The sequence below is a fragment of the Bufo bufo genome, chromosome 2 (assembly GCF_905171765.1).
Source record: "Bufo bufo chromosome 2, aBufBuf1.1, whole genome shotgun sequence".
Lineage (NCBI taxonomy): Eukaryota > Metazoa > Chordata > Amphibia > Anura > Bufonidae > Bufo > Bufo bufo.
The window spans coordinates 429869913-429942001 of NC_053390.1; the positions used below are offsets into that span (position 1 = coordinate 429869913).

Sequence of the window (72089 nt, forward strand, 5' to 3'; positions counted from 1 at the left end):
GCAGCAAAGAAAGAGGAAGAAGGACTTGAGAGGAGTTCCCTTTATACTGTGGCTAGGAGGAGGGGCTATTTGCCCATTGGATGATTATGTTATTGAAATTTCTTTGCTGCTGTGTGGTACAGTAAAGAAAGGGTTAAGCAATAGGAGCCTTCGTGTCTTGAGATAAAATCTAAGTTCCCTCTCAGTATGTCTTTGAAGTGTGGGAGGAAGCCAGAGTACCCATGGGGAGAACATACAAACTCAATGCAGATGTTGTCCTTGGTTAGCTTCGAACCTAGGAACTCAGTGCTGCAAGGCACCAGTGCTAACCACTGAGTCACCATGCTGACTGTATGAATCATAATTAATATTAGGTAGGGTTGACATCTGTTGTGGCAGCCTCTTTTGCACTAACATGATTGTCTGGCCACGAGAACCTTCTTTATAGCAAACCAATAGAACAGAATCACACACCATAGAAGGTAGACAAGGTGCCACCAGGATGGTTCTTTAACCACATAATGTTGACAAGTGAAATCCAGGGCATACTTGTATGGATGAGTAATCTTTATTTTGTATATGTTTTTTTTTTTTTTTTTTACTTTCTCAAGTAATGAAAATAAATTCAAATGTAAAATAAATTCTCTATATTGTATAGTAAGTCCAGATGAAATCGCAGCCAACGTTTTAGTCAGAGTTACCTTTATCAAGTCGGATCTGTGTGAAGAAATATGGAAAAAGGCATATTCATAAATACAGTCAGGTCCATAAATATTGGGACATCGACACAATTCTAACATTTTTGGCTCTATACACCACTGCAATGGATTTGAAATGAAACAAACAAGATGTGCTTTAACTGCAGACTGTCAGCTTTAATTTGAGGGTATTTACATCCAAATCAGGTGAACTGTGTAGGAATTACAACAGTTTGCATATGTGCCTCCCACTTATTAAGGGACCAAAAGTAATGGGGCAATTGGCTATTCAGCTGTTGCATGGCCAGGTGTGTGTTATTCCCTCAGTATCCCAATTACAATGAGCAGATAAAAGGTCCAGAGTTAATTTCAAGTGTGCTATTTGCATTTGGAATCTGTTGCTGTCAACTCTCAAGATGAGATCCAAAGAGCTGTCACTATCAGTGAAGCAAGCCATCATTAGGCTGAAAAAACAAAACAAACCCATCAGAGAGATAGCAAAAACATTAGGCGTGGCCAAAACAACTGTTTGGAACATTCTTAAAAAGAAGGAACGCACCGGTGAGCTCAGCAACACCAAAAGACCCAGAAGACCACAGAAAACAACTGTGGTGGATGACCGAAGAATTCTTTCCCTAGTGAAGAAAACACCCTTCACAACAGTTGGCCAGATCAAGAACACTTTCCAGTCAAGAACACTCTCCAGGATGTAGGTGTATGTGTGTCAAAGTCAACAATCAAGAGAAGACTTCACCAGAGTGAATACAGAGGGTTCACCACAAGATGTAAACAATTGGTGAGCCTAAAAAACAGGAAGGCCAGATTAGAGTTTGCCAAACTACATCTAAAAAAGCCTTCACAGTTCTGGAACAACATCCTATGGACAGATGAGAACAAGATCAACTTGTACCAGAGTGATGGGAAGAGAAGAGTATGGAGACGGAAAGGAACTTCTCATGATCCTAAGCATAGGCATGTATGGCTGCCAATGGAACTGGTTCTCTTGTATTTATTGATGATGTGCCTGCTGACAAAAGCAGCAGGATGAATTCTGAAGTGTTTCGGGCAATATTATCTGCATATATTCAGCCGAATGCTTCAGAACTCATTGGACGGCGCTTCACAGTGCAGATGGACAATGACCCAAAGCATACTGCAAAAGCAACCAAAGAGTTTTTTGAGGGAAAGAAGTGGAATGTTATGCAATGGCCAAGTCAATCACCTGACCTGAATCCGATTGAGCATGCATTTCACTTGCTGAAGACATAACTGAAGGGAAAATGCCCCAAGAACAAGCAGGAACTAAAGACAGTTGCAGTAGAGGCCTGGCAGAGCATCACCAGGGATGAAACCCAGCGTCTGGTGATGTCTATGCGTTCCAGACTTCAGGCTGTAATTGACTGCAAAGGATTTACAACCAAGCATTAAAAAGTGAAAGTTTGATTTATGATTATTAATTTGTCCCATTACTTTTGGCCCCTTAACAAGTGGGAGGCACATATGCAAACTATTGTAATTCCTACACCGTTCACCTGATTTGGATGTAAATACCCTCAAATTTGTCGGGGGGTAATAATTCAATTAAGAATTATTAATTATGGTCATAAAAATAATTAATCATAAAAAAATAAAATTCTTAAAATCATGACCTGGTGAATTGTAGACAACCTAATTGATATAATTCACAACTGAGTCCGACTATTTCCTCAGATAAATAAGTTCTTTTTGACGTGAGATGACGTTAATGATAAAATGTAGTTCTGCATTATATAATAATACACAGGTATTATAAAAATATGCAGATTTATTGGTTACAAGGTTATAAACATATAAAAGTAAATAAACACAATGATACATGCAAATGAATATATATAGCGTTAATATAAAGCATTACAAGCTTAACAATACATGTGAGTGGAAATAACTTGTCACATTATACACAAGCTATTAATAGGTTAGGATATCAAAATATGAACATAAGTTATATATATCACTTCTGTTCAGAGAAAACCTCATGATATCAGGATGGGCATGTCTAATCCTAGACATCATTATAGAATGCTAAATACATTCTGCCCCCCCTAACCAACTACACATCACATGACCTCAAGATGGGCAAATCCATTCAAGGATATAACTTAGAAGAGATAACTGTATCCTTCCGCCCCATCCTGGACTATTTTCACACATATAACTTTGGTAAGACTATTAAGACAAATAACAGGGATCTAGGATTTTGCTAGACCATATCTTAAATGGAAGGACTTGAAATAAGTCCTTCCTGTGGGAATCCATCACTTAGCTTGGCGAAGAATGTTCTATCAATATAATATATATATATATATGCATATATAAAAGCAATCATTTAATGCTTTGCTAGATTATGAGTCTTGATTCTTCTGCAGGTAGAATGAAGCCTCACAATATCCTAAGACTACATCTCAATATGGAGATGATCAATTAATTTAATCATTTATTTATTCGCCAATCTAGATGGTATAATTTCACCCACACTATCAAATTAGTCTTAATAAAATGAAATATCATTTTCTGTGTCTCTTACCAAGTCCTAGTAGGAATCTCACTTCTGCTCCTAGGAAAGCTGGGTGGTCCATCATAGCACATCTCACCATGGCTTTCATCTTGATAGCCCTCAACTTCTCCTCTCCTTCCTCCTTCCTCCTTCTCTTTTCTCTCTACCTCCTGTGTATGGCTTATGATCCCAAACTTATCAGTTAGACACCCCTTCCTAGTTCGAAACTTTCCAATCATTGTCGGATGGGCGTGACCATTGATAAAAAATGTGACATCATAACCCTACCCATAATGCACTTTTGCTACTGTTGTAATGTCACCTACTGATACCTAGGTGGCACTGCTGTATAAGCTGTCTGCATCGTAGTATAAAGGGTTAATTTATGTAAGTTTGAAAATACATTTTGACCTTAGAAGCTTTAATTCAAAGCCATAGGGATTAATTCTGACACTTGTAGCAATTAGAGACAGACCTCTAGGCGTCTCTCTGACAGTTTCTCACACTGCTAATTTATGGATCGTAAATAGCCTTGTTTTCTCACAGAGATATCAGTACCTCCTCTGTCATACCAAAGATGTGATTAATTGTTACAAAACACACATCTTTACAGACACTCTTTTAGAGACAGATATTCCTAATGAGAAATATATATATAAATACTGGATACATGTTGTCTTCGTAACATATAACAATATAATATAAACAAATATATATATGTCCTACTGATCTGATCTACTGATACTGTCTTATGCTAAGGACTAACTAAGGCTCATTAAATGAATACATACATATTATATATTTTGCTTCATTAATAAATGCCTAATTGTATAGGTAATTATCACCAGCTGCTTCTTATCTTATCTCGGGTCATAAATTTATAAGTAGACAAGGAGGCATCTTCTCAGACTGGTACATTCATGAGAAAAATAACACTAAAACTTTGTGTGACCTTAAATTGGCCTACTCAAGACATACAAAATTGCAACTATAGTCGAGCATGGCTCTTAAAGGAAATGAACATCCATTTTGACAATAATGAATTGGATATGAACGTATTTACCTATGAAAAGGCACAACAAATTAAAGCTGACAGTCTGCAGTTAAAGCACATTTTGTTCTTTTCATTTCAAATCCATTGTGGTGGTGTATAGAGCCAAAAATGTTAGAATTGTGTCGATGTCCCAATATTTATGGACCTGACTGTATATAGCTGTATATGAGGGTATGGCCAGTAGTAGTAGGTAGAAGGACATATACTAGTGGCAGGCTATAGATGTTATGATGATAAACGTATGATCACATATAAATACTAAAGAATACTATGTCAAATAAAGAGTGGTGGAATGGAGCATAAATATATGTGGTGGTATAGGCCCACACTGTAAAGAGATAGAGTGGGCAAGCAGGTAACTGTATAAGCACAGATGAATGGTGAGATAGCATAGGCAAACAAGGAAGGTAAACAGGTGAACTAGAATGAAGGGAAGATGTTGGTAATACTGGCAAATTGAATAAAGACTACAGAGTAACAGCAAATACAATGTGAAACAACGTGAAGGATGTCACACGTGATGATGCGGATAACATGAGAATTTACGACTGCTCGTGTGATTACACGGATGATGATGTTATTCCGGGCGGGGGCATGCAATTAATATCTACAGTGTATTGGGGAAGAGGGGGGCAGTAAGAGAGAATGATGTGTAGCCAGGGGGACAAGCTTGGAACAGTGGAAGGAAGAGGGACGATGGGGAGGTGGGACTGAAAGGTGAATATGTATGAGGAGAATGTCAGTAATATAGATGTATGTGAAGTATATTGGACAGGGATCAGCAGCTTCCAGCACTCCAGCTGCGGTAAAACGACGACTCCCAGCATGCACAATTGCTTGTCTGTTCTCAGATCTCCCATAGAAGTGAATGGAGTATGCTGGGAGTTGTAGTTTCACAACACCTGGAGTGCCGGAGGTTGCTGATCCCTGATATAGTAGATTAAAATATCGAGAGTGAGATACATGAGATCAATAAAAGATGGGAAAGAATGAATGTAAGTGACATGGATGTATGTGAGGTAAATAAAGCATGACATTACAGAGAGTATGAGCAGTAGGATATAGGAGACCAATGAAAGATGGGTTAAAACATGTAAGTATGATAGAGGAAGTAGGAAGAGATGAAAAGGGGGGATAATAGGGAGCAGATCAGAAAAAGGACTAATGGCATTAATTACATTTATATATATCTCATACGGCCTCAAACCGTATTTTACACGTTCTTATTCTTCATTAAGTCCAAATGGTCCCAAAGTTAATAAGGTGTGTATCCAGTAGGTTTAGCGTTTTCTCAAGATGGACAAGTCGAGGCCATGTAACACGTTCAATAATTTAAAATCTCAGTTGTGAGATTCTGTGGTCCTTGGTCCTTTTCCATCAGGTTCCACACTGTACTGATGCCGCTGTAGATACTACTGCCCCTGCTTACAATACTATTACCTGTACAGAGCCACAACTACTACCGCTACGCAGCCACACATCACCTGCCTTGTTTATCAGGTACCTCACCAACAGAACCTTCAGCGTTTCCCATTCATACACTACCTCCTCGTCACGCCCCCCTCTCTGTTGGTGTTCTGCCTCTGTCCTCGGACCCCTACTATTCTCCATTTATGCATTCGGCCTGGAAAAACCGAGTCCCATCGCTTCGAATATCACCTCCATAGAATTAATGGCGCTTTAAAATAAATAATAATAATTATACTATGAAATGTTAGAAATGGACCTAAAATGCATTTCAAGAAATTTGCTGATCTCTACATATTGCCCATAAATTCACATCTGACATTATTTAGTTTAATTGACTTCATACTGTTGCAGTTAGATGACTCTCGTTCAGAATTAATTAGATGGTTGGTTTCTATACACTATTAAAACATTCTTCATGTGTGAAGAAATTACACTTTCCAGAGGATGTGATGCTGTGGCTTGCTTTTGTATTTGTCAGGATATGACAGCAATGTAGCACGCGCAAACAGGGATAGTATAGCCCTGAAACACCACAGACCCACTATATCTGCCTACTTGAACGTTCACCCTATGTGGTGACCCCACAACTGATCGATGGTCACTATTACGTATGTGAGGAAGCGACTCACAAACAGGGAATAAACAAACAGACACATTAAGAGTAGTCGTACGGTGCCAGAGTCAAAATCCAGTCAGTCAACAAAGTGCCAAGAACGCCAGAAGCAATCGAGAGAGCCTGACACGGCAGAAATCAAATACCAGGAAAGCAAGAAGCCAGAAAACGTATTCACAATACCAGATCCAGAAGTCACAGCCAAAGTAAGTGCAATACCACCAAGAAACAGCAGGGGAGCCAGCTGGCTTCCCTACACGCTGAGCGGAGCTGTGAGCTGAACGAGCTGACACTTGAATACTCTGACGTGCTTCTACATTGGCCCCAGCCTGAGCTGAGAGGGCTGCATCACAATGTTGTTTCCCCTTGCAACCGGATACCGCTGCTGCATTTAGGGGAACTGTGAGCCGTTGTAGCTTTGGCAGTTCTGTCATTTCCCCTTACAAATTCTTGAAATGAAAGGGCTTAAAGGGGTTGTCTGAGTTATGTGAAAATCTCCCCTAAATGTGATAAAATATTAAAAGAACACTCACAACTTAGTCCCCCGTCGTTCCAGCGCTGCCACTCTGGTCATCACCTCTGGTTTCTGCAGCTGCAGCAGTGATGTAGCTTTATATGGCATATGACTGCTGGAGCCAAATGCTGGCATCCGTGGTATATGACATGAGACTGCTGAGGCCTGTGATTGGCTGCAGCTGTCATATGCCATATGCAGCTGTCACCACTGCAGCTTGTAAACAGGAACCAGAGGTGAGGACCAGCAGTGCTGGAAACAGTGGTGAACTAAATGGTCAGTATATGTTCTTGTTCTTTTATTATTTTATCACATTTAGGGGCACTTGGGAGATTTTCCTAGAACAACCCATTTAGCATATATTTTACAGTTAATATTTCATGATGGAAATATTACTCTCCCAGAGTGAGAAAAGGGCAACATTAGGGCAACCTGCCATCTAGTTATCTTCCTCCAGTAAGGTTGGGATATGACCAATAAGACTTCTCACTTTCATCAATGTGTAGAAGTACCAGGGTAATTGGTTGGCCAAGGACAGTCAGGACCCTGTACTAAGAAGGGAGATTTTTCTAGCTTTGAAGTTATTTTTAGTGCTTACTTACATAGTAAACCTAAAAATGGAGGTGCTATGAAGTAGTATGTAGTTATATTATTATTCTCATCATTCCAATTATTATGTTCTCACCCAGTAAAGTGGATCTGCTAAACCTCTGGTTGGATAAGCAGGTCTAAAAGATGTTATGTCATAATTGATGTAAAAATCAAAAGGTATGACTTCATGGCTGCAATTCTTCCATGAAGATCACTTCTGTCCAGACTTCTCCTAACAATAAATTGGTATACCTGGGTTCTACTGGTTTCTGACAATTCTGAGCTAAAAGCACAGCCCGACATCTTCTTATTTTGAAGGAAAATAAGCATGATCTATCTTTCATCTGCTGCACTACGTTTTCAGGACTTGGGGATTTGGTCAGTATTAATGGTGTCCTCGATGCTGAACAATACAGACAGATACTTATCCATCATGCAGTAGCCATTAGGAATGATCAGCATCTGATTAGCTCCAAATGTATTCTGCAGCAGGACAACAACCTCCAACTATACAAAATTATCTTATTATCTTCAGCATAAGGAAGAACAAGGACCTCTGGAAGTAAAGGTATGTCTTACAGAGCCCTAATGTCAACAACATTGAGTCAAGAGACCGAAGGATTCAAGTAAGCCCACATTCACAGAAGATGTGAGGTTAGTTCTCAAAGTTGTTTAGATTAGAACAACCTTCGTGTGGAGTTCCTTCAAAACTGTGTGCAAGTGTTTCTAGAAGAATTGATGCTGGTTTGAAGGAAAATCGTGGTTACACCAATACTGATTTGATTTAGTTTTCTCTTGTTCATTCACTTTGTATTTTGTACAGTGATAAAAATGTAACTATTAACACCTCTATTTTGAAAGCATTCTTACTTTGTGGCACAGTACTGTATATATAAGCAGTACAAAACATAAACTAGTTAAGTTACCAATAAATATTGCTGCCAAATGTTTTATATAGAAGTTTCTTTATTTGTCAAAAATGAAGCAATATTTAAGAATATGCATTTAAAATATATTACATTAGTATATATACATAATATTTAGATAAGTATTATTTATTATATCCGCTTTCAAGATTACTTTATCTTTATATAATGTGGTAGAAAAAATAAAGTGTGTTTATATTAAAGAATTCTCCTTTAGTCCATGACTGAGCCAGACTCTGAAGGTAGACCCTCAGATCTTCTCCATTTAGATAACCGGACTTTGAACCATTTCTAGAGCAAAAAGAAAAAGGAAAGAATGATTAGTTTGTTTAATTGATTATTAATTAAATTAATTATTATATATATTGATATGACATGTCAAACCATCTGCAGCTGCATTACAAGGATTATTCAAACATAATACTTGGTTATTGTTTGAATTTTCGGGCTAACAAAAAATACCGAAATGAGGCAGAATGAATGTATTATTCCATACTGTTATTCTATACATCGTGCACTCATCACAACAAGAAGTACAATCTATATTTAGACAGCTGTACACATGATAATAGGTCAATAATCCCAGAAGCCACATATAAACCCTGCTGTGTGGCTCACCATTATAGCCTTGCGTTATAACCATATGCACTGAAACCTACATTAACAATATTACAGACATATCTTATAACTAGAACAGTGTGGTATAAAACTAGTGTGTTGAATTTCAAAAACTGTGACCCCCCCCCCCCCCCCCGACACATAAGAAGACACCACTATTTTAAATGAGACATGGAAGGTGGAAGACTCTAGTGCAGTGACCTAGTGTAATCACTGCAAATAGTTGATTGATTGCTAAAAGTTAAAAGTTATGATCTAATGTTAAAAGCATTTATCTCTCTGTGCACAATGTATTCCAAACAGTTGTGTATGGACATCAAACAGTTAACACTGGCAATCTTGGTTAGGTTGCCGTGGAGTCTGGCTTGGCCCACCTCCTCTGGTTATTGAGTTAGGAGTCAGAGAAGCTATAGACAAGACCAATGTGTAAGAGCTCCTGTTAAGTAAGCCCAAAGAGAAGCCTAATCTAGGAACACCCATTCCTGAGACTAAAAAGCTACCAAAGAACAATCTAACGGAGAAACTAGCCCTGAGGGAAAGAGAACATCAACAGAAGGTATAAAACTACATTTCAAGGTCTTGCACTGGATTCAGGCAGTAAAGTACTGCTCATTTATGCCATTAAGACTTTACTGCTTGTGGAAAGCTTTAATTGCCTCCGGCACCCACCTCTACACTATAATGGACTGGCCGTCCGGATATAAAATCTGTACCCTGGGAATTGCAGAAAAAGTCAATGATAACAGAATTCCACACCTGAGGTTATTTAGAAAGCTTGTAAACTGAACTTAGAGTGAGACCTAGGGAAGATTACTACCATTATTGCTGCTGCCTATAGACAACTATTGGGAGAATTCTACTGTGTAACACACCACTGAACACTGCTTTTTGTTGCTGTATGAACTACTACTCCCATTAACTACTTAGTAAAGAAGGGATTTATTTTTTGCATTGAAACAGGCCTGGTCATGGACCCTCACTTTACCTGACCCCCTGCCTTGCACCCAGTCAAAAACATCCAAGGGCACCCAAACTAAAACCAGACAGGAGTCCCATAAGGTCAAGGGTGTGCCCCGATGGTAGAAAGGATGCACCTCCATTCATTGCACAGCCCCAGGAAAGCCAGAGGGACGATAACCACCGTAAAATGTGAGAGCTACTACTACTCCTTCCATCTTCCTCTCGAGGTTGCTGCACTATTAAAGTTTTTCCAATGTATATGTCTGACTGTTACAAATTTTGTTCCTAACCTGTACTGTTACTGTTTTTTTCCATCCCACTGCACTGCACTGCTTGTGCACATGCTAGATTCTACTGTGTGGACGAGCTCTCATGCTGTGAAGTTTGCCCCCACTTTCTTGCAGCTGCCCTAACGTCCCATGGTGTCAGGCACAGCGCCCTGAGCAATGACATAACGGCCACGTTTCCTGCTCCCTTCCTTCTTCACTCATGCTGCTGCTCATAGGTGCTGTAGATATACTCATTTGACATAACATGCAGACTAGGGCTCCATGCATAGGGTCTTATGTCCCCAAGTATAGGATTAGGCAGGTAAAATGTAGACTGTCCAATCCAGGATTCTCTGTGGCAGCTTCCATTGACATTTAGTATTAAGATATTCATATGTAATGTAATTGATACTAGATATACAGTACAGACCAAAAGTTTGGACACACCTTCTCATTCAAAGAGTTTTCTTTATTTTCATGACTATGAAAATTGTAGATTCACACTGAAGGCATCAAAACTATGAATTAACATATGTGGAATTATATACATAACAAACAAGTGTGAAACAACTGAAAATATGTCATATTCTAGGTTCTTCAAAGTAGCCACCTTTTTCTTTGATTACTGCTTTGCACACTCTTGGCATTCTCTTGATGAGCTTCAAGAGGTAGACCCCTGAAATGGTTTTCACTTCACAGGTGTGCCCTGTCATGTTTAATAAGTGGGATTTCTTGCCTTATAAATGGGGTTGGGACCATCAGTTGCGTTGAGGAGAAGTCAAGTGGATACACAGCTGATAGTCCTACTGAATAGACTGTTAGAATTTGTATTATGGCAAGAAAAAAGCAGCTAAGTAAAGAAAAACGAGTGGCCATCATTACTTTAAGAAATGAAGGTCAGTCAGTCAGCCGAAAAATTGGGAAAACTTTGAAAGTAAGGGCTATTTGACCATGAAGGAGAGTGATGGGGTGCTGCGCCAGATGACCTGGCCTCCACAGTCACCGGACCTGAACCCAATCGAGATGGTTTGGGGTGAGCTGGACCGCAGAGTGAAGGCAAAAGGGCCAACAAGTGCTAAGTATTTCTGGGAACTCCTTTAAGACTGTTGGAAGACCATTTCAGGGGACTACCTCTTGAAGCTCATCAAGAGAATGCCAAGAGTGTGCAAAGCAGTAATCAAAGCAAAAGGTGGCTACTTTGAAGAACCTAGAATATTACATATTTTCAGTTGTTTCACACTTGTTTGTTATGTATATAATTCCACAATGTGTTAATTTATAGTTTTGATGCCTTCATAGTCATGAAAATAAAGAAAACTCTTTGAATGAGAAGGTGTGTCCAAACTTTTGGTCTGTACTGTATATTGATCACCACCAAACTTGATGTCATTTCCAGCGCCCTTATTAATATGTTGTAATATCAAGTATTGCTGCTTGACGACTAAATAATAATCATAGGGACAATTCTTATATTAGTTAGGTCACACAATGTAACTAAATTTCAAATATAGCCTTAGCAAAACTGGTGTAAAGGAAAACTGGCTTAGTTGCCCAATCAGATTCCACCTTTCATTTTTCACAGCTCCTTTGAAAAATGAAAGGTGAATCTGATTGGTTGCTATGGGCAACTAAGACATTTTTCCTTTACACCAGTTTCGATAAATCTCCCCTATTGTATGAATATGGCCATAGCTGCTAAACAGTTTTAGCCTCACAGACTTTTTTTTTCACTTGGAGCTCATCTAAAGAAGATTTACACCACTATATATAGTAAATCAGTAAAAAGTGATTATAGCTACTGAGTTATTCACTGCAGTCTATCTGTATAGCGCCACCTGCTGTTTGCTCTTTTTCTAATTTCTTTGTCCTGCTCACTGAGATGGAAGCACATGTTCAGTTAAGAAAGAAAGGAAATCCAGCAACTGGAGGCTTCTTTTATTGAAAAATCCATAAAATAGTCCATAAACCAAGCAGTCACATGTTCAGTTCTATCCTTCAACCGCCACCAGCTGTAGCAGACAGGGCACGCCCTCTGAGATAGGGCAAGCCCCCTGAGCTACCGACCTGAAATAAATCTAGCAGAGCAATTGGAGCAAGGAATGGGGAGATCTCTGGATCCATGTGAGGTACAGGGCTGGTTCTAGCTTTGTTAGAAAGAGCTTGTCATGTACCAGACTATATATGATGTTCATTTTTTACATTAATTATGGGATAACTCCTTTAACCACCTCAGCTCCCGTAGCTTAAACCCCCTTAATGACCAGACCACTTTTTACAATTCTGCACTACACTACTTTCACGGTTTATTGCTCGGTCATACAACTTACCACCCAAATGAATTTTACCTCCTTTTCTTCTCACTAATAGAGATTTCATTTGGTGGTATTTCATTGCTGCTGACATTTTTACTTTTTTTGATATTAATCAAAATTGACAGAAATTTTTGCAAAAAAATGACATTTTTCACTTTCTGTTGTAAAATTTTTCAAAGAAAACTACATTTCTATATAAATTTTTCTCTAAATTTATTGTTCTACATGTCTTTGATTAAAAAAAAATGCAATAAGTGTATATTTATTGGTTTGGGTAAAAGTTATAGCGTTTACAAACTATGGTGCAAAAATTTGAATTTACGCACTTTGACTTTCTGAGCAACTGTCATGTTTCCTGAGGTTCTACAATGCCCAGACAGTAGAAACACCCCACAAATGACCCCATTTCGGAAAGTAGACACCCTAAGGTATTCGCTGATGGGCATAGTGAGTTTTTCTTTTTTGTCACAAGTTAGCGGAAAATTATTTTTTTATTTTTTTTCTTACAAAGTCTCATATTCCACTAGCTTGTGACAAAAAATAAAATTTTATATGAACTCACCATACCCCTCACGGAATTCCAAAATGGGGTCACTTGTGGGGTATTTATACTGCCCTGGCATTTTAGGGGCCCTAAAGCGTGAGAAGTAGTTTGGAATCCAAATGCGTAAAAAATGCCCTGTGAAATTCTAAAGCTACTCATTGGAATTTAGGCCCCTTTGCGCACCTAGGCTGCAAAAAAGTTCACACATGTGGTATCGCCGTACTCAGAAGAAGTAGGGCAATGTGTTTTGGGGTGTATTTTTACATATACCCATGCTGGGTGAGATAAATATCTCTGTAAATGACAACTTTTCCCATTTTTTTATACAAAGTTATCATTTTACAGAGATATTTCTCACACACAGTATGGGTATATGTAAAAATACACCCCAAAACACATTGCCCTACTTCTCCTGAGTACGGCGATACCACATGTGTGACACTTTTTTGCAGCCTAGGTGCACAAAGGGGCCCAAATTCCAATGAGTATCTTTAGGATTTCACAGGGCATTTTTTACGCATTTGGATTCCAAACTACTTCTCACGCTTTAGGACCCCTAAAATGCCAGGGCAGTATAAATACCCAACATGTGACCCCATTTTGGAAAGAAGACACCCCAAGGTATTCCGTGAGGGGCATGGCGAGTTCATAGAAGTTTTTTTGTTTTGGCACAAGTTAGCGGAAATTGATTTTTTTTTGTTTTTTCTCACAAAGTCTCCCTTTCCGCTAACTTGTGACAAAAAGTTCAATCTTTCATGGACTCAATATTCCCATCAGCGAATACCTTGGGGTGTCTACTTTCCGAAATGGGGTCATTTGTGGGGTGTGTTTACTGTTCTGGCATTTTGGGCGGGGCTAAATTATGAGCAACCCCGTAAAGCCTAAAGGTACTCGTTGGACTTTCGGCCCCTTTACGCATCTAGGCTGCAAAAAAGTGTCACACATGTGGTATCGCCGTACTCAGGAGAAGTAGGGAAATATGTTTTGGGGTGTTTTTTTTACATATACCCATGCTGGGTGAGAGAAATATCTCTGTAAATTGACAACTTTGTATAAAAATTAAAAAAAAGTTGTCATTTACAGAGATATTTCTCACACACAGCATGGGTATATGTAAAAATACACCCCAAAACACATTGCCCTACTTCTCCTGAGTACGGCGATACCACATGTGTGACACTTTTTTGCAGCCTAGGTGCGCAAAGGGGCCCAAATTCCAATGAGTACTTATAGGATTTCACAGGGCATTTTTTACACATTTGGATTCCAAACTTCTTCTCACGCTTTGGGGCCCCTAAAATACCAGGGCAGTATAGATACCCCACAAGTGACCCCATTTTGGAAAGAAGACACCCCAAGGTATTCCGTGAGGGGCATGGCGAGTTCCTAGAATTTTATTTTTTTGCACAAGTTAGCGGAAAATGATATATATATATTTTTTTCTCTTACAAAGTCTCATATTACACTAACTTGTGACAAAAAATAAAATTTTACATGAACTCGCCATGCCCCTCACGAAATACCTTGGGGTGTCTTCTTTCCAAAATGGGGTCACATGTGCGGTATTTATACTGCCCTGGCTTTTTAGGGGTCCTAAAGCGTGAGAAGAAGTCTGGAATATAAATGTCTAAAAATTTTTACGCATTTGGATTCCGTGAGGGGTATGGTGAGTTCATGTGAGATTTTATTTTTTGTCACAAGTTAGTGGAATATGAGACTTTGTAAGAAAAAAAACAAAAGAAAACAATTTCAGCTAACTTGTGCCAAAAAAAAAAAATCTTCTATGAACTCGCCATGCCCCTCAAAAGTGATCTTTATAGCGCCGCAGCGATTTTACTGTGTTTTTGCAGTGATCAGAAAAAAAAAAATTCTGTCACTGCGGTGGGGCGGACTGAACGCAAGTGTGCGCACAAGATCAGGCCTGATCAGGCGAACACAGCGTTTTTTGTTGAGCCTATAGAACATGTCCTATTCTTGTCCGCAATTGCGGACAAGAAAAGGCATTTTCTATATAGTTCTGGCAATGTGCGGATCCGCAAAAAGCGGAAAGCACATTGCCGGTGTCCGTGTTTTGCGGATCCGCGGATCCGTGGATCCGCAAAACACATACGGACATCTGAATGGAGCCTTACAGGGGGGTGATCAATGACAGGGGGGTGATCAGGGAGTCTATATGGGGTGATCAGGGGTTAATAAGTGACAGGGGGGGGGTGTAGTGTAGTGTGGTGCTTGGTGCTACTTACAGAGCTGCCTGTGTCCTCTGGTGGTCGATCCAAGCAAAAGGGACAAAACAGCGTCTGATATACCTTTCAGGTGGTAAAAAAATCGCATCTACAGCCTGCCAGCGAATGATCGCCGCTGGCAGGCTGTAGATGAACTCGTTTACCTTCCGATCCTGTGAACGCGCGCTCCTGTGTGCGCGCGTTCACAGGAAATCTCGCGTTTCGCGAAAGGACGCGCCGATGCGTCCAGGAGGAATAATTCCTGCGTTAGGCGGTCTGGAGCTGGTTAAGGAAATGATTGAGTAAATATCTCATTAAGAAGGTCCATATACTAACAATGATCCATCATATTCTTTATGTCATCTGTGATGGTAGGGAGATGTAGAGCTAGACACCAATTTCCTAAAAGAGAGGATTCCAATACAAGAACAAGCATCTCAGTGTGATGACAGAGGCCGGGTGATGTCCACCGCTACCCATTAATGTATCAGTTTCTCTCCTTACTGAAAGGAGAGACACAATTGATGCCTTTCTGTACCCACAAGGTCAGCCAGACGAACAAACTGCCGCTGATAGTATAGCTAAACAAAGAACATCTAGGGCCTGCACATTAACCATTTGTGACAATGTGTGATCTGTTTATGTCTTATGTGTACCCTATTGTTCAATGAGCAGGACAAGTGGGTCATATGACAAACCAAGGCAAGTGCATATAGCTATTTTTAAAAGCGATGAATGTTAGTACCACCCGGGTTACTGTGGAAGAGATAAAACAGCAGCCTGCTCTTTAAGCCAGACACATTTTATCTTGTAACATTTTATGAGACAAGATTTATCAAAAGTGGTGCAAAGGAAAACAGGCTTAGTTGCCAATCAGATTCCACCTTTCATTTTCCAAAGGAGCCCTGAAAAATGAAAGGTGGAATCTAAAAGGATCCTATAGGCTAATGAGTCCGTTTTCCTTTTCATCACTTATTTAACAAATCTCCTCCAATGGATATGTAGATATACACAGGGAAATGTACCTAATAATATAAAAAAATAAGATAATGCAACTGAGTGCTAACTAGATGTAATAATCAGTATTAGTATGCAAGTTATGCTACGTGCACACGACTGTTGTTTTTTGTGGCCCGCAAATAGCAGATTCGTGTTCTTGTTTTCTTTACATCCACATCCGTTCCGTTTGTCCGCAAATAGCAGATTCGTGTTCTTGTTTTTTTTACATCCACATCCGTTCCGTTTGTCCGCAAATTTTGTAGGTTGTGTTTCTGTGTGTCTTGAGTTGTTTTTTTTGGCGGTCCGCAAAAAAAACCTGAAGGCTGTAATTCTTATAATTTAATATATACAGGTTTCCCAGCAACCATCCGCAAAAAAAAAACGGATGCGGATGACATACGGATGGCTTCCGTTGGTCATCCGCATTTTTGTGCAGGCCCATTGACTTCAATGGGTCCGCAAAACGTTTATTGCGGACAAGAATAGGACATGCAATACTTTTTTTGCGGATGGGAAACACGGACAGCAGACGCGGTAAAGAAATGGATGAGTCCACCGCATTTTTAACGGATCTATAGAAATGAATGGGAAACCATCCGATCCGCAAAAAAATGGAACGGAGGCCGCAAAAAAAACACTGCCGTGTGCATGTAGCCTTAGGCCTCTTTCATACAACAGTGAATCACTTACATGTGCTGTCTGTACTCTCCATATATCCATTCACTTTAGGCCTCATGCACACGACCATTTCGTTTTTTGCGGTCCGCAAACCGCGGATCCGGAAAAAACAGAAGCGGCCCGTGTGCCTTCCGCAATTTGTGGAATGGAACGTGCAGCCCATTGCAGAAATTCCTATTCTTGTCTGCAAAACGGACAAGAATAGGACATGTTCTATTTTTTTTGCGCGGTGCTGTCCGCATCTTTTGCGGCCCCATTGAAGTATATGGGTCTGCAGCCGAGCCGCAAAAACAGCGGCTTGGATGCAGACCCAAACAACGGCCGTGTGCATGATGCCTTAATGTGTTGACACATCAGTGGTTTTCCACTGAAAAAAACAAGGGACATATACACTACTTTGGTCCATGTTGTAGACCAAACACGCCCATTGAAGTCTATGGGTTCTGTCAGTTGCATATATGGAGTATAAATGACACGAAAGAGGGCAGAAGACAGACATACGACCCTTAAAGGACAGCTGGAAACAAAATGGCCCTGGAAAAAAAAACTAAAATTGAACCTTTCTCATAGGCAGGTCCAAATTGACAGAAGGTGGGGCAACAGAAGTAAGTGTAGTGCAGCACAAAATGCCATCCAGCAGAACTAAATAGCACAATGAAGCACGAAATACTGAGAACGGTGATACATTTGAGTTCAAGAGGGCACCTGTAGATGCTGGCCAGGTGCATTAAAGAGGACCTGTCACCATTCCTGACATGCCTGTTTTAATAGCTTCATCCGTTCCCCATGTAATAACAATTCTGGAGAATCCATTCTTATATCTGTATAATGTACCATTCCTTTATTATTTCTACTAGAAGTTATGAATGAATTGCTAGCAGTCTGCAGTAAGGGTACAGAGGGGTGGTAACAAGTTGGGGGGATGTACCTGAACAGTCTGAAAATGGCAGCACTGATTGGATAGAGTGACACTGTGCAGGCACACACCCCCAACTTGTTACCACCCCTCTGTACCCTTACTAATAGCAATTCATTCATAACTTCTAGTAGAAACAATAAAGGAATGGCACAACATAGAGCCATAAGACTAGATGTTCCAGAACTGTTATTACATGGGAAATGCATGAAACTATTGAAACAGGCATGTCAGGAGAGGGGACAGGTCCTCTTTAATGCTTATAGCATCCAATTGTTATGTACCCAGCCGGTGGCCATAAGGATGGCTCAGGCAGCCCTCCGGGAAAATTCCCTATAAGGTCTATGGCCAGTCCACCCCTGGACAGCGTCGTGAATGAAACACTGATATGGTTGTGTGAAAGAGTCCTTACTAGCTTTAGAGTGGCCAGGTTGCTACGTCATGGAGGTCCTATATGTGACTACATAAATGTTTCATGAATGTCCAACTATAAATCTATTTATCTCTTTAATATATATGGTTGGGATAGATTCAAAGATACCTGTAAAAGGGGGTCATGTCTAGCTATTATGCAGCTGCCATATCTTTTGTGTAAACTTATGGCCTTTTACTGGAAATCAAGGAGCCACCTGTTTTGGGTGAGTACATAATTAGCTAAACTAAATTTACATTTACTCCTTGAAAAGTTTGTGTATTTGAAAAAAGTAGTATTTAAAAAATGTGAGGCTATAATGGGAGCTGTGGTTAGACTCACTCTAGTTCTTTTACCCTGGTTAGGAAACAGATCTTAGGGGTCTTGTTAGGAGGGATCCAGTAGAAGAATGGTGTAAGACTCTCCTCTTTTAAGTCTCCCCGTGTGGGGTACTGAGTCTGTTTATGACACGCATTGTACTTTGGCACGTGTATTACATTGTTATAAACCTACAACAACCACCAATGGTCCCCAATGAAATATGCAAGAATAATATAAAAATCTATATTTTATTAAACATAAAGATACAAAATAAACTGGTGAAGACGAGGGCAAGATGGAATAGCATCACGTTACTGCTACAAAATAGGAAGCAAACCAATTGGACATAGGACTATATAAATAATAATCTCTACCGGGACAATTTAAATATAGTATCACTCAAGTCATGAAATAGAAATGAGAGCCCGGAGAAACTCCTACAAAGATCAAACTGTAGATAAGATATCTGTTAGTGCCATTTGGCATACATAGCAGTGCTGGAGTTTATGCGGGCCCTCAAAAATCAGTAACAATCTTACTGGGTTATGAGGAACCAGTAAAAAATATCATTATGTGGCAATGGTACAAATAAATGTGAACCAATATAGATAGAAAAATTAAAATTATACCCATGGTAAAATATGTTCGGTCCAATTGGTACAGACACCGAAAACCTCGACGCTCGTCAGGTGTATTACATTGTACTGTATTGCTGCTATATAAGTGTAAGTATTAGTGTTGATCGAGCACCGTAGTGCTCGGGGGCTCGGGCCGAACACATCGAGATGTTCGGGTGCTCGACTGAGCACCCGAGTATAATGGAAGTCAATGGGAGAACCCGAGCATTAAACCAGGTACCCCCTGCTCTGAAGAGAGGAGGGTGCCTGGTTCATAGGAAAATGTCAGAAATTTATGGAAACACCACCGAAATGGTTCTGTAACAGCATGGGAAGGATGCCTGGATGCATCTTGGACTCGCAGGTTGCTGCTGGGAACGATAGACTGGCAATAATACGCACAAAACCAAATAAAAAATCGATTTTAGAGGAAAAATTGATAGGAATCATTCTTTCCTGTATATTTACTTGTATATAAAGTGCAAGTGCTGGCAAAAATTACAAGGAAGAGGCACTCCGATACAACCTGTATATCACATAAAGGAGGGCCTCATTCACATTGTGGTGCAATTGTTCATGTAGTGGGACTCCTACACTCATAAAGCATATGCACTAAGTGAAAGGGATGCCAAAAATTACAAGGAACCGGCATTCCAATACACCCTTTATTACATATAAAGGAGGGCATCATACACACCCTTGAAAAATTATGATTGATGGCCTGCTGGTGACCCTCAAAAACATTTGGATCAAGGGCCTGCTGATCTGACCATCTAAAACATTATGGATGAGGGCCTGCTGCTGCTTTGGTGACTGTAGTTAACCTGGGGGCGATCGCACATCCCCGTGACGGCGACGATCCATTCGGATGTCTGGCCTATCAACTTTCGATGTTATTGTCAGCGCAAACAATTGTAACTACGGGTAATGGGGAATCAGTGTTTGATTCAGGAGAGGGAGCCTGAGAAACGGCTACGGCTACCACATCCAAGCAAGGCAGCATGTGCGCAAATTACCTATTTAGTATAATTAGGTGAGGGCCTGCAGTTGAGCTGACCCAGTAAAAGATTTTAGGTGCGGGCCTGCAGGTGAGCTGACCCTGTAAAAGATTTTAGGTGCGGGCTTGCTTGTGAGCTGACCCTGTAAAAAATTATATGCGAGCGCCTGCTGGTGAGCTGACCCTGTAAAACATTATATGCAAGGGCCTTCAGGTGAGCTGACCCTCTAAATAAAAATATGCGAGGGCCTTCAGGTGAGCTGACCCTCTAAAAGATTTGAGGTGCGGGCCTGCAGCTGAGCTGACCCTTTAAAACATTACATATGAGGGCCTTCAGGTGAGCTGAGCCTGTAAAAGCTTTGAGTTGCGGGCCTGCTGGTGAGCTGACCCTGTAAAAGATTTGAAGTGCGGGCCTGCTGGTGAGCTGACCCTGCAAAAAATTTGAGGTGCGGGCCTGCAGCTGAGCTGACCCAGTAAAAGATTTTAGGTGAAGGCCTGCTGGTAAGCTGACCCTCTAAAAAATTATATGTGAGGGCATATATGCAAGGGCATTATATGTGACGAATAAGCATGTTCATATGATGGAAGAGGAGGAGGAGGATAAGAAAAGGAAGATTTAACCATATACCATTGTTTGTGGTGGAAGGGGCGCATGGGAATACAGTGTATTCAGTACACTATAAACAACACATTTAAAGTGCCTTTATGTTCAGCCGCTTTCCTCTGGTGGAGTCGAGAAGTCATGGTCATTCCAGGCCTTGTTCATTTTTATAAGAGTCAACCTGCCAGCATTTTCAGTTGACAGGCGGATACGATTATCTGTTATAATGCCTCCAGCAGCACTAAATACCCGCAGGCCAGCACCTCCAAAGCATAGAGCGCCAGTTCGTGCCACGTGTCCAGCTTGGACACCCAGTAGATGTAAGGCACTGAGGGATCATTGAGGACGCTGACACGGTCTGCTATGTACTCCTTCACCATCTTCCAAACTTTCTCTTTCCTTGTGACAGTAGGCCGCGCATCAGGGGTGCTGGTGGGGTGTCATGAAACTGTCCCAGGCTTTGGAGAGTGTTGCCCTGCCTCTGTTGGAACTGCTGTGTGTTCCCCTTGTCTCCCCTCCTCGGTTGGCCAAGGAACTACGGACTCTGCCGCCAGCTTTGTCAGATGGAAATTTTTGGAGCAATTTTTCAACAAGAATCTTCTGGTATTGCACCGTTTTGCTCATCCTCTCTACCAGAGGAATAAGAGGTAAGAATTTCTCTTTGTAGCAAGGGTCGAAAAGGGTGAACAACCAGTAATCCGTGTTGTCTAAAATGTGTATAACGCGCGGGTCGCGGGAAAGGCAGCCTAACATGAAGTCAGCCATGTGTGCCAGAGTACCAACAGACAAGACTTCGCTGTCGTCATCAGGAGGATCACTCTCAATCTCCTCATCCTCTTCCTCCTCTTCTGCCCACCCACGCTGAACAGATAGAATTAAACTTCCATGGGTACTACCCTCCGTAGCGGAGGCAACCGTCTCCTGCTCCTCCTCCTCTTCATCGTCCAATTGGCGCTGAGAAGACGAACTGAGGGTGGTCTGGCTATCACCCATTGTAATGTCTTTCCCTATTTCCACCTCTTCCACATGCAAAGCGTCGTCCTTAATTGTGAGCAGCGAGCTTTTGAGTAGACACAGAAGTGGGATGGTTACGCTGATAATAGCGTTATCGCCGCTCACCATCTGTGTTGATTCCTTAAAGTTTCTTAAAACCTCACAGAGGTCAGACATCCATGCCCACTCCTCGCTTGTGAATAGAGGAAGCGGACTGGAAAAATGACGACCATGTTGCAGCTGGTATTCCACTACTGCCCTCTGCTGCTCACAAAGCCTGGCCAACATGTGGAACGTGGAGTTCTAGCGCGTGCTCACATTGCACAACAGCCGGTGTGCTGGCAATTTCAAGAGCTGCTGAAGCGTTGACAGACCGGCTGAAGCTGTTGACTTGTTGAAATGTGCACACACGTGGCGCACCTTCACTAGTAGCTCAGGCAAATTGGGGTAGGTTTTGAGAAACCGCTGAACCACAAGGTTGAAGACGTTGGCAAGCATGGGATGTGTCTAAGCTTGCTGAGCTCCAAAGCCGCCACCAAGTTACGGCCATTATCAGACACAACCATGCCTGGTTCTATGTTGAGTGGCGAGAGCCACAGCTCAGCCTGGTCTCTTATCCCCTGCCACAGCTCTCCGGCGGTATGCTGTTTGTCCCCTAAGCATATCAGCTTCAGCGCGGCCTGTTGCCACTTCCCCACTGCAGTGCTACACTGCTTCCAGCTACCGACTGATGACTGACTGGTGCTGCACGTGGATAATTCGGAGGTGGAAGTGGAGGAGGAGAAGGAGAAGTAGTGCTTAAAGCCACTAATGTAGGTGCTGGCGGAAACCCTGATCGATGTAGGGCCCGCAGTCCTTGGCGTCAGTAGCACCTGTGCCATCCCAGGGTACGACTCGCTCCCAGCCTCCACAACATTCACCCAGTGTGCCGTCAGGGAAATGTAGCATCCCTGGCTGAATGCTCTTGTCCATATGTCCGTGGAAATGGACCTTCCCAGTAACTGCGTTGGTCAGGGTACTTGTGATGTTACGGGACACATGTTGGGGTAAGGCGGGCACGGCACACCTTTAAAATAGTGCCTGCTAGGGACTGCGTAACACTGGATGGCCGCCGACATCAGGCTGCGGAAGCCCTCAGTGTCTACTAGCCTAAATGGCAACATTTCCAGGGCCAGTAATTTGGAAAGCTGCGCATTTAGTGCTATGGCCTGTGGGTGGGTGGCTGGGTATTTTCGCTTGCGTTCAAAGGTCTGGGGTAGGGACATTTGGACGCTGCACTGGGACACGGAAGTGGATGTGGTCGCTGATGGTTCTTGCGAAGGTGCAGGGCGGGAGGCATTCGGGCATGCGCCTTTGACAGGGGATTGGCCAGCATGTAACATAGGGGAAGAGGAGGCAGTGGTGTGACCTGCAGACACAGATTTTGGAACCAGCCGTTCGTCCCACTTATTACGGTGCTTGGATGCCATGTGGCAGATCATGCTGGTGGTGGTGAGGTTGCTAGTGTTCACGCCCCGGCTCATTTTTGTATGGAACAGGTTGCAAACTACTATTCTTTTGTCATTCGCACTTTCTTCAAAAAAGCGCCAGACTGTAGAACATCTACCCCTTGGCAAGAGAGATTTCCGCAAGGGGGTGCTCTAACAGTTGTGGGCCTGTTTGGTGTGGCCCGCCTTCTCCCTTTTGCCATCCCACTGCCTCTTCCAGCCTGTTGCAGTGCTGCAGATCCTTCCCCCTCTTAACTGTTGTCCTCGCTCGGCTTGCCACCTTCCCAGGTTGGGTCAGTGACCTCATCGTCCACCACCTCCTCTTCCACTTCCTCACTCTGATCATCCTCCTGATTTGTTGACCTAACAACAACCTCAGTGATTGCCAACTGCATCTCATACTCTTCATCAACCTATTGAGACAGTAATTGCGGTTGACTCATTGGCAACTGTGTCTCATCATCACCCACCTCATTAAACTCTAATTGCCGTTCACCACCATCATGTTCTTGTGACTGTGGATGCTCAAGAGGTTGGGAATCAGGGCACAAGATCTCATGTCCCGATTCAAGCGTGCTTGGCGAGAGGGCCAAATCAAGTAATGGCGCTGAAAAGAGCTCCTCGGAATATCCGAGTGTGGGATCACTTGTTTGGCCACACTGTAAATGGTGGGAGGAAGGAGGATCAGGGTGAGGATTGTGTGGACCAGACTCCTGGCTACTGAGACTGGACTTGGTGGAAGACAGGGTTGTGCTTAACCGACTGGAAGCATTATCTGCTGAAATCCAACCGACCACCTGCTCGCACTGGGCTGACTTCAAGAGTGGTGTCCTGGGACACCCTGCAAACTGGGACATGAAGCTAGGTATCTTAGATGATTGTTTTTCTTGTGCTCTGGCAGCAGGCACAGTTTCTCCGCGCCCAGGGCCACGGCCTCTGTGTGCACCATCAGCATCACGACCACTTCCCCGTCCCCTACTGCTCTTCTTCTTCATTTTAAATGTGATATATTCTTGAAAGTATGTCACACGTACAGTAGCGTAGGATTTAGAAGTGTATGTGCAAAAAAATTTACAAAAATATTTGTGATGAGGAAACGTTATACAGGACAGGTACCACAGATAATGTCACAGTTCGTAGTGTCTACAGAAAAACTGCACTGTATGTCACTGATATTTTAGGAATGCGCACACTTTAAACAGGAGATGTTGCGCAGATAATTTAACAATCCACAGCGGACACCGTCTATAGAAAAAAGTACACTGGATGTTACTAATATTTTAGGGATGCGCACACTTTAACAGAAGATGTGGCGCGGATAATTTAACTGTCCGCAGGGGACACCGTCTACGGAAAAACTGCACTGGATGTCACTGATATTTTAGGGATGCGCACACTTTAAACAGGAGATGTGGCGCGGATAATTTAACAGTCCGCAGCGGACACCGTCTACGGAAAAACTGCACTGGATGTCACTGATATTTTAGGGATGCGCACACTTTAGACAGGAGATGTGGCGCGGATAATTTAACAGTCCGCAGCGGACACTGTCTACAGAAAAACTGCACTGGATGTCACTGATATTTTAGGGATGCGCACACTTTAGACAGGAGATGTGGCGCGGATAATTTAACTGTCCGCAGGGAACACCGTCTATGGAAAAACTGCACTGGATGTCACTGATATTTTAGGGATGCGCACACTATAAACAGGACATGTGGCGCGGATAATTTAACTGTCCACAGCGGACACATTCTACAGAAAAACTGCACTGGATGTCATTGATATTTTATGGATGCACACACTTTAAACAGGAGATGTGGCGTGAATAATTTAACAGTCCCCAGCGGACACCGTCTACGGAAAAAGTACACTGGATGTCACTGATATTTTAGGGATGCGCACAATTTACACAGGAGATGTGGCGCGCATAATGTAACTGTACCCAGCGACCTATTACACTGTATTTAGCGCAGTATGCGCTAAAAATGTATATTGCTGCTGTCACACACAATAGTCTTTAAAAGGATTTTTGGGTCTCTGAAAAGTTTTTTGCATAAAAATCTTTCTATTACACTCCCTACACTATCTTTCCCTTCCTATGCACAGCCCTTGCTAACACTGAGCAATTTAGTGCAGGTTGCGCTACAAAAATATATTGCTGCTGTCACACACAATATTCCTTACAAGGACTTTTGGGTCTCTGAAAAGTTTTTGTACACTTATAATATTCAATTACACTCTCTACACTCTCTGTCCCTTCCTATCCTCAGCTCTCCCTGACTTAGAATAAGCCGAACATGCATCATCGGGTGCTATATAGCACCCGATGACGTGTTCTGGCCAGCCAATCACTGTAATGCCAGTATCCAACATGGCTACTGGCATTACAGTGAGGGCAGTACTTACCTGCATGTTTATTGGCTGCTTAGCAGCCACGAAACGTGCGGTGAGGAGACTTGAGCATTGCGCTCGAGCACATGCGGTACTCGGCTGAGTACCGCCATGTGCCGAGCATAGAGATGCTCGAGCTGAACTGGTATTCGGCCGAGCATGCTCGCTCAACACTAGTAAGTATATAAGCTTTTAAGGAGACAGTAAACTTCTACATGTCAGATGGTGAAAACAAGTCAGTCCTTCATTTAAAAGAAACTATTAGAAGAGTCATTCTAAGGCTTAATGTCAAGTTGGGGTGAAGTTTACATTTACCACCTCTTTTGTAAAGCTACAAAACACATATTCAGTAAACATCAGAATTATTAGATATTTTTTTAAATCAAGTCCCCAATGTTTTACCTGAATGAATATCCATTAGTTAGAGCCAACGTTTTAGCAGAATACACATAGATAATGAACATTATTCTTTGGCATGATAGTTGTTGGACTATGTGTATTCATTATTTCTTTCCATGCTTATCCCTGCAATTCAAGTGCTGTCACCCAACTCCTCAATTGACTTCGTTCGTCACCCAAACTGTGCTCTCTTCTCCTACCCCCTAGCCAACCACTTACTCCACTTGTATCACCATCGGTGATAAATCTGTGATCACTAGAGGCCCCACTGATGGGACCCCCCAAACACACACACACCGTGCACTAGAACAGAGTCCCAAGTTCCCTGTTGCTCCTCACCACATGAGTCTCAGTGGAGTAGCAGTCGAGCATTCACTCTGCCACTATATTTAACATCTATGGGACTGAAGGAAATAGCTGAGCTCATTGCATCACATGTCATTGGTGTTTTGCTCTTCTTATACCATGGTAGACTCTTGGATCTTGGCACCGGGGATTTGCACAAGGCAGACCATAATGCAATCTGGCATTTATTATCCACTGCACAAGAACGATATAGCAGTTGTGGTCTTTCATAACCTCCAACTGTCATAATAATCATGACATGAGCAACACACAGCCAATTTTCATTAGGAATGATGATATCTTCAGTTGCCTAGTGCTATCCGTTATATATTGTTCTACTGTGCATGTGAATAAATACTTTAAAATTACATGTAATAGAGTTATCCCATAAACAACATTGATCACCTATCCACAACATAGGTGTAAATGTAGAATTACTGGTGGTCCATCTGCTGGAACTCCAGCAATCCTGAGAATGAGGGTCCCCAGTTGAATGGAGCAGTAGTGCAAACATTGGTCCACAGATCCATTTACTTCTATGGGACTGATGGAGTGCTGTCTAAGTAAAGCTCTGTTCTGCAGCACACGTACAATTATCAGTTATCCTTTGGATAGGTGATAAAAACTTTCATGGGACAAGCCCTTTAAAGCTACCCTCTAGTTCAAGAAAAAAATAAATCACATGAACTGAAGAACGAAACAACACTTAGATGATGCCCTCCATTTCATCTTTTTAGTCACAGATTCACTAATTCTTGGGCTTATCTGCTATTCAAGATGGCCGCACCACTTCTCAGACTAATACACACTGTTCATTGTTAGCCCAAAACACTTTCTACTTGTCCAGCCATGCTCTTTGAATGGCCATGACTGGTCAAGTGAGCAGTGCTGGCCAATCCAAGGGCAGCAGGAAGTGTCTTGGGCTACCAAACGCAAAGCATGCATCACGCAGTCTGAGAAGTGGTGCAGCCATCATGGATGGCAGAAGGGGAGCCTGAGAATTAGAGGATCTGTAACTAAAAGATGAAAAAGCGGACACTAGGTGAGTGTTCTGTTTATTCCCCAGTTAAGGTGAAATTTTTTCTAGAACAGGAGGGTTGCTTTAAGGTGCCTGCATTAGTAACGCCTTATATACCTTTGTCTCCTGCTCTGTCAGTCCGGCTTCAGCGGCTATCAGCATCAAGGTTGTATGTTCTGGGTGCTTGCACACTTTATTGAAATTATATTCAAGTATCTCAATCTGCTCCTTGCTCAGGCCGTTGTCTTGATTTTCACAGGTTTCTTTTTGATGGGTGCTCATCTTTAGTAGTAATGTTCATGTACCGGTCAGGACTATAATTACAAAAAAATATATTTACATAATATATCTTATTGGTCTATAATTCTATAGTGTCGAAATTGAAGCATCTTTGGTGGAATTTTTTTTTAGTAATGCCTGCTACCAGAAATCTTGAAGTCACAGTCTCTCTAATACTTAAGCTATGTGATCTTGATAATAAGGACAAGAAACAATATTGGGTTGTCAGAAACACAGACATGTCCCATTACGTCTTGTCTTGGAACTACATATGTATGTAAAGTATCTATGCAGCAAGCATGACCAATTTATATATATATATATATATATATATATATATATATATATATAGTGGTAATGTGTACTGTATAACCATGGAGGGTGTGTATATCCCACCCAGATACTTCAGCTGCGTGAGGTAAATGAAGTCCAGAAATGGTGTTGATTTTATTTGGACTGAGAGGTAGGTTTGGCAGTGGGACCTTTCAGTCCACACACCCTTCCACTGCACATATTCCCTTTAACCTGAGGTGATTGCAGGTGAGGTGGTCGGTAATATTCAATGAGGGATGAAACTACCCTCTGTGTATGAGTCAGGGGAGAATTTGAAAAGGAAGCCTGCAGAGGCTCTATGTAGTCCCAGCCAGGAGGGCTGGGGGGCCACGAGGCTGAGTGAAGCCGGATTTCTCCCCTGGTGTGGGACTTAAGCCTGGTGAAGATTACCTGCTGAGTGTCGGAGCCGGATACCCCGTGTGTGTACGGCGCTTTAGAGGTGAGATAGGGAGACCTATGTATTAGGTTTGTGTTTATTTTGCTGTGTTTGTGTTTTGGGGTGCTGGAACCTCACCTCACCCGGTGTTAAAGATAATACAACCGGATCTGTTCATAACGGATGCAGACGGATGTATTATCAGTAACGGAAGCGTTTTTGCTGATCCATGATGGATCCAACAAAAATGCAAGTGTAAAAGTAGCCTTATGCTATGTGCTCTCTATATACGTAGCTGAATGGGTGAAATAGCCACCGGTATTGCTTTTGACATAACTTGAAATATTATTAAATGGGTTTTACAGGAGTAGAATGTTGATCCATACATCCTCTTAATGCTGATCACATGCATGTAAATGATTATGCATTAGAGGGTTAAACAATCCCTTTTTATTAAAATAGTCTTTTGGAAATAAACTGCAGGGTGTCTTACTGCTGGAACCACCAGCAATCGGATTTAAACTCCAGGGCCATTTCCTTGCAGCGCCTCCTTCTGGAAAGCATTTCTTAGTTCACTTGGAACCAGTGGACTGTCTGTGTAATGAATGGACACTCTCGGTCTTCCAAAGCGAAAAAGGCTTTTTGTAACCAGTGTCTGCCTTTAGGGGAATGGAGGACCTGTTGTGTTAACTTAAAATACTGTTACAGGGTATTTTAAAAGAGGACTTTTAAACCGGACAACCCATTTAATCCAAGATTACTGCACCCTTTCCCCTACTACTTATTAACCAAGTTATTTCTAAAAATAAATTGAGCTTAGTAACAGCTGTCTATATAATTATGTGTGTCATATAGAAAACAGATTATGTAATTGTGTCTCTTGCAGGTGAATGCACTGCTTCATCCCAGTGGACTTTAATTTGAAGTGTCCCATGTTCTGTGCATTTTCCCAGACTGACAGACGGTGAGTTTTAGAGCAATCACAAGGAATGGCTTGTTAAAAATACTTTCCATGTACACCCAAGTGTTGTAGGGCTAATTGTATGTCCAATATTTGTAGGGTAGTATTACGTATTCTGTCATTATAGCAAAAACTTCACTTTGGAGACGGTTACATTGTTGTATTAGAGAATTAGATTGCCCATTATGTATTATAATGATTAGAGAAGTGATAAAAACCCTGAAGGGCTGTGGATGCCTAAATCCCCTTTAGAGATTTCAGCAGGAGTTAGGGTATATTCACACATAGCAGATCTGACGCAGAAATTTCTGTGACTGTTCCATTCATCTGTTTTTTTATTTATTTTTTGTTTCTATGGTAAAATCTCTAGTTTTTGACTATAGTTTTCATGCTTAGGAAACATGTCCCACTGTAGCCACCAAGTGTAGGTGTTCACTATAGTAGCCCCCACCCCTTCCCAGCTTAACCATTTGCCAGCTGTATGTGAAACTTACAGGGAACCTATCAGCAGTATTTTACCCACCTAAAGCATCACCATCACCTAATGTGTTCCTGTATGTATAATCAGTACCAGGAATGAAATGAACTTTCATCATTGCATGAGCTGTAGGCAATTTAGCTCATTGAAGCCATGGAAGAGGAAGCGCTTGGCGGAATAGTTATGGAGGCCAGTGCTTTAAAATGCCCATTCTGGCTTGATTGACATCCCTGAGGCAGGGGTGCATTATTATAAGCTGTTCACTATCCTGTGCATGCAGTGTTTATTTCCAGGTTTTGGCCATGCACAATGAGACAGCTCACTAGTACATCCATTGGCTTCACTAGTACACCCTCCAGGGCCTATTTCGAGTGAGGGTAACTAATATTTCTCAGTTAAAATAATTTAGGGCAAGTTCACTCTTCAGTTACAGTATATGGTCAGTTATTTCCATTAGTTATTGTGAGCCAAACATAGGTACAGGTCAAAAACACAGAACAGGTGAAGATCCTTATGTTACACCTGGTCTCTGAAGGCTTCACCACGGGTTTTGGTTCACAATAAATGATGGAAATTACTGATCAAATAACTGAAGTGTGAACTTGGCCTTAGTTGTATATTGTACTTATTTGAGATGTTTACTTTTATTATTAGACTTGAAATAGGAACATCCTTCTATGTTTTATGTATGATGCCCAACGCAGAACAAAGCATAAATCTGTCAGGTTTAGTAAGGCGGCTCCGGTTACCAGTACTTGAGCATGGTATGAGTCATAAACCATATTTAGTCTTATGCTTAATGCACAAAGCAAGCAATCATTACCACCCTTGTGTTCTTGATGAAACCTGTCTTTACATGTTGCATTATGGAGAGTACATTGATGATCATTTTGGTTGGGCGGAGTGTTAAGAATTGCCTCCAATAAATGTGGCTGCCATGTAAATGCTTTCTAACCCTTACTAAATCTTTTCTGATTGTAAATGACCATTCACCACACTACTACTACCTTGCTTAGCACTGCAATCTACTAAGCACTCTTTCACACTTGTGTATTATGTTGCTCTGTTAATTCCATATATATTTTTTTATATTGTCAATACATTTAAAGGGAGTCTCTCACCAGATAATTCATGGTTAAACCAGGTACAATGCCTTGTGGGGCTAGCTTAACTGAATGCAATGATACATTTCACTTAGGGATCTGTTGCTTCATTCTGGAGAAAAAGTACTTTTAATCCATATGCAAATGAGCAGTTAAAGAAGAGCCCTAGTCACTGTGCACCGTTTCCCCTTCTGCTTCCTTTACCAGCCCCTCTTTCTTGATAGACAGGGCCAGGTTCCTGCATAGCCATCTCACATTGACCTGTCCATCAAGAATGGGAGGGAGGGGCTGACATAGAAGGAAGTAGGAGGAGCAAGGGTGCACAGACTGGCTCATTTGCATATGGATTAAAAGTACTTTTTCTCCAGAATGAAGCAACAGATCACTAAGTGAAATGTATCATTACAGTCAGCTCAGTTAGGGTCCATTCACACGTCCGCAATTCTGTTCCGCATTTTGCGGAATGGAATTGCGGACCCATTCATTTCTATGGGGCCGCACGATGTGCTGCCCAGATCCGGAATTGCGGATCCGCACTTCCGGGTCCGCAATTCCGTTCCTGAAAAAAATAGAACATGTCCTATTCTTGTCCGCAATTGCGGAGACAAGATTAGGCATTTTCTATTAAGTGCCGGCGATGTGCGGTCTGCAAAATGCAGAACGCACATCGCCGATGTCTGTGTTTTGTGGATCCACAAAACACACACGGATGTGTGAATGGACCCTTAGTCCTACAAGGCAATGTGCCTGGTTTCACCGTGTATTTCCCGGGGTCTGACTCCCTTTAATTAGTTCTATTCACATTTCTATAATTATTTATTACATGTATGTTTTTTTTTTATGCACATGCCATTTTTTCAATGTGCACAATAGTCCAATTAATCTGCATGGGTAACAGTTTTAGCCCAGAGAAGTCATGGGGTTGGACCTGGAATTTACATAGTTTGCAGCATATTTGTTTCATTTTGTATCACCCATATTTCTGCAACATTACAAAAACATAAAAAAGTACATCCTTTAACAATAAAAAAGAAACAACTATGGATAAATAAGGACAACTCAGAACATAATACAGAACAAAAATGGATACCATACGAAACCAAAAGTAGAACAAACTGTGAAGAATACAAACAACATTATACAAATTGCAAATCCATCTTTCATCTTTGATTTAATTTTCATGCACAAGTGTGAATAAACCCTAATGAGAAGTGCAATGTGTTCCTTGTCAATACAGATTTTTGGGCATTTATGTGGGCATAAAAACCATCATTTGTCTGCAGAGAGTATGCAGACTGTATGAGGATGAAGAATCGTATTAGCGATCGTTCATCACCATAGAGTGAGATCATTTCTACATTTAAATGTACTAAGTGAGTGCCTATTGAGATGCTGCATTGTTGAACAGCACTTGTTTACAGGCAGGATATCTGCCCATGTGAACAGACCTCTACCTATACACTAGGGCCAAGTTCATAGAAAGCCCACTAAACTATCCAGTATGTTTTAAAAATGTGAGAGGAAACCCATGCAGACACATGCTTGGTGAGTTCCAAACCCAGCACCCCTGTACTGAAAGGCAAAAGTGCTCACTACTGAGCTACTGTGCTGCCTATAGTAACAGTGGGCATCATGTGGGCAGCATAGTGTCTTAGTGATTAGCACCTTGTAGTCCTGGGTTTGAATCTGACCAAGGGCAACATGTGCCATGGAGTTTGTATTTTCTCCCCAGACCAAAAACCATACTAATAGGCAGGGACAGACGGATCCTACAGGGAAATTTCCCAGGGGGCCAACGGTCAGGTACATAGCAATCTGATGCTTTCAGCATTAATTACTGCTAGGAGCATCTGGTAGAAGTAGAAGTACCCTCCTGCATTCAACCGCCTATTTATATTGGCTCTGCTTTCTGTCAATTTGGACCCACCTACAATATGGGGCCACTTTTTTTTTTTTTTTTTCAGGGCCACTTTACATTCCCAGTCCGTCCTTGATAATAGGTTCATTTAGAATTGAGCTTGTGATCCCTTGATGGGGACAAGGACCCTGTGGACTGCATAATAAGGTTGTGTCCCTTTGTTAAATGATCACTGTGTAGCATCTACTTCAATCACTTATCTGCAGTCAAAAGACACAAAGAAGAACTCTAAACCCCATGGTCTCTTTAGATCAACAGAACAAGAAAGCAACTGTAATCATGACAAGACATCAATTTAACAAATCAATCCTACTAAATACATACAAAAATCTGAATGCCAAATATATCAAATGAGTCTATTATTATTATTATTATGAATACACTGAACTGTACTGTTCCCATAACTGCGAAAAATGCAAAAATAAAGTCAAATTCCTAAGAGATTACAGAAATGTTCATTTGAAAAAGTAACGTGAGAAACAATGTCAAACGTTTATGTGTCTAATAGAAAAGAATGGATTTAGGGATCGGATCACTGTGCTGCAGAGACTGAAGGAGAATTTCATCTGACACTCTTTCATGTGGTCTACTGCCAAATCCCGCCACACTCCCCAGTCTTTTCTGCTTGAGCCTACGACTTGCCTTACATGCAGAAGAAGCATCTACTTACATATTGAGAGAATATGTTGCTTGGCAAAGCTCTCTCAGCCAGCACGTCTTGAGTTCATAAAGAGCAGCGGCGTACTGAGAGGCTTTTTAGCTGTCTCGCTGGCTTGTGAGATGACGCCTACTTGTTTGTCGCACATTGTTGTGTAAAAAGTGAGCAAACACAGGTACCTGAAAAACCTGCCGTACAGGCCCAGCCAAGAGGGATGCTGACAATTCCTGAGATCACTTGTCAGCTGGGCGATCAAACACTGCTGCTTCCACTGGCCGACGCTGCCTCGGTTTTCCATATGCTGCTCAATGGGTGTTTCATATTTCACATGCAGCACACGCCTATTGAGCCCAGCACAAGGTTATGTAAGCTATGAAAGAGCTGATACAATCTCTTTTCATTTAAGTGACAAAACGTGCTTGTAAATGGTGTTAAGTGGCATGTGTAAAAGGATGAGCTCATGCCAAAACCTGCGCTTTTCTGTGAATCCGTTTTTTCTACTGTGCTAATCACATTCTTGGGAGGGGTTTTCCAGGATTTGTATATTGATGGCCTATCCCCAGCATACGTTACCAATACCTGATCGGTGGGGGGGCCAACTCCCAGTACCCTCACCTGTCAGCTATTTGAAGAGGCTGTGAGCGCTGCGTCCTCTTCCTAGGACAGTGACGTCACGTTCATCAGTTGCATGACCCAGGCGCAGCTCAGTCCCATTCCAGTGAAAGGACCTGGGTACACATACAATGTATACAATGTACGACGCTGCGCTTGGTAAACTGAGAGGAGGCCACAGATCTCATTGAAGCGCCGTGACTTTTTTTAAACAGCTGATCAGCAAGAGTGCTGGGAGTTGCACCCCACCGATGAGTTATTGATGACCTAGGTCATCAATGTTCTACTCACGGACAAGCCCGTTAAAGGGGTTATGCCACGAAAAACATTCTATGTGTTTTTCAAACCAGATCCTGGATCTGAATACTTTTGTAATTGCATGTAATTATTTATTTAGTATAGCCAGTGAGCTATTCAATAAAATGTATCTGTATAGCGCCACCTGCTGTTTGTTCTTTTCCTTATTTCTTGACCATCTCACTGAGGTGGTCGTACCCACTGAGTTTAAATCTTCAACTGCCACCAGCTGTATCTTCTGTTAGAAGCTGCAGCAAAATGGACAAACTCTATCAGAAAGGACATGCTCCCTCAGCTTGAAACAAATCTAACAGAACAATTGGACCAATTAATGGGGATATCTCTGGATCCATGTGAGGTACAGGGCTGGTTTTAGCTTTGTTAGAGAGAGATTGTCATGTACTATATGATGTTTGATTTTCATTTTTTACATCTATCATGGCAAAACCTCTTTAAGTGTGGATTTATCTTAACTAGAAGGTTTGCAAGACAGGTTATATATGCTACAATCATGGGATCTAGAGACAGTATCAGTACCAGGAGATCCTCTGGTGTGGCAAGTGTCTAGCAGAAAACAACCCCATTTGGAGTTGACTTTAGGGCCAATCACTTTTGACTCTATAAGGTACTAGTAGAAGGACCCGGCTTCGCACGGGTATATTTAATCTATTTCATTTAAAGTTTCTGTGTGTCGTTAAAAGATATCGACAGTATCCCCCATAACAGTGACATCTACAGCACCCTGCCCCACTGTCTGCTGAGCTGTGTATCTAATCTTATCCTGTGTGATACTGTCTGCTGACCTGTGTATCTAATCCTATCCTGTGTGATACTATCTGCTGAGCTGTGTATCTAATCCTATCCTGTGTGATACTGTCTACTGAGCTGTGTTTCTAATCCTATCCTGTGTGATACTGCCTGCTGAGCTGTGTATCTAATCCTATCCTGTGTGATACTGTCTGCTGAGCTGTGTATCTAATCCTATCCTGTGTGATACTGTCTGCTGAGCTGTGTATCTAATCCTATCCTGTGTGATACTGTCTGCTGAGCTGTGTATCTAATCCTATCCTGTGTGATACTGTCTGCTGAGCTGTGTATCTAATCATATCCTGTGTGATACTGCCTGCTGAGCTGTGTATCTAATCCTATCCTGTGTGATACTGCCTGCTGAGCTGTGTTTCTAATCCTATCCTGTGTGATACTGCCTGCTGAGCTGTGTATCTAATCCTATTCTGTGTGATACTGTCTGCTAAACTGTGTATCTAATCTTATGTTGTGTGATACTCCCTGCTGAGCTGTGTATCTAATCCTATCCTGTGTGATACTGTCTGCTGAGCTGTGTATCTAATCCTTGCTGAACTGTGTATCTAATTCTATTGTGTGTGATACTGTCTGCTGAGCTGTGAATCTAATCCTATCCTGTGTGATACTGTCTGCTGAGCTGTGTATCTAATCTTATGTTGTGTGATACTGTCTGCTGAGCTGTATATCTAATCCTGTGTAATACTATCTGCTGAGCTATGTATCTAATCCTATCTTGTGTGATACTGTCAGCTGAGCTGTATATATAATCCTATCATGTATGATACTGTCTGCTGTGTATCTAAGGCTATTGTGTGATACTGTCTGCTGAGCTGTGCATATCGTTGTGTAGTCCTAGCCTAAAGCTGACTTATAGCAGTAAATAAAAATGGCTGGGTTGTTATGGAAACCTGGAAAAAAACTGTATGTGTGTGTGGAGACTATGGCAGTTGGGGGCTTGAATTGGCTAATGCAGGTCATTTTTTGGGAGACCTGGTCTAAAACCTTCCCGAACACCTGATGTAACTGTGTGCCAAATTTGGTGAAGATCGGTAAAGTCATTTGGTTGCGTATAAAGAACGTCCAGACAGACAGACAGAAACTCATTTTATAATATAAGAGACTAGCAGAAGGACCCGGCTTCGCACGGGTATATTTCATCTATTTCATTTTATGTTTCCGCGTGTATAACAGTGACCTCTACAGTACCCGCCCCTTTAACAATGACCTCCACAGTGCCCGCCCCTTTAACATTGACCTCCACAGTGCCCGCCCCTTTAACAATGACCTTCAGAGTGCCCAACCCTTTAACAGTGCCTGCTCCTTTAACAGTGACATCCACAGTGCCGGCCCCTTTAACAGTGACCACCCCTTTAGCATTGACCACCCCTTTAACAGTGACCTTCATAATGGCTGCCCCTTTAACAGTGACCTTCACAGTACCCGTCCCTTTAACAGTGACTTACACAGTGCCCGCCCCTTTAACAGAGACCTCCACAGTGCCCGCCCCTTTAAAAGTGACTTTCACAGTGCCCGCCCCTTTAACAGTGACTTTCACAGTGACGGCCCCTTTAACAGTGACTTTCACAGTGGCCGCCCCTTTAACAGCACAAACAAAAGTGGAAGAGCAGCACAACCAAACCTTTAGACCCAAAACCAGAATGCGACAGCCGCGATGGGACCGCAGATCCACAGCAGTCCAGGAACAGCGATGAAAAATGGAAGTCACAGCAGCATATCCAGTGCGTCTTTTATTGGAAGCCTTGAGTGCACACACAGACAAAATACGACGTTTCGGCTACGAAGTAGCCTTTGTCAAGTATACAAAAGGTAAAAACTGGCAATGTTAAATACATATATGCGACCACTTCCACAACATGTTGGAGCCAATCGTTATTAGGCTCAGCCCACTCAATACATCAGTGTAATTAAAAGCAGCCTCTTAAGTAATCAGGCCGTCTGAAACATATAATAATATAAATGTGTACCTGAAACATATAGAACATCGTCCAATAGCGCTAGACATATTCACATCCACCTCGGCGTCTGGTTAATCGCAGTGCGCGTGTCCATGACGTCATCGCGCTATCACGCGACGCGCTGCCGTCAGTCACGTGCATAATGTGTCATCAAGTCACATGATGATCACATGTTAAGCGCAAGGTCCTTTGCACACATGTAGCTACAACCACATGGAAGGTCCTATTAACGGACCTCACTGCTTAGCCTATGTATGTCAATGGAGACAAAATCATGTCTCACACACAGACTACAACACAGGGACAAAGCGATATATCCACTTTATATAAAAATAGATATTCCATGGGGTCAGACATATGTAGAGCATGGCCATCTAGCGATTAATGGATATGGGAAGAAAAGTTTGACCCCAATGGAATCGGACGAAACAATGTATCAGATAAACAACACATAAATAAATATTGTGAATAAACATGTGACCATAGTGACCAAACAAAATAATCCAAATAAACCATAATCTACCGTTAAAAACATTGTCTATACTGAGTCAGACATGAATAGAACTGTACCTATCTATACGGTTTACATTAAATTCAATGTTGAGTCCCTGGGGTTGCAACGATTGTAATGTAAAGATCCATTTCAGCTCTTTTTTTCTCAACAAGCGCTCCCTATCACCACCCCTCTTGGGGACATCAACAGAGTCGATGACTCTAAATCTCAATTGGCTGACAGAGTGTCCACAGTCAATAAAGTGCTTAGCCACCGGTTTGTCCACCATTTTTTTCCTAATGGTACTTTTGTGTTTGTTAATACGCTCCCTAATTTCCATGGTTGTTTCTCCCACATAGATCAAACTGCAGGGACAAACAATCATGTAGACTACAAATTTGGACCGACATGTATAATATCCTGCAGTTGTATTTCTTGCCACTATAAAGGTGTACAAAGGTGTTCCCCTTTAACATATTCCCACTGTTGCAGCAACCCAGACATGGGAAGTTCCCCATCTTTCTGGGTTTAAGGTAAGTTTGACCCCCTTTAATGACACCTCCTAAGTCAGTTTTAATCAATTTGTCACGGAAATTGGTGCCCTGGCGGACTGTCAAATTTGTGTATATCTATTTTTATATAAAGTGGATATATCGCTTTGTCCCTGTGTTGTAGTCTGTGTGTGAGACATGATTTTGTCCCCATTGACATACATAGGCTGAGCAGTGAGGTCCGTTAATAGGACCTTCCATGTGGTTGTTGCTACATGTGTGCAAAGGACCTTGCGCTTAACATGTGATCATCATGTGACTTGATGACACATTATGCACGTGACTGACGGCAGCGCGTCGCGTGATAGCGCGATGACGTCATGGACATGCGCACTGCGATTAACCAGACGCCGAGGTGGATGTGAATATGTCTAGCGCTATTGGACGATGTTCTATATGTTTCAGGTACACATTTATATTATTATATGTTTCAGACGGCTTAATTACTTAAGAGGCTGCTTTTAATTACACTGATGCATTGAGTGGGCTGAGCCTAAAAATGATTGGCTCCAACATGTTGTGGAAGTGGTCGCATATATGTATTTAACATTGCCAGTTTTTACCTTTTGGTAAAGGTAAGATGCACTGGATATGCTGCTGTGACTTCCATTTTTCATTGCCCCTTTAACAGTGACTTTCACAGTGACCGACCCTTTAACAGTGACTTTCACAGTGACCGCCCTTTTAACTATGACTTTCACAGTGACCGCCCCTTTAACAGTGACCCCCCTTTAACAGTGACTTTCACAGTGACCACCCCCTTAACAGTGACTTTCGCAGTGACCGCCCCTTTAACAGTGACTTTTACAGTGACCGCCCCTTTAACAGTGACTTTCACAGTGACCGCCCCTTTAACAGTGACTTTTACAGTGATCACCCCTTTAACAAGGACTTTCACAGTGACCGCCCCTTTAACAGTGACTTCACAGTGACCACCCCTTTAACAGTGACTTTCACAGTGACCGCCCTTTTAACAGTGACTTTCACAGTGACCGCTCCTTTAACAGTGATCACCCCTTTAACAGTGACTTTTACAGTGGCCGCCCCTTTAACAGTGTCCGCCCTTTTAACAGTGACTTTCACAGTGGCCGCCCCTTTAACAGTGACTTTCACAGTGGCCGCCCCTTTAACAGTGACTTTCACAGTGACCGCCCCTTTAGGCCTCATGCACACGACCGTTTTTTTTTTTGCGGTCCGCAAAAACAGTTTCCGTTGTTCCGTGATCCGTGTCCGTTTTTTCATCCGTGGGTCTTCCTTGATTTTTGGAGGATCCACGGACATGAAAAGTGAAAAAATAAACTAAGTCAAGTTTGCATTGAAAATGATAGGAAAAATGGACACGGATCACGGACACGGATCACAGACGCGGATGACTATCTTGTGTGCATCCGTGATTTTTCACGGACCCATTGACTTGAATGGGTCCGTGAACTGTTGTCCGTGAAAAAAATAGGGCAGGTCATATTTTTCACGGACGCGGAAACCAAACGGTGCATTTTCCGATTTTTACACGGACCCATTGACCCATTGAACAACGGCCGCGGATGCACACAACGGTCGTGTGCAGGAGGCCTTAACAGTGACTTTCACAGTTCCGCCCCTTTAACATTGACTTTCACAGTGACTGCCCCTTTAACAGTGACTTTCACAGTGACCGCCCCTTTAACAGTGACTTTCACAATGACTGCCCCTTTAACAATGACTTTCACAGGGACTGCCTCTTTAACAGTAATCGCCCCTTTAACAGTGACTTTCACAGTGACCACCCCTTCAACAGTGACTTTCATAGGGCCCGCCCCTTTAACAGTGACCTCCACAGTGCTCACCCATTTAATAACATTGATCTCCACAGTGCCTGCCCCTTTAATAACAGTGACCTCCACAGTGCCCGCCCCTTTAAGCAGTAAAGAAAAATGGCTGGGTTGTTATGGAAACCTGGAGTAAAACTGTGTTTATGGCAATTGGGATTTGAAGAGATAGACTTGCAGGCTTGTATTTGCTAATTTGGGTTATTTTTTGAGAATATCTCAGGAACGGTATGTCCTAGAGAGCTGAGTTCCGGTCTAAAACCTTCTCGGACACCTGATGTACCTGTGTGCGAAATTTGGTGAAGATCGGTCTAGTCGTTTGGTCGCACATAAAGAACGTCCAGACAGACAGACAGAAATTAATTTTTATATATATAAAAGACTAGCAGAAGGACCTGGCTTCGCACGGGTAAATTTCATCTATTTAATTTTATGTTTCCGTGTGTCGTAAAAAGATATCGACAGTATCCCCCATAACAGTGACCTCTACAGTACCCGCCCCTTTAACAATGATCTCCACAGTGCCCGCCCCTTTAACATTGACCTACACAGTGGCCGCCCCTTAAACATTGACCTCCACAGTGCCTGCCCCTTTAACAGTGACCTCCACAGTGCACGCCTCTTTAACAGTGACCGCCCCTTTAGCATTGACCACCCCTTTAACAGTGACCTCCACAGTGCCCACCCCTTTAACAGTGACCACCCCTTTAGCATTGACCACCCCTTTCACAATGACCTTTTTAGTGGCCGCCCCTTTAACAGTGACCTTCACAGTGCCCACCCCTTTAACAGTGACTTTCACAGTGCCCGCCCCTTTAACAGTGACTTTAACAGTGACTACCCCTTTAGCAGTGACTTTCACAGTGACCACACCTTTAACAGTGACTTTCACAGTGACCGCCCTTTAACAGTGACTTTCACAGTGACCGCCCCTTTAACATTGACTTTCACAGTAACTGCCCATTTAAACAGTGACTTTCACAGTGACCGCCCCTTTAACAGTGACTTTCACAGTGACCGCCCCTTTACCAGTGACTTTCACAGTAACTGCCCCTTTAACAGTGGCTTTCACAGTGACCGCCTCTTTAACAGTGACCGCCCCTTTAGAATTGACCACCCGTTTAACAGTGACCTCCACAGTGCCCACCCCTTTAACAGTGACCACACCTTTAGCATCGACCACCCCTTTCACAGTGACCTTTTTAGTGGCCGCCCCTTTAACAGTGACCTTCACAGTGCCCACCCCTTTAACAGTGACTTTAACAGTGCCCATCCCTTTAACAGTGACTTTAACAGTGACCGCCCCTTTAACAGTGACTTTCACAGTGACTTCCTTTTTAACAATGGCCGCCCCTTTAACAGTGACTTTCACAGTGGCCGCCCCTTTAACAGTGACTTTCACAGTAACCGCCCCTTTAACAGTGACTTTCACAGTGACCGCCCCTTTAACAGTGACTTTCACAGTGACCGCCCCTTTACCAGTGACTTTCACAGTAACTGCCCCTTTAACAGTGATTTTCACAGTGACCGCCTCTTTAACAGTGCCCGCCCCTTTAACAGTGACTTTTACAGTGACCGCCCATTTAACAGTGACTTTCACAGTGACCGCCCCTTTAACAGTGACTTTCACAGTGACCGACCCTTTAACAGTGACTTTCACAGTGGCCGCCCCTTTAACAGTGACTTTCACAGTCGCCGCCCCTTTAACAGTGACCGCCCCTTTAACAGTGACTTTCACAGTGACCGCCCCCTTAACAGTGACTTTCAAAGTGACCGCCCCTTTAACAGTGACTTTCACAGTGACCGCCCCTTTAACAGTGACTTTCACAGTCGCCGCCCCTTTAACAGTGAATTTCACAGTGACCACCCCTTTAACAGTGACTTTCACAGTGACAGCCCCTTTAACAGTGACTTTCACAGTGACCGCCACTTTAACAGTGACTTTTACAGTGACCGCCCCTTTAACAGTGACTTTTTTTTCAGTGACCGCCCTTTTAACAGTGACTTTCACAGTGACCGCCCCTTTAACAGTGACTTTCACAGTGACCGCCCCTTTAACAGGGACCTTCATAACGGCCGCCCCTTTAATAACAGTGAAATCCACAGTGCCCGCCCATTCAATAACAGTGACCTCCACAGTGCCCGCCCCTTTAATAGTGACCTCCACTGTGCCCGCCCCTTTTAAAACAGTGACCTCCACATTGCCCGCCCCTTTAAGCAGTAAAGAAAAATGGCTGGGTTGTTATGGAAACCTGGAGTATAACTGTGTTTATAGCATTTGGGATTTGAAGAGAAAGACTTGCAGGCTTGTATTGGGGGGAAAGTCATTTTTTGGGAATATCTCAGGAACGGTACGAGCTGAGACCCGGTCTAAAACCTTCCCGGACACCTGATGTACCTGTGTGCCAAATTTAGTGAAGATCGGTCCAGTCGTTTGGTCGCGCATAAAGAACGTCTAGACAGACAGACAGAAACTCATTTTTATATATATATATAAGAGACTAGCAGAAGGACCCGGCTTCGCACGGATATATTTCATCTATTTCATTTTATGTTTCCGTGTGTCGTAAAAAAATATCAACAGTTTCCCCCATAAACATAACAGTGACCTCTACAGTGCCCGCCCCTTTAACTGTGACTTTCACAGTGGCCGCCCCTTTAACAGTGACTTTCACAGAGACCGCCCCTTTAACAGTGACCGCCCGTTTAACAGTGACTGTCACAGTGACCGCCCTTTAACAGTGACTTTCACAGTGACCGCCCCCTTAACAGTGACTTTCACAGTGGCCGCCCCTTTTAACTGTGACTTTTACTGTGTCCGCCCCTTTAACTGTGACCGCCCCTTTAACTGTGACTTTCATTGTGACCGCCACTTTAACTGTGACTTTCACTGTGACCGCCACTTTAACTGTGAGTTTCACTGTGACCGCCCCTTTAACTGTGAGTTTCACTGTGACCGCCCCTTTAACTGTGACTTTCACTGTGACCGCCCCTTTAACTGTGACTTTCACTGTGACTGCCCCTTTAACTGTGACCGCCCCTTTAACTGTGACTTTCACTGTGACCGCCCCTTTAACTGTGACTTTCACTGTGATTGCCCCTTTAACTGTGACTTTCACTGTGACCGCCCCTTTAAGCAGTAAAGAAATATGGCTGGGTTGTTATGGAAACCTGGAGTAAAACTGTGTTTATGGCAGTTGTGCTTTGAAGAGAAAGAATTGCAGGCTTGTATTTGGGGGGGGGGGGGGTAATTTTTTGGGAATATCTCAGTAACGGTACGTCCTAGACAGTTGAGACCCAGTCTAAAACCTTCCCGGACAGTCGTTTGGTCACGCATAAAGAACGTCTAGACAGACAGACAGACAGACAGATAGACAGACAGAAACTCATTTTTATATATATAAGAGATATGCAATGGTCACATATAAAACCACTTCTTGCTTGCTTTTCTCAGCGCCCAGAGTGAAAGGATGCCCGGCCAGGGATCTTATGTCATTGTGTTACTTTGCCCAATGAGCGCCTCCCTCCTCAGACTGATGGGAACACTCATTGACTGATAAGCACTTCCATCAGTCTCAGTGATGAAGTCATTGGTACAGGTGGACTGGGGAGCAGTTTTCATCCGTGCACAGGGAGAAGCAGCAGGAGCGGCGCAGGGGGCAGTTTATGATATTGGATAACCCCTTTAATATTTGACCAAAACGGCTGGTAAATTAAAGATAATGAAGGGAATCTATAAATCGCTTATGATAATTAATGCATGGATATGGTATGTGGTCAGAATAACTTTATGAGTCTAGTCTGGGGCCTGGATTAATTTTAGGATCTTATCTTAAGGTCTAGTCTAGGGTCTGAATAAATTAAGGGATCTGGAGTCTGAATAATTTAGGGGTCTGGATAATTTTAGGGTCTGGTTAAGAATCTGAATCTATTTAGGGATGTGGAGTCTAAATGTATAAGGAGGTCTGGATTAATTTTGAGGTCTGAACCAAGGTCTGAATTTATTTAGTTGTCTGTTGTGTGTGTGTGAATGGCATGTATGAGCTGCGTTTGTGTGTTTTATGTGTCTCCTGATTAAATGGCATGTATGAATAAAGCTTACAAAAGAAAAAAGAACAAAATATTGGGCTCCACGTAGAAATCACCACATTGTAGCAGTAGAACTAAAGCAGAAAAAGCGGGGTGCTAGCCTCAAAAGGTTGGATTCCAAACTATTCCTTCACAATAACCACTTGGAAAAGAAGAAACAATGATAAAGCTGTACAATCACATTTATATATACCCAGACTTACAATTTCATTATCATTTCATTATAATATAGATCAGTGATGCCCAACCTACGGCCCGCAAACCCATGTCATGCGGCCCGCGCAGTGACCTGGACTTTATCAGCGCAGGGAGCGCTGCGAACGGCGCAGGCAGCAAAGCGATGCTGCCTGTTCCTGCAATCTCCCCGCCCAGCCTTGCTTCCTAGCTAATTTATTCACTGCACTTGCCTTTGTGAAATTGAAGAGAAGCGCAGTAATCTCGCACAGGCGCACTGGCAGAGGCATTGAAGTGCGCATGCACCGTCTTCCTGGCCTCTGCCAGTGCGCCTGTGCGAGATTATGGCGCTTCTCTTCAATTTCACAAAGGCAAGTGCAGTGAATAATTTAGCTAGGAAGCGGCTCTGGGTGGGGGGGATATCTGTGGATGACACTGAGGGGGGGATATCTGTGGATGACACTGAGGGGGGGATATCTGTGGACGGCACTGAGGGGGGATATCTGTGGACGGCACTGAGGGGGGATATCTGTGGATGACACTGAGGGGGGGAGATATCTGTGGATGACACTGAGGGGGGGATATCTGTGGATGACACTGAGGGGGATATCTGTGGATGACACTGAGGGGGGATATCTGTGGATGACACTGAGGGGGGTGTATCTGTGGATGACACTGAGGGGGGTGTATCTGTGGACGACACTGAGGGGGGATAACTGTGGATGACACTGAGGGGGGGATATCTGTGGATGACACTGAGGGGGGATATCTGTGGACGACACTGAGGGGGGGATATCTGTGGATGACACTGAGGGGGGATATCTGTGGATGACACTGAGGGGAGATATCTGTGGATGACACTGAGGGGAGATATCTGTGGATGACACTGGGGGGGTTGTATCTGTGGATGACACTGAAGGGGGGGATATCTGTGGATGACACTGAGGGGGGATATCTGTGGATGACACTGAGGGGGGGATATCTGTGGATGACACTGGGGGGGTTGTATCTGTGGATGACACTGAAGTCCCCCCCTCAGATATCCCCCCCTCAGTGTCATCCACAGATATCCCCCCCTCAGTGTCATCCACAGATATCCCCCCTCAGTGTCATCCACAGATACACATCTGTAGATGACACTGAGGGGGGATATCTGTGGATGACACTGAGGGGGGATATCTGTGGATGACACTGAGGGGGGATATCTGTGGATGACACTGAGGGGGGGATATCTGTGGATGACACTGAGGGGGGGATATCTGTGGATGACACTGAGGGGGGATATCTGTGGATGACACTGAGGGTGGGATATCTGTGGATGACACTGAGGGGGAGATATCTGTGGATGACACTGAGGGGGGGTTATCTGTGGATGACACTGAGGGGGGGTTATCTGTGGAAGGAGTCTGTGTTAACTCCGAAACGCGTCTGGTGTATACAAGTCTCAAATGAAGAAAAAAAACGCAGCATATAATTTGCGGATCATCTACGGATTTTCGGAGCGCTCCCGAATAAGAAACAGTCTTCCCGTGTCTAGAACAAATAGAAACAAGGTAACGCCGATCACCAAAGAGGGCCTAATTATCTACAGACCCCGGCGTAGGGCCGGATATCTGTGGATGACACTGGGGGGGTTGTATCTGTGGATGACACTGAAGTCCCCCCCTCAGATATCCCCCCCTCAGTGTCATCCACAGATATCCCCCCCTCAGTGTCATCCACAGATATCCCCCCTCAGTGTCATCCACAGATACACATCTGTAGATGACACTGAGGGGGGATATCTGTGGATGACACTGAGGGGGGATATCTGTGGATGACACTGAGGGGGGGGATATCTGTGGATGACACTGAGGGGGGGATATCTGTGGATGACACTGAGGGGGGGATATCTGTGGATGACACTGAGGGGGGGTGTATCTGTGGATGACACTGAGGGGGTGTATCTGTGGATGACACTGAGGGGGGATATCTGTGGATGACACTGAGGGGGGATATCTGTGGATGACACTGAGGGGGGGTGTATCTGTGGATGACACTGAGGGGGATATCTGTGGATGACACTGAGGGGGGATATCTGTGGATGACACTGAGGGTGGGATATCTGTGGATGACACTGAGGGGGAGATATCTGTGGATGACACTGAGGGGGGGGTTATCTGTGGATGACACTGAGGGGGGGTTATCTGTGGAAGGAGTCTGTGTTAACTCCGAAACGCGTCTGGTGTATACAAGTCTCAAATGAAGCAAAAAAACGCAGCATATAATTTGCGGATCATCTACGGATTTTCGGAGCGCTCCCGAATAAGAAACAGTCTTCCCGTGTCTAGAACAAATAGAAACAAGGTAACGCCGATCACCAAAGAGGGCCTAATTATCTACAGACCCCGGCGTCTAGCAGACTGTTCACAACCTTGAAAGCTTTTCACTCACCTCATAACAAACCGGAGGTAAGATTTTCTGTGACGCAACACGTGGGACGACACGCTACGCACGAAAACCCGGAATACTATTGCCTTAAACAGTGAGTAATACAGCTTGAACTAATAATGGTGTAGTAGCAGATGGTCACGATATAGCTACGAAGACACATCCAACAAACTGAGAGGAAATTATCCTCATTTGTAAAGCATTGTCTATACCGGAACTTTCAACATCTATAAATCGATGTAAAAATCGTCGACATAAAGGGGAACCACGCACACTACAAGTGCACCAAAGTCGGATATTTATTAAAACAGCATATTGGTTACAATCCAGCAGCAACCTACAAGACTGTTGGTATCCATAACCAACCACTGCATTACAATTGTGCACTCATCTAATTCCTTAGATTGGTTACATCAATTTTAGTAATCTACTACCCTACATATACAGCGGTATTTTATTGTTATTTTATAGAAGTATTGTCAATTTAGATATTTTATGTTTATATGTAATAAATAATATTAGCAGTATCAATGATCAGCGCTCTGTGTTAATTCCGGATGCAGGTGTGCCCCACTAATTCTATTCATAAATGAAATATATGTTCACATCAGGCAGACACGTATGCACTTTATAAGCGCTTATCACTTGGATTATTGTACAAGGATAATAAATTGTTATTATACGCTTATATTATATTAGCAGAAGGACCCGGCTTCGCACGGGTATATTTCATCTATTTCATTTCACGTTTGTGTGTGTCGTTAAAAGATATCAACAGTATCCACTATAACAGTGACATCTACAGTATCCCGCCACTTTAACAGTGACCTCCACAGCAGCGTGCCCCATTATCAGTAACATCCACAGCCCTCCCCTTTAAAAGTGACCTCCACAGTGGCCGCCCCTTTATTATTGACCTCCACAGTACCATGTCTTGTTAACAGAGATTTCCACAATAACCTTCCCCCCCGACAGTGACCTTCACAGAGATCCATTCCCTTAAAATGTGACCTCCACAATACCCCGCCCTCTTAACAGTGACCTCTACAGCACCCCGCCCCTTAACACTGATCTCCATAGTGGACCGTCCCCTTAACAGTGACCTCCACCGTTCCCTGCCCCTTAACAGTTCCCTGCACCCTCCACAGCGGCTGCCCCTTTATTAGTGACGTCCACAGTATCCCGTCTCCCTAATAGTGATTTCCACAACACCCCGTCCCCTTCACAGTGGCCTCTACAGCAATCTGCCCCTTAACATTGACCTTCATAGCGGACCGTCCCCTTAACTGTGACCTCCACAGCAGTCTGCCCCTAGGGTGGCCAGAGGTCCAGTTTTAGGCTGGACAGACCGGCTTTCAGACTCCCTGTCCTCCGTCCGGAGCAGGGCCTGGACAGACACAGGGATGTCCTTTTAAATAGCTCACTCTCAGACAGCAGCACTGTGCTGTCTGAGCGCGAGCTGCAGGGAGAAAGTCACCCTCCCTCCTACCCCAGTAGCTAACAGAAGTTGATTTTTACCTTCATTTTTTCAATCCCCATCGGCTGCGGATTGGGAGGGGGCGTGGCTTAGCGGGACCTGGGGGCAGGGTTTTTAAGTCCATCTTTTGAGGGTGGCCTGAATGATCACCCTACCTGCCCCCTTAACTGTGACCTGCACAGCACTCCGCTCTCTTAACAGTGTCATCCACAGCGCCCTGCCCCTTCAAAGCTTACGTACAGCAGTGAAGAAAAATGGCTGGGTTGTTATGGAAACCGGGTGTAAAACTGTGTGTATATGGAGTCTATGGGCCTGTGAGCTTCTATTGGCTGATAAGGGTCATGTGACCAGGCTTCTATTGGCTAATGCTTTTTTTGGGAATATCTCAGGAACGGTACGTCCTAGAGAGCTGAGACCTGCCCAGACACCTGATATAGGGTGACCACGTGTCCCGGTTTGCCCGGGATCGTCCCGTAATTTACATTTTTGTCCCGTGTCCCGGGAGCCTTCAAACCGGGACAATAGAGAGTCCCGGAATCAACTGCCTGCCAGACTTCAGTGGCGTCGCCAGGGGGGGGCCACGGCCCCCCCTACATCATGCTGTGCCCCCCCAACTAAAATGCCCCCCCAAGTGAGCCGCCGCCGCCGCCGCTGCCGGGCACAGGGAGATGAGCGCTTCCATTGCGCTCATCTCCTTAGTAATCTGCCTGTGCCAGCGGAGGTGCAGGGGAGGGAGAGGCGTGTCCCTTCCCCTTCCTCTGATAGGCTGCAGGCACTAGGCCGGCAGCCTATCAGAGGCCGGCGAAGGCGGGGCGATGACGTCATCGCACCGCCCGAGCCTTACAGCGCGGGACACAGGAAGAGTCTGCATCGCATCGCTGACACTGAGGTAAGTATAAGTGGGTTTTTTTGTTGTTTTTTTTTTTTACAATAGAGTTACTGGCATTGGGGGGGCTTATTACAATGGGGGGACTTATTACAATGGGGGGGCTTATTACAATGGGGGGGCTTATTACAATGGGGGGGCTTAATACTGGCACATGATGGGGGGGCTTAATACTGGCACATGATGATGGGGGGGCTTAATACTGGCACATGATGATGGGGGGACTTAATACTGGCACATCATGGGGGGCTTAATACTGGCAAGTGATGGGGGGGCTTAATACTGGCACGTAATGGGGGGCTTATTACAAGCACGTAATGGGGGGCTTATTACTGGCACGTAATGGGGGGGCTTATTACTGGCACGTAATGGGGGGGCCTATTACTGGCACGTGATGGGGGGCTTATTACTGGCACGTGATGGGGGGCTTATTACTGGCACGTGATGGGGGGCTTATTACTGGCACGTGATGGGGGGCTTATTACTGGCACGTGATGGGGGGCTTATTACTGGCACGTGATGGGGCTCTTGTTACTGGCACGTGATGGGGGGCTTATTACTGGCACGTGATGGGGGGCTTATTACTGGCACGTAATGGGGGGCTTATTACTGGCACGTAATGGGGGGCTTATTACTGGCACGTAATGGGGGGCTTATTACTGGCACGTAATGGGGGGGCTTATTACTGGCACGTAATGGGGGGGCCTATTACTGGCACGTGATGGGGGGCTTATTACTGGCACGTGATGGGGGGTTTATTACTGGCATGTGATGGGGGGCTTATTACTGGCACGTAATGGGGGGCTTATTACTGGCACGTGATGGGGCTCTTGTTACTGGCACGTGATGGGGGGCTTATTACTGGCACGTAATGGGGGGCTTATTACTGGCACGTGATGGGGGGCTTATTACTGGCACGTGATGGGGGGCTTATTACTGGCACGTGATGGGGGGCTTATTACTGGCACGTGATGGGGCTCTTGTTACTGGCACGTGATGGGGGGCTTATTACTGGCACGTGATGGGGGGCTTATTACTGGCACGTGATGGGGGGCTTATTACTGGCACGTGATGGGGGGCTTATTACTGGCACGTGATGGGGGGCTTATTACTGGCACGTGATGGGGGGCTTATTACTGGCACGTGATGGGGCTCTTGTTACTGGCACATTGGGGGGCTCTTGTTACTGGCAGTGGCACGTTATTGAGGGCACTTATTACTGGCACATTATTGGTGGGCACTATAGGGGCATCTACTGAGGCCACAAAGAAGGGGTGTTTTATATGGGGGGCTCTGTACAGTAGCATTTTATACTGGGACACATTATGGTGGGTACTATGGAGAAGGGGAGACAGGAGTACTATGGAGTCATCTACGGGGGGCACTAAGAAGGGGTATTTTATACTTGCAAATTATGGGGGACACTGAGGGCATCTACTGGGGCACGATATATGGGGCATTTTATACTGGTACATTATTGGGGGCACTAGCAGGAAGGGGGGAGAGGAGCACTATGGAGCCATTTACTGGGGCACTATATAGGGGTATTTTATACTGGCACATTATGGGGGACATTAGCTCAACTGGGGGCATTACAAGGGGGTATGTTTTGCACATTATAAAGAGAATTCTTTCTACTGGGGGGCATTATGGTGGGTTTTATTACTCCCCCATGGTATGACCCCCTAGTAGCAGCACCAGCCTCTCCCTGCTCTGCTATCCCTCTGCCCCTTCTCCAAATCCTTATTATGAAATCTTTCTCATTAGGATAAAACACAACATCAGCTCCGCCGAGCCCCCGGCCAAAGTGTTGAAGTGGCGTCCGAGATCCCCAAGGGCCAAGCCAAGTAACTGTAAGTGTTCATGTGAAATATGCTTTTTTTATATATGTACACTCCTGTGAGAGGCGGGGAGGGAGATCTGTGGATGACACTGTTATAGGGAGGGAGATCTGTGGATGACACTGTTATAGGGAGGGAGATCTGTGGATGACACTGTTATAGGGAGGGAGATCTGTGGATGACACTGTTATGGAGGGGGAAATGGGGATGACACTGTCATGGGGTGGATCTGGGGATGACACATATAGCATAAGATGCTATATACGGTATGTGGCATCCACAGATCCCCCCCATAGCAGTGTCATCCACAGATCCCCCTCTCTATAAAAGGGGATTAAGAGATGTCTAACACATTAAAAATATGACCTGTTTTAGGTAGCCAGTGATTGTGTGCAGGGCACAATCACAAATTACTGAACAATGCACAGGCAGTTATGTTTATAGCAATCTCAAGCATAACTTCGATGCAATGAACTTGCCAGCGTAAGTACAAAGTACGCCGCTGTCACTAAGTGACTTAATTTTTTTAAAAAAGTATCAAAAATCATATTTTTTGGGGAGTGGACATGGGTGCAGGGGGGCCGGGGCGGGTGTCCCTGAATGGCAGTTTGGAAATGTGGTCACCCTACTGATGTACCTGTGTGCCAAATTTCTTGATTGTAAATGCGACGGTGCGGATTCCTTTAGCGGACATACATACACACATATACACTCAGCTTTATATATTAGATTAAATATTGTAATACTGTACTGTTAATTTTACATTTATGTGTTTTATGATTAAATGATAATGTACCGTAATTTGAATTCTGGGTATATATATATATATATATAGTGATGAAAAAACGGACAGCACTCCAGGTAAACAGCAATGGTGTTTAATCACCCATGTGGATGGCAACGTTTCAGCTCATACAAGAGCCTTTTTCAAGGCTTGAAAAAGGCTCTTGTATGAGCTGAAACGTTGCCATCCACATGGGTGATTAAACACCATTGCTTTTTACCTGGAGTGCTGTCCGTTTTTTCATCACTGTTCATTTGGGGTAAGCAGCTACATCCCTGGACTTAGCACCCACATTGCTTGTTTCCAGTGCCGCCACTATTTTCTCTTTTATATATATATATATATGTATTAAGGCCGATTAATTGGCCTGTATTTGTGGGAGGGGCGCCCTGCCCTATATCTGGCACGCACCTTTCTCCAGAGGGGACGGACGGCAGCAGTGTTCCTGTTACAGCCGGCGGCGTCAGCATCTCCTAGGCGACAGAGCGTCACTTCCGGTCGGCGCTTCCTCCTGCAGTCCGGCGTCCTGTTCCTCCTCGTGCGGCGCGTAAGTAGCTGCTGCCTCAGCGCAGTATCGGCTCCTTAGTCCGGTCGGTGGGGTCGGTCCCTCTAAGGTATGAGAGGGACATCCCCACACCGGAACGGCAGTCTGGCAGCACGCCCCGCTCCCACGTGACTTGCACGCAGGTAGCAGGAGTCAGCGGGACTCCGTTCGTATATTTGCTGGGGCTACTCGCATTAGGCTCTATCTTTCTGCATTGGGGGAGGCTTGTAAGGGAGTAAGGACGGGGGGAGGGGGGGGAATGTCAATGAGAAGGCTAGTCTTTGAGGGCGGAGTTTCAATCTGCCTGATTAATCACAGCCTAGCTGTTTTTAACTTTTCTGTCAAGACGTATTTTGTATAATCACCATGACTGTTATATGGGGGGCAAAGTCTGGCACGGGCCGCCGTGCTGTCAGTTAGGTAGGGGGTTAATGCCATACAGCGTGATGGTGATGAGTTCTTGGGGGTAGTACCCCCAGTAACAGGCGCCCCTAGACGTAGGCCTGCAGGGGCACGCCAGACCCTTCACATTGTATGGCATTTTATTTCATTGTTCTGTTTCAGATGGGCAGGTTTCTCATTTGCCTGTCTTCATATACTTGTCGCAATTTGCTTGCTACATAGATAGCTGTGTTTTTATTTTTGCATATGCACGCCAGCCGTTCAACCAACTCCGTGAGAACCCCGGCAATCTGACAATCGTGTCTCGTCACCCAGCTTCGGACTACTTGAACGCAGGCGCAAGCGTTGTTAAAAAATAAAATAAAAAATTTATTCTGCTTAATTCATGCGGATAGGTCTATTTCCACGGTTGGTTCCTTGTGTTCTTCTCATATCAGCATCGTGTCCTGTTTCCAGTAAGGTCCTCCTTCTTTGTCTCCAATTTATTTTCCACTGTCACACGTCTCCTCTTTCTCCGTACCTCAGCTGTCAGGTGGTCACCAGGGTCAGTTACCTTTGCATGATGGTTTCTGCAGTGGCGGTGGTGGTGTCAAGGCACGGGTGGTAGTCAAATTGTTGCTAAACAGTGGTAGTGACGGTCCGTCTTTTGCTTGTTTTACAGTCACAGAGAGCATGTCAGCTAGGTTGCCGGAAGACAAGTTGGTTAGGGTCCGCGCAGTCATTCACAGTTTCGTCACTGGTAGGGTCACCACCAAGGTGGAACTGCAGTCGTTGTTAGGCATGTAAATTTTGCGTTGCGCGTCATTCCTCAGGGTAGGTTTTCGTAGCCAGATTGTTACCACTCCTCTCAGCAGCCCCCTGTCAGGATAGTCCAGTGTTCCTGGACAGTCAAGCGCAAGCGGATTTGAGCATGTGGGGCCACTTCTTGAGTCATTGGAATGGCGTGTCCATGTTTGTCCCGGCGGTCTCGCACAACTCCCCCGTCATATTCTCCAACAGCGGGGTCAGCACTGGATTCGCTGCTATTTTTGGCCCCCATTGGCTGAATGGGGCGTGGCCGGAGGAGATTTGCGAGGCCACGGGAATTTCCAGTCAACGGAGGCTAGGGACCTGTATCCCGTGGTGGCAGCAGCGCATGTTTGGGGTAACCATTGGACAGGCCGTACTGTGGTCTAAATGACCAAGACCTCCCAGTCAGGTCCCCCTACCCAGGTCAAATTCTTCCCCCACGTCTCACAAATGGGGTCCGGTCCACGTCCTGCAGGAATTGTCAGGGGCACTAACACCCCACTGTTACCCTTCGGGACAGCAGCGTTGTCCACCTCCCAATTCATAGCGCATGCGCGTATACTGGCGGTCAATCTAGGTTTTGACCCCCTCACGGTGTCAGGGCATTCGTTCAGGATTGGGGCAGCCTCGGCCGCTTCAGGAATCAGGTGCCAGCACACATTATCCGTAAGTTGGGCCGGTGGCGCTCGTCTTGTTACAGCCGTTATGTTCCGAACCCCGTTAGCGAGATTTCTTGTGCCTTTCAGAATTTGGCGTTGTAATACGTCAATGAACACGCTTTGTATTTTCATGCTGGGTTTTTGGCCTCTTTCAGGTGTACTCTCGACGGAAGCGGTTATGGCACAACTCAAGCCGCTAGTTCTGTTGGGGTGTACATTAGGGGGTAGGTTCTTTCACACATAGCCCCGACCACAAGTATTAAGGCCGATTAATTGGCCTGTATTTGTGGGAGGGGCTCCCTGCCCTATATCTGGCACGCACCTTTCTCCAGAGGGGACGGACGGCAGCAGTGTTCCCCTCCCAGCCCGCCCTTTTCCTTTCACTCTCCTACAGGGTATGCCCTCTTTCAGGTGTACTCTCGACGGAAGCGGTTATGGCACAACTCAAGCCGCTAGTTCTGTTGGGGTGTACATTAGGGGGTAGGTTCTTTCACACATAGCCCCGACCACAAATATATATATATATATATATATAGATTACTGCACTGTCATTGCTTGAAACTGGTTTCATTAAGGAACTGAAACGTCACTGTTGCACTGGGTGAATAAATTCACAGTTCTCGCTTGAAGTCCACTGGAGTGCTGCTTCTTCCTTTTCAAAGGACTACATGTAGCGGTATTATTTGACTAATGGTGTCCGTTATTATTTTGGAAATACATGTTGGTTTTAAGTACATACATAGCAATAATAAATTTTAGGTTACCATATGAACACATTTTGTATGTATACAGTGGGGTACCATTATTTATGTGCACAATAGAGCAGCATTGTTTAGATGCATGTGTTTGTTATAGATTTGCTTTTATGTTAAGGCACTGACTGTATGTGTCCATCCATGTGAATTTCTGATGAGTGAAACCATGAACTCCCCCACTGTATGTATACCATGAGGTGCCATTATTTATGTGCATAACAGAGTGGCATTGTTTAGATGTATGGGTTTCTTATAGATTTGCTTTTATGTGAAGGCACTGACTGTATGTTTCCATCCATGTGAAACTTCTGATCCGTGATTCCATGAATAATCCCCATCTTGACAAAATCCTGTGTACACCCATGAGCACTAGAAAATATTTCTTATGGTCTGATTCATAAAAAAACCTCTTAGAATGTTAATGATATGTTCTGTGTGACTATAATGCAATTAAAACTGGATATGAACAAGAGGGCCAAGGAAATCTGTTTGGAGATTATGATGATGAAGGATTTGATTCTACAGGGTTTGCACACAGTCAAGTCAATCCTTTATTACATTGATCACTGCTCATTCACTGATGTGTATAAATGGTGATCACAAATTTGCTTGTCTGACAACATATATGACAGTTAGCCATGGTCACAATTTAAAAAATATTGCTTCATATCATCTGTGGTGAAAACACAACCAAAAGACTTGTAGGAACCTCACTGTAAGGCCTAGTTCACATGAACGTGTGTGATCCGTGGCCGTATTGCGGGCCGCAATACACGGCCACAGTTCCGTGTGCATTCCGCATCACGGATGTGGACCCATTCACTTCAGTGGGTCCGCAAATCCGGAATTGCGGAACGGCCGCATGGAACGGGACCCCTCGGAAGCACTATGGAGTGCTTCCGTAGGGTTGCGTCCCGTACTTCCGTTCCGCAAAAAGATAGAACATGTCCTATCTTTTGGCGGAACGGGCGGATCGCGGACCCATTAAAGTGAATGGGTCCGCGATCCAATGTGGCTGACCTACGGCTGGCGATCGTGCATTACGGCCCGCAATTTGTGGGCCGCAGCACGGGCACGGGTCACACACGTTCGTGTGAACTCGGCCTAAGATATGGAAAAATATACTGCTCATTAATGTAGCATTAAAGAGTAGGGATGAGTGAACTTACTTTTTGCAAGTTCGTGTTCGGCGTTCGGGTTCTGGGTGAATTCCGTTATGGATTCTGTTATCACGGAATATAACGGAATTCTATGACAGCATGCACCATGGAAGCCTTTAAGAGGCATTCCATCATAATAGAAGTGTATGGGCAGCATAACAGATTCCCGTCTGGGTTCCGTTGTGCAGGAGTCCAGAGAAAAGATAAAAAACAAAGATAAAAACATCCTGCATGATATGATAAAAAAAATCACAGAAAACAGATAAAAATGCACTAACACAATAGATGCAAGTATTATATATGGACTAAGCCCACCTTCAAGTGTGAGTGCGCCTCTATTTTATCCTGGGAGCAGTATTCTTTTGCCCTTCCTATCAAACAGGTCGTGTTGATTAGGTGGTACATATAGGTGTGCATGCTCCTGCTCTCATCGGTTGCTGGATGCACATAGATGTAACTAGGAGCAGCTCACTATATGTGCAGGGTCTGCTTTCCTGAACTTAGATGCCCAATGGCACAGGTAGGTTTAGAGTAGGACCTGACTGATTGAGACCACCTTGGTGCGGGTAGGCGGGCACAGATGTGTTTTGAGTCTCAGATTTTATTATATCAGAATGAGGGCTTAGTCTATATATAATGCTTGCATCTATTGTGTTACTGCCTTATTATCTGTTTTCTGTGATTTTTTCCCCTATAAATGTAGCCATGGACATCCGCATATTTATTTATTATATTGTGCAGGATGTATTTATCTTCGTTTTTTATCTTTTCTCTGTGACTTTTCTAAAGCAAGAAATTAACCTAAACTCACAGAATTCTTATACTTCTTAGTGTGCGCTTAGGATAATCATAGACATAGAACCACAGATCAATCCCACAGGAGAAATCACTTTTTAATTTTAAATACTAGCATTACCTCCCAACGGAAAGTCAAAACCACAAAATAATGCAAATGTGGACATTATGGCCTTTAATTCAATTCAATAAATGTAGGTATGCCCAGTTATTTTTCTTACTACTTCAGATTTTGCTGGGTTGGAAAAAATATTTTTTGTTAAACTAATTTTGGTGAATTACTATGAAAATGCTCCATAATTCTGCCACAAATTGCATCAAAACAGTATAATCCATGACATTTATATTTATTACAAGTTTTCAACGCCTACCTAAACAGCTTTTAAAAAGTGACTAGAAAAAGAGAAGTGGTGAAGATCGGACACATAATATTGATCTGGATGTACACCATTTATAAAGTAGCAAAAGGAAGACAAAACTGTCTAATATGACTAGTGAGTTGCAGCAAATATATTATGCTACATAAGGCTAGGTTCTAGGACACTACACATGAAACAGCAGTAATGCGGGTGGTATGTGTGGCAGAATGCCCACCCACTCGTGGCAGCTGGAGGCTACACAAATTTATGGGTTAACGAGTTTACTATTAGCTGACATGGGTGAGGTTTTGACTGCATCACAGCTACTATATGGTGACCCAGCCTTAGCCATTTTGATCTAATAATGTTCATATGAGGCAGATGTCCTTGACTTAATAAACCCAATTGACTAGTATGAATCACTGACATTGACTTGCGCTGGGTTTTTAACAAGCAGGAAGGTTTTAAGAATTGCAGAGCACTGGAATGGAAAAGAAATACCACCAAGAAGAACATTGTTATGTTTTATTCACATCACACCAAAGTATAACTGCGGCAGTATGCATACATTGCCTGTTGACTCATACATAGAAACATAGAAACATAGAATGTGTCGGCAGATAAGAACCACTTGGCCCATCTAGTCTGCCCAATATACTGAGTACTATGGATAGCCCCGGCCCTATCTTATATGAAGGATGGCCTTATGCCTATCCCATGCATGCTTAAACCCCTTCACTGTATTTGCAGCTACCACTTCTGCAGGAAGGCTATTCCATGCATCCACTACTCTCTCAGTAAAGTAATACTTCCTTATATTACTTTTAAACCTTTGCCCCTCTAATTTAAAACTGTGTCCTCTTGTGGTAGTTTTTCTTCTTTTAAATATGCTCTCTTCCTTTACCGAGTTGATTCCCTTTATGTATTTAAAAGTTTCTATCATATCCCCTCTGTCTCTTCTTTCTTCCAAGCTATACATATTAAGGTCCTTTAACCTTTCCTGGTAAGTTTTATCCTGCAATCCATGTACTAGTTTAGTAGCTCTTCTCTGAACTCTCTCTAGAGTATCTATATCCTTCTGGAGATATGGCCTCCAGTACTGCGCACAATACTCCAAGTGAGGTCTCACCAGTGTTCTGTACAGCGGCATAAGCACTTCACTCTTTCTACTGCTTATACCTCTCCCTATACATCCAAGCATTCTGCTGGCATTTCGTGCTGCTCTATTACATTGTCTTCCCACCTTTAAGTCTTCTGAAATAATTACTCCTAAATCCCTTTCCTCAGATACTGAGGTCAGGACTGTGTCAAATATTCTATATTCTGCCCTTGGGTTTTTACGCCCCAGGTGCATTATCTTGCACTTATCCACATTAAATTTCAGTTTCCAGAGTTCTGACCATTCTTCTAATTTTCCTAAATCCTTTTCCATTTGGCGTTTCCCTCCAGGAACATCAACCCTGTTACATATCTTTGTGTCATCAGCAAAAAGACAAACCTTACCAGCGAGGCCTTTTGCAATATCACTTATGAAGATATTAAACAAAATCGGTCCCAGTACAGATCCCTGTGGAACCCCACTGGTAACATTACCTTGTTTTGAATGTTCTCCATTGACTACAACCCTCTGTTGTCTGTCACTCAGCCACTGCCTAATCCACTCAACAATATGGGAGTCCATGCTCAATGACTGCAGTTTATTGATAAGTCTTCTATGTGGGACAGTGTCAAAAGCCTTACTAAAATCTAGATATGCGATGTCTACTGCACCTCCACCGTCTATTATTTTATTCACCCAGTCAAAAAAATCTATAAGATTTGTTTGACATGATCTCCCTGAAGTAAACCCATGTTGTTTTTCATCTTGCAATCCATGGGATTTTAGATGTTCCACAATCCTATCCTTTAATAGGGTTTCCATTAATTTGCCTACTATTGATGTCAGACTCACTGGTCTATAGTTGCTCGATTCCTCCCTACTACCTTTCTTGTGAATGGGCACGACATTTGCCAATTTCCAATCTTCCCGGACGACTCCTGTTACTAATGATTGGTTAAATAAATCTGTTAACGGTTTTGCCAGCTCACCACTAAGCTCTTTTAATAATTTTGGGTGTATCTCATCAGGCCCCTGTGACTTATCTGTCTTCACCTTAGACAGCAAACTTAGAAGATCTTCCTCTGTAAAGATACATGCATCAAACGATTTATTAGTCATCCTTTCTAGTGGAGGTCCTTCTCCTTTTTCTTTTGTAAAAACTGAACAGAAGTATTCATTAAGGCAGTCGGCTAGCCCTTTATTCTCTTCTACATACCTTCCGTCCTTTGTTTTTAATTTAGTTATTCCTTGTTTTAATTTCCTTTTTTCATTTATATATCTGAAGAATGTCTTATCCCCTTTTTTCATAGACTGAGCTAGTTTTTCTTCTGCCTGCGCTTTAGAAGTTCTTATAACTTGCTTGGCCTCTCTCTGCCTAATCTTGTAGATTTCCTTATCTTCATTGCTCTGGGTTTTTTTATAATTACAAAATGCTAGCTTTTTATTTTTAATGATTTGGGCCACTTCTGCTGAGTACCACATTGGTCTCCTCCTTTTTTTGCTTTTACTGACGAGTCTAATGCAATTTTCTGTTGCCTTCAATAATGCACCTTTTAAGTAGTCCCATTTCTCCTGGACTCCATGTAATCCGTTCCAGTCTGATAAGGACTCATTTATGACTAATTTCATTTTTGAAAAGTCTGTTTTTCTAAAATCTAAAACTTTTGTTTTTGTGTGGTGGGACTCTTTCACAGTTCTTATATTAAACCACACTGACTGGTGATCACTAGATCCCAAGGTTTCGCCTACAATGACATCATATACCGAATCCCCGTTTGTGAATACCAAATCCAAAATGGCCTCCCTCCGGGTTGGCTCCTCAACCACTTGTTGTAGAGATAACCCCAGTAGGGAATTTAGAATATCTGTACTCCTGGTAGAACTTGCTATTTTGGTTTTCCAGTTTATATCTGGAAGATTGAAATCTCCCATAATGATAACTTCTCCTTTCATTGTCATTTTAGCTATTTCTTCAACTAGTAGATCATCTAGTTCTTTAACTTGACCAGGTGGTCTATATATCACACCTACACGAGTTACTGCATGGTTAGCAAACTGCAACGTAACCCAAACTGACTCTATGTTGGCCTCACCAACTTGTATTAGGTTAGATTTAATGCTATCTTTCACATACAGGGCCACTCCTCCTCCTTTCTTGCCTTCTCTGTCTCTTCTGTATAAAGAGTACCCTGGTATGGTTATGTCCCAGTCATTTCTTTCATTAAACCATGTCTCCGTAACAGCCACTAAATCTACATTCTCAGATGCCATTATTGACCCAAGTTCATAGATTTTTTTACCTAAACTGCGAGCATTTGTAGACAGGACTCTGAGCTTATCATTTCTTAACCTCAGTGCTTCTGGCCTGTTCTGGCATTGTTTCGGGGGGCAATTGGACTCTTTTATTTTCACTCTTTTTCCCCCCCTTCCTAGTTTAAATACTCTTTCGCAAATTCTTGGAGTTGTTCACTAAGTACATTTGTTCCTTTGAGAGAAAGATGCAAACCATCTTTTTTGTACAGTTCCTTTCTATTCCAAGTAGAGCTATCATGAGAAACAAAGCCAAATCCTTGCTCTTGACACCATTTACCAAGCCATATGTTGAACTCCTTTATGCGCCTCTGCCTATCATTCTGAACATTATGCACAGGCAGAACTTCAGAAAATGAAATGGTGGATGCAAAATCCTGTACGTCATTACCAAGTGTGATAAAAGATACTAGTGTATTACTGTACTGCGGCGGCGGCACAAAGCGCTAAGCAGGATGCCAGTCCGGTATCTCACGGACCGTGTTCCACGGACGTCTGCATGAGGCTTAAGATTCATTCATACATGTTTAATCCACGAGGCACCATTAATTAGATCATGAAATAAAACAACTATTAAAAGGGTAGAGATCAGAGTCTTAATGCAGGTAAAGTGAGGAAGAGAAAGTCTTTTTAAATAATTGCCAGCATTAATAGTGATACTCTTCCATGGTCTGGAATATCATTATCTATCATTTCTCAGGGTGCCTCAGGAGAGACATTGCTAGAACAAAGTATCAACAGCACCAGGGTAGTAACTGTCTCCTAACAGTTCTGCTAGGCCTATGATAGATAGATGATAGATAGATAGATAGATAGATAGATATGAGATAAGTAGATAGATAGATATGAGAGAAGTAGATAGATAGATAGATAGATAGATAGATAGATAGATATGAGATAAGTAGATAGATAGATATGAGATAAGCAAATAGATATGAGATCAGTAGATAGATAGATAGATAGATAGATAGATAGATAGATAGATAGATAGATAGATAGGAGATAGATAGATAGATATGAGATAGATAGATAGATAGATAGATAGATAGATAGATAGATAGATAGATAGAAGAAAAAATAGCGGTTTATTGACCCAAAGTCAGACAAGCGACGTTTCGACAGCTTATTGCTGTCTTTGTCAAGCATAGTGCACATGTGACTCCAACAAAATATAAATAGGAGTGTCAATCCAAAAACTTATTAACATCAATCATAATTGTTATGGTATAAAAAGACATCTTATATTCTGAAGATGATTACACAATATACATGTATTGAAGTGCCAATATCCGGCAGACATAGTGCATACATCAAAATAAAATACAACTGTAATGTGTCCTGTAAAAAGTGAAGGAGAACATAATTAGTGCAGGTGGCAGTGTTGATTAGGTAAATTAAAAAACTCACTGTCCGGTGGGGAGCTGTATTATGCATGGATCGTATGCAGTGGCGTCCCGATTCTCGCAATGCGCATGCGCGAGAGCGATAAATCTCGCGATAGCCGCGGTGGTCAAAGGCCGGGAGACAGCCTTTTCCAAAATGGCCACAGCGGTCTCGTATGAATGTGCGCATGTCCGGTGTATGTTTGCTACCACCCAGGTAAATGCTGGGTACCGCCCAGCAATCTCATAAAGATAAATAGCAAATGAATAATAAACGCTAACAGGGGATAAAGCGAACAGAGAAAGGAATCGGCGATACTGCCCAGAGGTCCACCAAATAAAGTCAGTGTGATCACTGGGCAGACGCCGACCCATAATGCGATCGCAAAAGATAGAGAGAATGTGTCCTCAAATAATGATGGATCATGATGGGGGCCATCAGTATAGGGGAGAGAGATGAACGTCACTGGGTGATACCCACGGACTATCATCTAACCCTCCTCAAGGGGCACTATGATCTCTCAACAAAAAATATATGATGAATATCACAAAAGTGAAAGATATAAATGTATTAACTGGGTAGGTAGACTTCCAATACTCAATGTAAAACAATATGTCTAGGTGCTGTATAGAGAATAGATTACATTATATATAACAAAAAATAGGCGGAACAGGGATGATCCATTGCACTGACGATACATGACGTGTCATACAGAACCCCAATCACGGCAGTGTAGTTGAAATGAACCTAAAAACAAAAGAGAATATTTTAATATATATCTCATAAAGAAAAACTTGATTAAACATATGTATAAATATATACATGTGCATTAGACCCACAGTAGGAAAAAGGATTACAGCAATCTCAAGACGGAGACATTAATTGTGAACAGTGAAAAAACTGTCACACCTTAAAGTCCACATTAAGCCCATTCGGTCTCAACGTATTTAACGTATAAATCCAATATAATTCTCGTTTTTTAAGAAGGGCCTGTCGGTCTCCCCCCCGTCTCCCTAATTCAATTTGCTCCAAAATGGCGATACATTTTTTAATCCGGCTTCTAACAGGATGATGAAAATCACGCAATTTTTGACCTGTGATTCATCCTACGTGGTCTACCAGCTTGCCTGCCCCTGTGGTAAGTGGTATGTTGGTGAGACCACGTGGGATGTAAAAACACGGCTAAACCAACACCGTTATTCCATTAGGAAAGAAAAATTAGATCTACCCGTGTCCAAACATTTTAAGGAAGCGGGACATACCCAGAATGATTTGAGGTTCCGCATTTTGGAGCAAATTGAATTAGGGAGACGGGGGGGAGACCGACAGGCCCTTCTTAAAAAACGAGAATTATATTGGATTTATACGTTAAATAATGTAATCTATTCTCTATACAGCACCTAGACATATTGTTTTACATTGAGTATTGGAAGTCTACCTACCCAGTTAATACATTTATATCTTTCACTTTTGTGATATTCATCATATATTTTTTGTTGAGAGATCATAGTGCCCCTTGAGGAGGGTGGGATGATAGTCCGTGGGTATCACCCAGTGACGTTCATCTCTCTCCCCTATACTGATGGCCCCCATCATGATCCATCATTATTTGAGGACACATTCTCTCTATCTTTTGCGATCGCATTATGGGTCGGCGTCTGCCCAGTGATCACACTGACTTTATTTGGTGGACCTCTGGGCAGTATCGCCGATTCCTTTCTCTGTTCGCTTTATCCCCTGTTAGCGTTTATTATTCATTTGCTATTTATCTTTATGAGATTGCTGGGCGGTACCCAGCATTTACCTGGGTGGTAGCAAACATACACCGGACATGCGCACATTCATACGAGACCGCTGTGGCCATTTTGGAAAAGGCTGTCTCCCGGCCTTTGACCACCGCGGCTATCACGAGATTTATCGCTCTCGCGCATGCGCATTGCGAGAATCAGGACGCCACTGCATACGATCCATGCATAATACAGCTCCCCACCGGACAGTGAGTTTTTTAATTTACTTAATCAACACTGCCACCTGCACTAATTATGTTCTCCTTCACTTTTTACAGGACACATTACAGTTGTATTTTATTTTGATGTATGCACTATGTCTGCCGGATATTGGCACTTCAATACATGTATATTGTGTAATCATCTTCAGAATATAAGATGTCTTTTTATACCATAACAATTATGATTGATGTTAATAAGTTTTTGGATTGACACTCCTATTTATATTTTGTTGGAGTCACATGTGCACTATGCTTGACAAAGACAGCAATAAGCTGTCGAAACGTCGCTTGTCTGACTTTGGGTCAATAAACCACCGTTTGCCTTTATCTCCTGGAGTGCTGCTGGCTATTTTTTCTTCTAGCTTATTGGACCTAGGTGCGGGTCCATATTTGCCGGACGTGCACCCCGCGTTCACACAGTGTGCTGCCTCCTCATTTTCTCAAATTAGATAGATAGATAGATAGATATGAGATAAGTAGATAGATAGATATGAGATAAGTAGATAGATAGATATGAGATAAGTAGATAGATAGATAGATAGATAGATAGATAGATAGATAGATAGGAGATATATAGATAGATAGATAGATAGATAGATAGATAGATATGAGATAGATAGATAGATAGATAGATAGATAGATAGATAGATAGGAGATAGATAGATAGATAGATAGATAGATAGATAGATAGATAGATATGAGATAAGTAGATAGATAGATAGATAGATAGATAGGAGATAGATAGATAGATAGATAGATAGATAGATATGAGATAAGTAGATAGATAGATATGAGATAAGTAGATAGATAGATATGAGATAAGTAGATAGATAGATAGATAGATATGAAATAAGTAGATAGATAGATAGATAGATAGATAGATAGATATGAGATAAGTAGATAGATAGATATGAGATAAGTAGATAGATAGATAGATAGATATGAGATAAGTCGATAGATAGATAGATAGATAGATAGATAGATATGAGATAAGCAAATAGATATGAGATAAGTAGATAGATAGATCGATAGATATGAGATAAGTAGATAGATAGATATGAGATAAGCAAATAGATATGAGATAAGTAGATAGATAGATATGAGATAAGCAAATAGATATGAGATAAGTAGATAGATAGATAGATAGATAGATAGATATGAGATAAGTAGATAGATAGATAGATAGATAGATAGATATGAGATAAGTCGATAGATAGATAGATAGATAGATAGATAGATAGATATGAGATAAGTAGATAGATATGAGATAAGTAGATAGATAGATCGATAGATATGAGATAAGTAGATAGATAGATATGAGATAAGCAAATAGATATGAGATAAGTAGATAGATAGATTGTCACGGCTGTATGTGAGCAACAATAGTATACACAGTAAAAGAGCTACTGACCGGACCCAAACTAGGGAGGATAAAGGGTGACCCCTGTCAGATCCTCAAAGCTCTGCCTATGCTGCTAAAGCACATGCCCGGATCCAAATGGCGGAACGAGGCATGCCCACGTGCCTAAGACTGATGACCACTGTAACCCCTACAATAGTGGAAGGGGCACGGCCACCGGTGCCCTACTCAGTATATGGAGGGAACCGTGGCCACCTCAGATCCAGTCAGAAAATAATCAGGTACACAACAATGTCTGTACACTTAGCTGAAGGTGTTGCAGCCGCAGAGAAGACGGATCCAAGGACAGCTGGCAATATCCGGAGTGCTTGCTGCAGCAGTACACAGGTCTGGTGAACTGATAGCTACAAGTGAAGATACTAAAGCAAGAGCTACAACTGAAATGAGAACTATAATCCACGCCCTACAATAGGAGGAGGGGTGATATAAAGAGAGGGAAATCAAACGCATGAGGAACAGCTGGGAGGAAGGAAACCAAAAGTAAACAGAGCAGTGAGAACTCCTCCCAGCTCTAGTAGTGACATCATCACAGGGGTGGAGAAACAGAGCTGTGAGAACGTCCCAAAGCTCTGGTAGTGACAGTACCCCCCCCCCCCCCCCCTCTACGATAGATAGATAGATAGATAGGAGATATATAGATAGATAGATAGATATGAGATAGATAGATAGATAGATATGAGATAAGTAGATAGATAGATAGATAGATAGATAGATAGATAGATATGAGATAAGTCGATAGATAGATAGATAGATAGATAGATAGATATGAGATAAGTAGATAGATATGAGATAAGTAGATAGATAGATCGATAGATATGAGATAAGTAGATAGATAGATATGAGATAAGCAAATAGATATGAGATAAGTAGATAGATAGATTGTCACGGCTGTATGTGAGCAACAATAGTATACACAGTAAAAGAGCTACTGACCGGACCCAAACTAGGGAGGATAAAGGGTGACCCCTGTCAGACCCTCAAAGCTCTCCCTATGCTGCTAAAGCACATGCCCGGATCCAAATGGCGGAACGAGGCATGCCCACGTGCCTAAGACTGATGACCACTGTAACCCCTACAATAGTGGAAGGGGCACGGCCACCGGTGCCCTACTCAGTATATGGAGGGAACCGTGGCCACCTCAGATCCAGTCAGAAAATAATCAGGTACACAACAATGTCTGTACACTTAGCTGAAGGTGTTGCAGCCGCAGAGAAGACGGATCCAAGGACAGCTGGCAATATCCGGAGTGCTTGCTGCAGCAGTACACAGGTCTGGTGAACTGATAGCTACAAGTGAAGATACTAAAGCAAGAGCTACAACTGAAATGAGAACTATAATCCACGCCCTACAATAGGAGGAGGGGTGATATAAAGAGAGGGAAATCAAACGCATGAGGAACAGCTGGGAGGAAGGAAACCAAAAGTAAACAGAGCAGTGAGAACTCCTCCCAGCTCTAGTAGTGACATCATCACAGGAGTGGAGAAACAGAGCTGTGAGAACGTCCCAAAGCTCTGGTAGTGACAGTACCCCCCCCCCCCCCCCCCCCCCCCCCTCTACGATAGATAGATAGATAGATAGATAGATAGGAGATATATAGATAGATAGATAGATATGAGATAGATAGATAGATAGATATGAGATAAGTAGATAGATAGATAGATAGATAGATAGATAGATATGAGATAAGTCGATAGATAGATAGATAGATAGATAGATAGATATGAGATAAGTAGATAGATATGAGATAAGTAGATAGATAGATCGATAGATATGAGATAAGTAGATAGATAGATATGAGATAAGCAAATAGATATGAGATAAGTAGATAGATAGATTGTCACGGCTGTATGTGAGCAACAATAGTATACACAGTAAAAGAGCTACTGACCGGACCCAAACTAGGGAGGATAAAGGGTGACCCCTGTCAGACCCTCAAAGCTCTCCCTATGCTGCTAAAGCACATGCCCGGATCCAAATGGCAGAACGAGGCATGCCCACGTGCCTAAGACTGATGACCACTGTAACCCCTACAATAGTGGAAGGGGCACGGCCACCGGTGCCCTACTCAGTATATGGAGGGAACCGTGGCCACCTCAGATCCAGTCAGAAAATAATCAGGTACACAACAATGTCTGTACACTTAGCTGAAGGTGTTGCAGCCGCAGAGAAGATGGATCCAAGGACAGCTGGCAATATCCGGAGTGCTTGCTGCAGCAGTACACAGGTCCGGTGAACTGATAGCTACAAGTGAAGATACTAAAGCAAGAGCTACAACTGAAATGAGAACTATAATCCACGCCCTACAATAGGAGGAGGGGTGATATAAAGAGAGGGAAATCAAACGCATGAGGAACAGCTGGGAGGAAGGAAACCAAAAGTAAACAGAGCAGTGAGAACTCCTCCCAGCTCTAGTAGTGACATCATCACAGGGGTGGAGAAACAGAGCTGTGAGAACGTCCCAAAGCTCTGGTAGTGACAGTACCCCCCCCCCCCCCCTCTACGGGTGGACTCCGGACACCCAGGACCCACCTTATCAGGATGAGCCCTATGAAATGCCCTGATGAGGCGAGTGGCTTTAATGTCCGACACCGGAACCCACATCCTCTCCTCAGGACCATAACCCTTCCAATGAACGAGGTACTGAAGAGAACCGCGGACAATGCGAGAGTCCACAATTCTGGAAACCTCAAACTCCAGATTGCCATCAACCAAAATCGGAGGAGGAGGCAAAGAGGAGGGTACCGTGGGCTGGACATATGGTTTTAAGAGAGATCTGTGAAATACATTATGTATCTTCCAAACCCGTGGAAGATCAAGACGGAAGGCAACAGGATTGATGACTGACAAGATTTTATAAGGCCCAATAAACTTGGGACCCAATTTCCAGGAGGGAACCTTCAGTTTAATATTTCTTGTAGACAACCACACCAGATCACCCACATTCAGGTCCGGACCAGGCACACGTCTCTTATCAGCCACACGCCTATACCTCTCACTCATCTTTTTAAGATTACTCTGAATCTTTTGCCAAATGGTAGACAAAGACGAGGAAAATCTCTCCTCCTCAGGTAAACCAGAAAGAGCCCCTCCCGAGAATGTCCCAAACTGCGGATGGAACCCATATGCACCAAAGAATGGTGACTTATCAGAAGATTCCTGACGACGGTTGTTCAGAGCAAACTCAGCAAGAGGGGGAAATGAACACCAATCCTCCTAGTTCTCTGCCACAAAACAGCGCAAATATGTCTCCAGATTCTGATTGAGGCGCTCAGTCTGACCATTCGACTGCGGGTGAAAAGCAGAAGAGAAGGACAGCCGAACCCCCAGGCGAGAACAGAAAGCCTTCCAGAACACAAACTGCGTGCCTCTATCGGAAACAATATCAGAGGGAATGCCGTGCAATTTAACAATATGGTCGACAAAAGCTTGCGCCAACGTTTTAGCATTGGGTAAACCAGGGAAATATACGAAATGAGCCATCTTGCTAAAACGGTCCACCACCACCAGGATCACCGACTTCCCCGAGGAACGAGGAAGATCCGTGATAAAGTCCATGGACAGGTGTGTCCAAGGACGGGAAGGTATGGGTAACGGGAGAAGGGAACCTGAAGGCCGTGAACGAGGGACCTTAGCGCGAGCGCACGTCTCACAAGCAGCCACAAAACCCTCCACCGACTTACGAAGAGCCGGCCACCAAAATCTCCGAGCAATGAGATCTACCGTGGCTCTACTCCCGGGGTGACCAGCAAGAACCGTATCATGATGCTCCTTAAAGAGTTTGTGACGTAGCTCAGGAGGCACGAACAACTTCCCAGAAGGACAACGGGCAGGTGCCTCAGTCTGGGCAGCCTGGACCTCGGCCTCCAAATCGGAATATAGAGCAGAAACAACTACCCCCTCCGCCAAAATGGGACCCGGGTCCTCGGAGTTTCCTCCTCCCGGAAAACAGCGAGAGAGAGCATCAGCCTTCACATTTTTTATCCCAGGTCGGAATGTAACAACAAAATTGAATCTGGAGAAGAACAGAGACCATCTGGCCTGTCTCGGATTCATACGCCTGGCCGACTCCAAGTATGCCAGATTCTTATGGTCGGTAAAAACGGTGATAGGGTGCCTGGCCCCCTCCAACCAATGGCGCCATTCCTCGAAAGCCAACTTGATGGCCAACAACTCCCTATCTCCCACATCATAGTTTCTCTCTGCCGGGGAGAGTTTTTTAGAGAAAAAGGCACAGGGTCGCCATTTGGCAGGAGAAGGGCCCTGGGACAAAACCGCACCCACACCCACCTCGGAAGCATCCACCTCAACAATAAAAGGTAAGGAAACATCGGGATGCACCAAGACGGGAGCAGACGCAAAACTCTCTTTAATCTTAGAAAAGGCTGCAAGCGCCTCCTCCGACCAAGAGGAAAAATCCGCCCCCTTTTTTGTCATGTCAGTAAGGGGTTTGACAACAGAGGAATAATTCAAAATGAACTTTCTGTAATAGTTCGCAAAACCCAGAAAGCGCATCAATGCCTTCTGATTCTCAGGAAGCTCCCACTCAAGTATAGCATGGACCTTCTCCGGATCCATGCGAAAACCAGAAGCAGAGAGGAGAAAACCCAGAAATTGAATCTCCGATACCATAAAAAGACATTTCTCCAGCTTGGCGTACAATTTATTTTCCTGCAGAATCTGCAGAACCTGAAAAAGATGATCCTGATGGGTCTGAACATCAGGGGAAAAAATCAAAATATCATCAAGATACACCAATACAAATTTCCCCATTAAATGGTAGAAAATACTATTAACAAAATGCTGAAAGACGGCCGGAGCATTCATCAGGCCGAAAGGCATAACGAGATTCTCGAAATGCCCGTTAGGGGTATTAAAGGCTGTTTTCCATTCATCCCCCTCTCTGACCCTGACCAGGTTGTACGCGCCTCTCAAATCCAATTTGGAAAACACCTTGGCCCCAACAATTTGGTTAAAGAGGTCCGGGATCAGAGGAAGGGGATAGGGATCGCGAATCGTGATACGGTTCAGCTCCCTAAAATCTAGGCAAGGTCTCAGAGAGCCATCTTTTTTTTTAACAAAAAAAAAAACCCGCGGCCACAGGTGACTTTGAGGGACGAATATGCCCCTTCTCGAGACTCTCGGAGATATAAGTTCGCATTGCGATTCTTTCCGGTTGTGAGAGATTGTAGAGGCGTGCTTTTGGCAGCTTGGCGCCGGGAATGAGGTTAATGGGACAGTCAAACTCCCGGTGAGGAGGTAGCTCCTGAACACCGCTCTCGGAAAACACGTCCGAGAAATCAGAGAGAAATGATGGCACAGTTTTAGTAGACACCTCTGCAAAAGTCGCTGTGAGACAATTCTCTCTACAAAAGTCACTCCACTCATTTATTTGCCTTCCTTGCCAATCAATAGTGGGGTTATGTCTAGTGAGCCAGGGTAACCCCAAAACTAGAGGAGAAGGCAATCCGTTAAGGACAAAACAAGATATATCCTCCACATGAGTGTCACCTACAGCTAGCCGGATATTGTGAACAATGCCCTTCAGAGATCTCTGTGAGAGTGGAGCAGAGTCAATAGCAAAAACAGGTATATCCTTTTCTAATGTGCAAACCTGAAAACCATGCATGGCTACAAATTGAGTGTCAATAAGATTGACGGCCGCTCCACTATCGACAAAAATCTCACAAGAAATGACTTTGCTCTCTAGCGCCACCCTGGCAGACAGGAGAAAACGGGAACTGCAGGTCAGAGGAAAAGCATCAATTCCTACATCAACTTTGCCCAAAGTAGCAGATGAAGCAGAATTTGATGATTTACCTTTTGAGGTTTTTCTCTTATTATTGCTCTTAGTACAGTTCAAGAATCTCCTAGACGGACAAACATTTGCCAAATGACCTATGCCCCCACAACAAAAACACACCATACTCTGAGGACTAAATCCTCTTTTATCAGGGGCAAGTCGACCTAGCTGCATGGGCTCCTCCTCAGAGGGGAGCGAGACAGGATGAGGCCCCTGCACACTGAATGAGTCCGCACCACTGCCCCTAGACTGACAATGGCTGGACAGAGAGGTCTCGTTTCTTTCTCTTAGACGCCTGTCAAGGCGTACCGCCAATGACATGGCAGACTCTAAGGACGTTGGTCTCTCATGGAAAGCAAACGCATCTTTCAATCTCTCTGAGAGACCATGACAGAACTGACTCCGGAGTGCAGCATCATTCCAACCCGAATCAGCTGCCTATCTCCGAAATTCAGAACAATAAATCTCCGCAGACAGTTTGTTCTGGCATAAAACACGTAAGTTAGATTCGGCCAGAGCAACACGATCCGGGTCATCATAAATCTGCCCCAGGGCCACAAAAAATCTTTCCACGGATCGAAGGGAGGGATCCCCTGATGGCAGCGAAAAAGCCCAAGCCTGAGCAGGGAGATGACAATCCTCACCCTCTGCTCCTCCTTACCAGAGGAGTGGGGACACAAGCAAAAATGGAGTTTGCATGCCTCTCTGAAGCGAACAAAATTCTCACTGCCCCCGGAGAATGTTTCCGGAAGTGAGACCTTTGGCTCGCAACAGACTCCATGAGCCGGAGCAGAGCCC

General features: G+C 43.4%; 1 protein-coding gene across 2 annotated transcripts; it reads right to left on the reverse strand.

Annotated features, from left to right (window-relative positions):
• Window positions 1-8400: 8400 nt before the first annotated feature.
• HOPX (HOP homeobox) lies at window positions 8401-33924 on the reverse strand. 2 transcript variants are annotated; one of them, XM_040417392.1, is made up of 3 exons: window positions 33766-33924; window positions 27598-27794; window positions 8401-8669 (listed from the first exon to the last, which is right to left on the reverse strand). In XM_040417392.1, exons 2-3 carry the CDS (start codon window positions 27760-27762, stop codon window positions 8592-8594), a joined length of 243 nt encoding a protein of 80 aa, XP_040273326.1. In that variant the 5' UTR covers window positions 27763-27794; window positions 33766-33924; the 3' UTR covers window positions 8401-8591. The 2 variants fall into 2 exon arrangements, with proteins under 2 accessions (XP_040273326.1, XP_040273327.1); XM_040417393.1 differs by lacking the exon at window positions 33766-33924 and adding an exon at window positions 33599-33757.
• Window positions 33925-72089: the final 38165 nt, after the last annotated feature.

What these genes read in the sequence shown, in the direction of transcription:
- HOPX (XM_040417392.1), bottom strand. Translation starts at nt 27,762, where the DNA reads ATGAGCACCCATCAAAAAGAAACCTGTGAAAATCAAGACAACGGCCTG. An exon ending in TGACAGAGCAGGAGACAAAG is followed by an intron (nt 8,670 to 27,597) that starts GTATATAAGGCG and finishes TTTTTGCTCTAG; the next exon opens with AAATGGTTCAAAGTCCGGTT.